Source organism: Cupressus sempervirens, chromosome 9 (genome assembly GCF_028749045.1).
Source record: "Cupressus sempervirens isolate cs-2001-9-10 chromosome 9, ASM2874904v1, whole genome shotgun sequence".
Classification (NCBI taxonomy): Eukaryota; Viridiplantae; Streptophyta; class Pinopsida; order Cupressales; family Cupressaceae; genus Cupressus; species Cupressus sempervirens.
The window spans coordinates 370,093,371-370,165,459 of NC_143126.1; the positions used below are offsets into that span (position 1 = coordinate 370,093,371).

At 33.9% G+C, this 72,089-nt stretch overlaps 1 protein-coding gene across 1 annotated transcript; it reads right to left on the reverse strand.

The window, feature by feature from the left end:
• Positions 1-16,685: 16,685 nt before the first annotated feature.
• LOC149538832 (uncharacterized) lies at positions 16,686-54,011 on the reverse strand. The gene is made up of 15 exons (XM_089800152.1): positions 53,596-54,011; positions 35,971-36,054; positions 35,701-35,772; positions 35,458-35,529; positions 35,048-35,344; positions 28,622-28,732; positions 28,349-28,465; positions 27,926-28,057; positions 27,760-27,828; positions 27,435-27,541; positions 22,217-22,300; positions 22,023-22,119; positions 17,785-17,904; positions 17,506-17,690; positions 16,686-17,404 (listed from the first exon to the last, which is right to left on the reverse strand). The coding sequence occupies exons 1-15, from the start codon at positions 53,719-53,721 to the stop codon at positions 17,092-17,094; spliced, it is 1,986 nt and encodes a 661-aa protein (XP_089656278.1). The 5' UTR covers positions 53,722-54,011; the 3' UTR covers positions 16,686-17,091.
• Between the last annotated feature and the right edge of the window lie 18,078 nt (positions 54,012-72,089).

The window sequence follows — 72,089 nt, forward strand, 5'->3', positions numbered from 1 at the left end:
CAGTCAACACTATGACCAAGCTACTCTATATAGGCCGAGCAACGTAAAGAAATGTATATATTCAGTAGTTGTTGAGTAGTAATGAATATCAAGAAAATAAATAGTTGTTGAGTAGTAATGAATATCAAGAAAATAAATAGTTATTGAGTTATACATGAAGCAACACATGAGCCAAGTGTTATCAAAGTCGAGTAATTCAATTGAAGCTTAGTACAATATGCATGAGGGACAACATGAAGAATAAGCATGACCAAGCATTAAAAGATATATATACCAAGTAATATAGTTTTTGTATATATGTTTGGAATGGCACAAAATCTTATGTAAACGATTTTTTCAAAGCTAGAAATATTTTTTTATGATTGATGAGTTAATCAAGAAGGTAATTGTACCTATAATTATGCATTAAAAATACCTATGCAATGAGATCAACTAATCAAAAAATTGGAAGGACTAAGCGGAAAAAAGGATGACTCTAGATTGTTGCTTGACATCTAGAAACTTCTAAGATGGCTATTTGAGCATTATTTCAAGCCAAAATTCTTCTTGAGAGTTGAAGGATTGCATGTGTGTGAAGATGAAGGTGAATCAACAAGTTGTGAAGTAAGGTGATCGAGAATTGCAAAGAGCAGTTATTGTATATCAATCTCATAGAGGTGATTATAGTTTGGATAGAGGATATTTGTATCAACAATGAAGTGCAAACCAAAGGATCAAGGTATAGCTACATTCTAATAGGTGTATCAAGATAAATCTTCTAATAGTGTAGTCCTAATAGGCCTATGTAAATCTCTTAATAGAGTGCTCACTTAATTATGTAGTTCAAATCCTTCAATCAATGTAGTATTAACAGTCTTATAAGCTTCTAACAAAGAATACTCCTCACAGGGTAGATCATCAGAACTGATCAAAAATTATAGCCCTAATAGGCACATGTTATTGCTATATAGTGAAAATTTTGTGGATGCCATCACCACCGCAGATTAACCTTCACCATGGATGGATTATGTGTTACCAAATCTTATGTTATGCATTGATTATGTGACATCCCACATCGACCCAACCTAGCACTTCTAATATTTTTATGTTAGCAATACATTATTTTGATATATTTAGATTTCATGGACATTGATACTTCGATTATTTAGATTACGTGATGATTTTATGTGATGTTACTTAGGACATGACTATACATTTTTGCCTATGATCTATATGTCATGATGATATTATTTTGATACATTCACAATAGTATTTTGATTATTTACACTACAGTTTCCATATGATGTTAATTACTCATGTTCCAGCATACTTATTCATTTGGCTTACAATTCATATGCCATGATTTTTAATGAGAAGAATTGGAAACTTGTATTTACATTTGATTTTACCACATTGGCTCATAAGGATTAATGCTATAGTAGGGATAAGTAGAAATGATATTGATTTGTGAGATTGAAAGAAAAATATGTAATGTTAAGTTATGTGATTTATTTCTAGATATTGCAGATTCAAATTTACGTATTGTTATCTTATCATTGATATTAGGATTTATGGGGTTAATGTTTATACTACCATGCATGTTGATTTCATGTATGTATTTACCTCATTTTAGACTACTAATATTTTGCTTAAGTGTGCAGGTAGTGTAACAATGGACATACGGAGAACCTTTACTAGGTGATTTGTTGTAATATCCCTATTAAGCTAAGGTTTACCTTGAGGAGGGATACAACCTAATCAAAATTGTGTTTTTTAAATGTAAAAATTATGTTTGTGTGAATTGTGCAATTTGTTAAATATTAATATGAATAATCCATATGGCATGCCTAGTGTTTATAAAAGTGATGTGTTAAATGTGGTGCCAATTGAAAAATGTTTTGTTATTTGGTATAACAAGTGGTATAGTTAGGTAGGATTACCTTTGAGTGACCATGTAGGAACCCTAGGTAATATTTCTTGTTTAGACAACCAAGAAGATCTTTTCCCATCATCCATTTTTGAAGGTCAACTCTTGGTAGACTTTTGGAGGGTAAAAAGTGACTCTAGGGGGTAGTTTAGGCTAAAATTGACCTTCCCCATGGATTTACTATGGGTTAGGCAGAATTTCTAGGCCATTTGAACTTTCCAAAGACCAATAATGGCCTTTTGAAATCACCTTAGAAGAGAGTGATGACCTAGGATATAGGAAAATAAATTTTTACCCAACCAAGGGAAATATATCTCATGATGGGTGGTTGGTGGGAGTGGTTGAGGACCTTATTAGAGGGGTTTTGGAGGAAATGGTAGGTTAATGCCCACTCTCCAATTTCAGAGATCACTCATGGAATTAGAAAATCCTAAACATCTTGAAGATTTGGCTAAGCATGGGAAGAAGCTTCAAGAAGGAAGGGAAGCTCAGATAGAAAGAAAAGGAGCTAAAAAGAAACTAGCTTTGTGAAATATTGGAGATAATGTTGGGAAATCTTTCTTGTGAACCTATATTTTGTTAAATGTTGTTCAGAATGTGTTATTTTTCCTTGAGATAGTTCATAAATTCTATGTCTTGTGAAGGTGTTTGTGAGATTTTTTAGTGTACATGGTTCATTTGTGATTCTATGGAGATTTTGTGGTTTTCCTTGCTTTTATTTTTGTGTATGGGAGCTCACAAGGTGAGCCTTACCCTCGGGAGGGAAGAGAACCTTTTGGGGGGAGGGTATATGGGGAATGCATTTGGGTGGAGAGTCTCTCCTTGTGAAGGAGAGGGATGAAAATGGGTGTTATGGGCCCCATATGCCACATTTTCTTGGGGGCCACAAGGGTTTTTACTTGGGGGCCATAAGGGTTATAGATGAGAGCCTTGTAAAGGCATACAAAGGTATTATGTGTAGCCTTGTGAAGGCATGATATGTTTCCCCATCTAGTGAAGGTTATCCTAGCTCAAGGTTGTCCTTGAAAAGGCCTATGGTTGGGAGGAGATAATTTACATGGGTATATGTGTAATTTCTGACATAGGGAGGAATGAGATAACCAAGGCCTGAGGCACACCCAACTATTCCAAACTACCTGCAAGATTAAACATAGTGGAAAACAGCACAATAACAACAAAACACAGGAGATAAAGGAGAAAATGAGTTTATAGATTCATCAAATCATCAAATACATGCTCAACTATAAGGTCTTCTAGGTTATGGCCAACATTACAATTCAAATTGATCCATAATAATAATCTTCACATTTCATATTTTCCTCCTACTCTACTTTGATACCCTAAGACTCTACCCAAAATTTTAATAAATACATGCATGGTCACAAGTCGACATATTACAGATACAACAAAATAGACCCTTACATTAACTACTGAAACAAGCCACAAGTCAGCTCTTAGCATATACCTATCACAAAATTAAATGCAAAGGTTGGCTCCAACAAGAAACTGCACATAGACAACTCGACAAACAAAGGACCAAACAAAATGTTGCAACTCGACAAACTCGACAATCAAAGGAACTCAACAACACTCGGCAACTAAAGGAACTCAACAACACCCGGAAACCAAAGGAACTCAGAAACACTTAGCAACCAAAGGATAACTCGGCAACAACTAAGAAACTCGGCAATCATGCAAGATAACAATGCAACCCAAGATCCTCTTGCATCAATTTCATTGTAGGCTTCTTATGGGATTATTGAACTTGGAAGTGAATATTGTTGCAATTATTATTGTGTACATGTAGTAAAGTTCAGCCATTGTTGTTGTAATGTAAATGGGAGAGTCTCGTCCTCCCCCCTTTAGGTGTATTTTCTTGATGTTGGTTGTCAAGTGTTAAAGGAGTCTAGTTGTAGATTTATGTGCAAATAGAAAGAGAGAGAAAAAGAATGTAATAAAGTACTTGTTCCACTTTATTGAAAGTGTATAGTTGAATGTTTATCATTATGAATGGTGCTAGTTACAATGTAACAACTATTGTACTGGCTATTATAGAAATAAAAGAAAGGAATTTGAAGTTCTTTTGAAATACACTATAAAGTTAAAATAACATGTTATTGTAGCCTTGCTGGAAATTAAGTATCATTATTGTGTTGTTTAGAATGGAAGTGGTTGAGTTAAAGAAATTGGAGATCCATTTATATTGAGTGCTAAGAAATAGCTAGTAAAGAAACAAAAGATTATATTTGCAAATTATGCATACTTTTCAATGGGTCAACACAATTTGCATAGGAAAGCAATTCATTTTATTATGTTTTCTTCTTGCATTACATTACCTAGAAAAAAAATTAACTTAGCATTAGCATGAGAATATAATAAGAGTTATCTATGTTCAATTTCTTGTATTTCTATTCCTTAGATGATGTATAAAAATGAAGTCTTTCAATATTTTTCCAAGGAAAAAAATTTTGAGATTTAGCTTTCAGATTTAGGGTGTTGCATTTGGTATCAGATCCCAGGCTACAAAACTGGGCATTTAATGGGTATTAATTAGATAGTGGTGACTAAAGAAAATAAAGCATGAAAATCCATAACCTGGGTTACTTATCAATATTTATATAGACTAAACTTGTAACTTAGTCATGTAGAAATACATTCAGATTATAAAATAGAAAAAACAAGCTTACCTGCACATTTAGATAAATTTAGAAGTCATGTTGGCATCACATAGGCTTGCATATGTATATTCATTTAGTTGGAATATAGAATAAAAACTTGCAAGTTCATTGAAATCTGACATTTAATTTCCCTATTTGTGCTAAATCAAGCAAGAATCTCATTTACTCCATTCACCCGAATAACTCTATTGTATATTATAATATAGATGTTATTATGTACACAATGATAAACATAAAATACATAGTATCATATATAAAATAATAAGATTCCCCTTTTAAAATTCATGATATATTGGAACTTGTATAAAATGTTGTATACACTACCACAAAATTTACCCATGTAATGCTTTCAATGTTTTTGAACCCCAAAGGGGCAAACATGTCTTACTGGGATGAGCAGATGTGTGGTAGGTGGATAAGATTGAAAATCCCTCCCTTCCTTAGGAAGCGAAACCTTCTAAGTAACAAAAGTAGGCAAGAATGTGTTTGGAAGGCCCCTAAGAAGGGATGGTATAAAATTATTTTTGATGGAGCCTCTAGGGGAAATCCTAGGAAGGCTAGTATAGGTTGCAGTATTCATAATGATGAAGGAATATAGATTTCAAGTATAGCCAAAGCTATAGGGATGGCTACCAACAATTGGGCAAAAAAATTGCTATAATAGAAGGTCTGGAGCTATGTGCAATATTGGGTCATGAGAAACTAGAAATAGAAGGTGATTCATCCATAATTATTAATGCCCTTAGGAAAGGATCCCTTACTAATTGGAGATTAGATGCCTAGCAATCTAAATCCCTGGAGCTTTATAAATATTTTGACAAACTTTTAATCAATCATATATATCGTGAAGGGAACAAAAGGGCAGATGAGTTAGCTAATTAAGGTATCAATCTTTCGATTAGTTAACATCGATAATCTTTATATGATTAGTGAAGATAGAACATCATTAAAAGGACAAATATGTTGAAGTGCATTAAATTAATGCGAGAGAGATCTTGAAGGAAGATTATTTTGGTATGATGATTTTGTCCTACTTCCTAGGAGGGAAGGATGGCATCCCTTTCAAATATATATTTTCCTTTTCTAGACTATAATTTCTTAATGTGTATAATGATTACTAGGATCATAAATTTATGAGCTTTGATAATACTTATACTTTACATGATTTCTCCTTTGGTGTGTTAATTATGAATTTATCATCACCTGTGCCAACTTTGAGGAGGTAATTATTCTTGTGCCAAGTGGCCTAGCTATTATTTTGAAGGTAATCTCATTAACAGAGCATAGGTAAAAATGAATATGGATATCATTATGCATTGGAAGGGTGTAAAGCGGAAGATGGAAGTGATGAAGTTTGTCACCAAGGAACGACTAAGAGACATTTTATGCTTTCCTCATTCTCTAGTATTGGATGCATTTATGAAATTATTATGTGAGAATTACCTGGAGAATATGGATAGAACAATGGTAGATTCATGTTTTGCTTTGATGTTCCTTATTAGATAGTGTTGTGGTTAATTTTTTAGTAGACAATTGGTTATTTTTTCAATTGGAGATCAAGAGATGGGTGTTGGTTTTTAGGAAAATGGATCATTGGGAGAGTTGTATTAATTGAGATCTCATAGAAGTCCTTATAAGTACTCACTTTTTAATAGTGTGGTCTAGGTTTAGAATTCTAGGCAAAGAGTGGATTACAAACAAGAACTAATATTAGGTTGGCATTGATATCTTGTCCATGTTTGTGGCTATAGCCTCTCTGATGGAGGTTGATAAAGGCAACATCAACATGTTATGCAAATGACTGTTCAAGCTAGAATTTCTTGATAATTTGGAGAAGGTGTTAGCGAATATTAGATATGATTTCTTCATATGTAGACCCTGTCATTATGATATTCCACATCATGGGGGTAGTTTGCCCCGTTATATCCCATTATCTCCTCCTTTGATATGGAACATTTTATGGAATGACACCCGATGATTCAAAGACACATCAACTTCCTCTTATTCTTTATGCAAGTCCACAACCCTCATTTTGGGGATTGGATTGATAGATATGTAACACAAGATAAAATAGGAGCATGTGAAAATGAAATAGAGGTAAGCATGGAATGCTTGGATACCTCAGTAATAGAGGACAAAGGGATCTTAAAGGAGGAAGAACCTCTTTCCTCTTTTTTTATGCCTATCAATTGACTTTTCATCTGGGGTATGTACTTTGAATTCATTTTTTAATAAACAAATGCTTCTTATGTTCATCTATATTTGTTGTACAACTTCTTTGACTAGTTATTGTTAGTTTTAAGACCTCTTGTCTCTTTTTAAGATATATGGATTAGAATAAATAACAAATCCAAGTTTATGGCTTTATTATATTATGAACTAACATATTAACAAGTAGACTAGGATTATCTCTTCATATTTATCTCTGGATTGGCAGATGGCTACTAAGAAGGTGTAAAATGGATGGACATTAGTTAAGGGAAAAAAAGTCAAATCCTCCAAACCTTCGTTTGATATGTCTTTACATTCTCAAAAGAATGGACCAAAATATAGATCTTGATGGTCCTTTTTTTTTTTCTGGTTGGTCTATAGCCCTCTTGTTGGGAACTATGGTGTGTCCATCTACTTTGTTGGATGGTGTTCCATAATTGTGTTAAGATCCTTCATTGCTATATCTTTCTTTTCTCTTTGTACAAGGTTTCAGGTCCTTTCAAAACATATTTTTACTTAATCAAAACAAATAGACTAGGAGTTGTTTGGTGATTTGGTTGTATTATTACAGGACTAAATTGGATGAGGGGTATTTGATTGGGCAACATAATGTTGGAAGAAAATTATGATTTTCATATTGTATCTCTATTATGTACTTCTTCAAATGTTAGGCAAAATTGAAGGACTTCTACCCAACTCTGTCCTTTCAGCACCTCTCGAGCTGGACTATAACTTTTTATCGTTTTAATCAATGGCTTCTATCTCTTGCTTATAAAAAAAAAGTACTAAAACCAAAATATTTGAAAAATAAATTTAATTTAATTTTTTTGGAATAAAAATTTAGTATTTATATTAAAAAATACAAGGATGGCTGGATTTATTTTAAGAATCTTTCAACTTCATCAATAGACCAAGGGTATATTGACAATAGACCAAATCTTTAAAAACTTCAACATAATGAAAATGTAAAATAAAGAAAAAAGAAAAGAAAAAAATTAACAAAAGAAAATACCAAGATTCATAATATTAGAACTACATATGAATTTTTTACAAATTCATTTACATGTAATACACTATTGCAAGCTCAATTTTATCAAAGGCAATAAAAGATATTGCCAGATACAATTACATGTGCAAATTGCCAGCTCATAATAAGCAACTTTATTTAGTTAGTTATACAAAATTAAAAGTGCCTTAAAACGACTGAAAGGGGACTCTCGTCAATATTCTCAAGAAGTACAATGGTAATTGTCAAATATAAAAAGGTATAAACAAAGTAAATGAATGCTCAAATAAAGCAACTAAAAAAGTCATAATGTACACTAGGGGAGAGGACCCAGTACCTTACCATGTTCCAATGGTTGTTATAGGAGTTGTTAACTTAATACCCACACTCGTTGATTTAATATCCAACATTTTTGACAAGATTGTAACAATAGTTGTGACTTTAAATTTGTTCTTGCTAATGAGACTACCCATTATTGAATGAAATGTGTCCCTTTTCCCAAAAAACAACCAATGGTGTGATGCCACATTAGCTGCACAAATATGGGGGTCTCTAATGCACTATGATTGGTCTCACTTTTTTTTGGGCTATTTTGGACAGCTTGGCAGAAAGCATGCTGATGTGGCATCATATTTGATGATGTGGCTTTGAAACCTTAGTTATAATCAGGGGACTTGCTAAGTAAGCTGCTATGAAAAAATGTAAGTGATTTGAAATTTCCACATAAGATTTTGAGAAGCGTGAAGTTAGGGTGTTCAACTACTAGGTCCTCTCCCCTATGGATAGCAAAGATAATGTCCATCTATGGCCCCAAAGTTAACGTCCATCTATGGCCCTCTTTCTCAGTAGTTCTCCTTCAATATACATCACTGAATAGAAAAGAAAAAAATCACACTTCTCCATAGTCTATGCAAAACAGTCCGATAAAATTAATGAAAATCTCAAAAGGCATAAGCCTAGAATTGGCTTAAAATGCAATGTCAAGCCTTACCTTATAAAGAGACAAACTAGATCCAAAGCCTCTCACCATAGCTAAATAGAAAAGATTGAATGAATTCTAAAAACCTTTATAGATTTAGTTAAAAGAAATAAGAGAATAGTAGTGGCAAAATCTTTTAATATTTTATAGATTTAGTTAAAAGAAATAACAGAATAGTAGTGGAAAAAAAATTTAATGCTTAGCAACCATTGAGCAATAGTGACTTTTCTAGATCTCATTGTATTTCTTAAAAGATCTGATTGTTTTTTATACATCCTTTTTATAAATCCCTGAATCTAACCTACTATTTGTCTAATTAAAAAATTAAAAATATCAAACACTCTTTTTTTATTGTTTCTTTTCTAATTCATTTGTTTTGTATTTTACTTTTTATATATAAATATAATCTATTTATTTTCTAATTTTGCAGCAACAAAAAATAGTACACTTTATTTTTACTTATTTGTTTGATAATTTATTTGTTTATACACTTTTTTATTTTATTTTTGCTTACACAAATAAATTTGGTAGATAAAATTTATTTGTATAGTTAAGCTAGCATAGTCACTTGAAAAGATCAAATAACAAAATAGAAGATCATAGTGGTTGTCCCGTTGGTGAAATGGTGGGGCTTCTTGCCTGTAGGGCCTACAACTAAGGTTCAAGTCCCATAGGAACATTCTCTACTGTGGATCTTAATTGAGAATGTTTTTCCATCGACCCTTGGTGAAATAGTGGGGCTTCTTGCCTATAGTGCTTACAACCAAGGGTTAATAAAATTTTGGGCTTGTCCCTTTGGTGAAATGGTGGGGCTTCTTGCCTATAGAGCCTACAACCAAGGTTCAAGTCCCCATAGGACCATTCTCTACTGTGGATCTTAATTGAGAATGTTTTTCCATCGACCCTTGGTGAAATAGTGGGGCTTCTTGCCTGTAGTGTTTACAACCAAGGGTTAATAAAATTTTAGCTTACAACCAAGGGGTAATAAAAATTTTAAGAGTTTGTGATGTCTCTCGTGACATTTCATGTCCGTGTTTTTGAAAAATCAATTCCTGCCCGTGTCACTTTGGCTCCTACATGCGATGGTGTGTGGGAGTCTTCTAGTGCGATGGCTACTCCTGCTACAGCCAAGCTCCTTGCATCCTCGGTCAGGGTTTATGGCCGCCTTCCTGTAGTGATTTTCGATGGTTCTAGTGCGACTATTGTGGGTGCCTCTCCTACCATATCTCGTGTGGCTGGTGGTCGCTCTACTATCTCCTATGCAGATGTGACGACATTTGAAGCAGGTATTGCTTCGGCTTTGAGGAAGGGGCCCCATCTGGTTGTGGCTAGTCGTGAGGTTGTGTCTATTCCTGTTAGTAAGCCACTCTTGCTTCACCTTGATTCTAACATTGAAGAAAAGATTAATACATTTGTTGATGATTTCTCTGCTACCGCTGCTATCTTTCGTTTTAGGGTTTTTGGCCCTCTCTTGCGGATCTACATGCTCGGATTTCCAATTTTAGGGAACTAATCATTTCAAATTTAGTTCAGATCTATCCTATGGCTAAGGGTTTTTTATTGTGAAATTTGCTAATGCTAAGGATAGGGATTCTATCCTATGTCGTGGTTTCTCTTGGGAGGATCGGTTCCCGCTGATGGCCAAACCTTGGCATCCGAATTTCAACCCGACTAAGGAGTCCTTTAATAAGATTCCTCTTTGGGTGCGATTGTTGAATCTTCCCCTTCATCTATGGCAGGACTCTATCTTGGAGGTTGTGGGGGAAGCCCTTGGGGATTTCTTATTGGTTGATTCGATTTCCTCCAATGTTTTTAGGACAACGTATGCCCACATCCTTGTGGAGATGGATCTCTCTAAAGGTCTCCCTGCTATGATTAAGTTGGCTTCTTCAAGTGGTTCCTAGATCCAACTTCTCGATTATGAAGATATTCCCTTCAGATGTAGGAAGTGTCATAATACTAGTCATCTTGTTGCTTGTTGCTCTTCTGATAAGGCTCGATCACAGAAATCACCTTCTTGGTGGGTGGAGGTTTCAGATGATCATTATATAGTTCATAAAGTTGTTTCGGTTGGGGATGGGCTAAATAGTTCATCGCATAATGATCTCACTTTGGATAAGGATTTTGTTGATGTCACGGATGTTGTGCATGGTAGCCCTTCTACGATTCTGTCTCAAAGTGTTGTTGATGTTTTGTCTCCTACTAACTCTATGGTTCCTGACTCTTTGCCTGCTCTAAGTCAGAATTTTGGTGTTGTCCCTTCTGCTACTGATTTTGTCCAGATCACCATTGTTGGATCTTCAGATGGGGGCTGTCTGAGGGTTAGTAGGGATTGGCAGAAAGTGGCGGGGAAGGTGGAGAATGGTTGGACTGCAATTAAAAGGAAAAAAGGAAAGTCCTCCAAGCCCTCATCAGAAAGGACCAAAATGTAAATCTTGATGGCCTTTGTGTTACTTGGGTTGTTTGCCCTCGTGTTGGGAACATTAGTGTGCCCTCGAGTTAGTAAAGTGGTTTTCCATAGTTGTTGAAGACTTCCATTGTTATTTCTTTCTTGTCCCTTTGTACAAGGTTTTGGGTCCTTTCAAAACCTATTTTATCAAAACAAAATAGAAGATCATTTAGCCTTTCAAATTGATAAAGATTCAAAATTGAGGGAACTCTTGGTATTGGCTTAAGCAATGCCTATTGTTCTAAGTGTTTGCACTACAACTATTTTAACATTAGGAAAAAAAACACAATTGTTTGTCTTATTCTTACATAAGGTGGTTACATTATGTATGCGTAAAGATTATTAACATATCAAGAACAATTGTCATCAATGAACTTCAATAATATCTACTTCACACAATGGACCAAACCAAATAAAATAAAGTACATAAATAATATACTAACTCATTTCAAAGTCGGTAAGATCCACTTCATGACAAAAGAGTCTATAAACCCTCGAGCAATAAAGTTTGTTGTTGGTTCAATGAAGAAGCTTTAAATAGTTTTCAGCACAATCCATGTGTATGTCTTTTTGTCCAATTAGAGCAATATAAGTAACACTCGATTTGAAGTTGTTTTCATGTCATTAGCTTGTTTGTCTCATAAATTAGTCTTCCCAATTTAATGGATGTTAGTATTTACTTATACTTGGGCAGTGATTATACTCAACACATCTAACTATATTTTTGTCATTCTTTGTTCTCTTAAAAAAAATTGTTATATTTTGTTTGCCTAAAATTTGAGATGTTTTTATGTTTGTGTAGCATAGGCATAGATGGTTGTTTGCAAGCAAAGGTACCATCTTATACAAGCACTTTGTGACTTTTAACTTTCCAAATATTCAACAAATTGACTCCAAATTTATTGAGGTTAAATACATTATTTCCTATAATAGGATTGTATAGCATCAACCCTTTTAACTTTCCAAATATTCAATAAATTGACTCCAAATTTATTGAGGTTAAATACATTATTTCCTATAATAGGATTGTATAGCATCAACCCTTTGTTCATGGTTTGCATATTCAATTTTTCTTCTTTTAATACACAAATTTATAACATGGTCATGTTCTTAACATTTATTTTGAAGAGCATGCAATCAAAATGGTTGTCTTCGGAAAATATTAATGGCACTTTTTTGTTTTCTACTTTGCTTGCGGGTAGGGCTTCTATTGCGCCTCCAAATTACCAAAAGGGGTGCATCTGGTAGGGTTTCAACGGTAGTAATCGCAGCCATGTGCGGAAGAATGGCGAGTGCAATAATCAGCAGCAAGCTTGGAAGAAGGTGGGTTCTCATTCAAAGACAATAGATATGGGGGATACAGGCATTAACAGTGTAGGGTTTCGTGGTGAGGGCATTGGGGTTTCCAAGCAACCGTGCATGAGGGGGGAGATTTTGGGGGATTTTATCAAACCCCAGAATGATAGATTATGGTGGATATAGCAAATGAGATAGTGGAGGAAGTGAACCACAATGTCCAAGTTTTTTCTACATTGGGATTGATTGGGCGTTTTAGGGGATTTTGGCCTAGCTTGAATGAGCTTCATTCTTAGATCTTTGAGATATGGGAGCCTATCTTGGAAGGATATGTCAAGATTTATGCATGCGCCCGACGGTTCTTCATTGTGGTATTTGAAAAGGCTGAAGACAGGACAAAGATATTATGCGATGACATTTGGAGCTGGAAGTAAAAGTTCTCGTTGATGTTGAAACCATGGCATCCTACTTTTTGTCCAGCGACTGAGACTTTTGACATGATTCCAATATGGGTGCACCTTCCAAATCTGCCTCTACATTACTATTTTGAATCTTGTCTTGAAGTTATAGATAACTCTTTGAGAAATTTCTTAACGATTGATGAGAGTTCTTCAAATCTATTGCATTATACCTATGCACCGATTTTGGTGGAAATGGATATTTCTGATGGTCTTCCCTCAAAGCTAACACTTAAAACCATAGATGGGGTTTGGGTACAACCTCTAGATTATGACGGAATTCCATTTAGATGTAGAAGGTGTTTTCAAATAGGGCATAGAGCTACCCAGTGTCTAAACAATGTTTTACCAAGGCATCCTCTTGGTGGAAAGATGTCTCACACTAGCATTATACAATAGAAAAAAATGAAAAGCTATAGAAAAATTATTCTCAAACTGTGATTGTTAAGACATCAAACCAGGATCGAAGAAATTCTTGTCAAGGGAGTATGGATGATGTTGATGGTCCAGTTGGAGGGTAGAATGCATGCAAGATTGCAGCCATGCCTGAAGGAAGAGAGAAGGAAAGTCTTGTAGGTACTCATTAGGATGCGAAGGAGAAATCAGTTGGAGGGGAGAATGTAGGCAAGTGTGCGGCTACAACCAAAGGAAGGGAGAAGAAAAGGCTTGTAGGCTCTGGAGATAATGTGAGGGAACAATCGAGTGGAAACGTGCTACATGATATGAGTGGTCTAGGGGTGGGGTGCAATTCAGAGGCTAGAAGAAATTCTTGTCAAGGGAGTATGGACGATGTTGATGGTCCAGTTGGAGGGTAGAATGCATGCAAGATTGCAGCCATGCCTGAAGGAAGAGAGAAGGAAAGTCTTGTAGGTACTCATTAGGATGCGAAGGAGAAATCAGTTGAAGGGGAGAATGTAGGCAAGTGTGCGGCTACAACCAAAGGAAGGGAGAAGAAAAGGCTTGTAGGCTCTAGAGATAATGTGAGGGAACAATCGAGTGGAAACGTGCTACATGATATGAGTGGTCTAGGGGTGTGGTGCAATTCAGAGACTACTCTAAGGGCCTGGCAAAATGAGGAAGCCAAGGTGGAAGATGTTTGGAACACCATAAAAGGTAGAAAGAGGAAGAATGTTGAAGTATCATTTGACATGACCCTTTATTTTCAAAAGAAGAGAGGAGATAAATGTTGCCTGTGATGGATTATTTGTTGGGTTTTATGTTGTTGCTAGAGATCTTTGATCTTAAGTTTTTTGGTTGTTAACCTTATTTGGAGATTTGGCTCTCCTAAATGCAACCATACTTGGTTCAGGCCAAACCCTAAACCAATTAGATTAATAAAATTTCACCTATTACCGATCAAAAAAAATGGTTGTCTTCATTTAAAATCAAGAAGCTAACTCTAGAGTCTTGCAAGATGGGTTGTTTAATGTAATGGGAATGCAAGGGAATCGCAAATTATAATGAATTGTCTAACATGTTTGCTTAAGCTTTTGAGGCTACAATATGGGTATAATTTGGAGACGAGAATGTGGCCACAACCTAAATGTCCTTGAAAGTGAACGTTGCAAAAAAAGGATTCAATTCGAGACCAATTTATTAAATTTATTTTATTAGGCCACTATAGTTGTAGGTGGTAATATATGCAAAGAAGCCATTGATAGTGATTATTTAGCCAACACCCCTACAAACACAAAATCATGATATGCCACATCTAATGTGGTTGAACAAGTAGATATCATCTACATTATATATTGATTGCTCTCATTTTATATGTAATCAAGGAGGATGCTATTTACTTGGGTATCAAAAGCCATTTTAACAAATCAATTCTTACATTATCTTATAAACCATGAAATGAAATTTGTTTTCATTGAATTTGTAATTATTCAACATATTTTGTCTATTACTTCTTGTTCCAATTTTGAAACAGTGTGTTGTTGCAGAGGTGTTGCATTCAAAACCCATCTTGGTGTTGTACCCTTCACAAGTAGTTACCGAGCATTGAGCAAAATTGAGCGAAATAACCAAAAGCTCAATAACTAAGGATTGAGATTAAATTCTCACAAAAACCAAAACCTATTGCAATGTTCTAACCTTTGGTACGATTGTATGTGGGAATTGAACTGAAATTGAAACGAACAAATTCTTAAAAAATTAACCTTTGGAATTGAAATGAGTCTCAAATTTTCATTATGGTCTCAAATGAAGATTTGTTAATTCCACATCAAGAGGACCTTTGGAACTGTTTCAAATTTCCATTTTGGTCTGAAATAAAGATTTGTTAATTCCACATCAAGAGGTGGAATTGGAATTAAATCAAATTTATAATTTTTATTTTTATTTTTCCCGTTCAACAAAGCCCAATTCTAAGTCTACTCCGTCATCTTACAAATTTAAGGTATAAGACATGCAACATTTGCTCAAGAATTAAAAATTTCTACCAATAGTATGATCAAGATTTACAAGCTCCTACCAAATAAAATGTACCTAAAAAATTAACTATGTATAAACCCACAAATTACGAAAACATTATACCTTAATACTTTGCCAACTTCCCAACTTAACTTGCTATGCTGTTCGAAATTTATCGTCTTCAAGATGACCCACTAAGAAACCATTTTAGTGGTGGTGGATCAACATTTGAGTGATGGTGGATCCTTCAATTACTTTTATGGCCCTTTTCCCTTTTCTTGCATTTTAAAAACGTTCAACAGATGAACCAGATGAACATCAATGGCAAAACTCAGAGAATTTCCATGTTTACAATTTTTTAATTATTGTTATGTCGTCCAGCTAATAGTAAAACAAATAATAACTTACTTAAATTATCTATATATATATATATATATATATAAACAATGAATATGTTTGAATTCTTAAATGCTGTTGGTTAAACGTTGCCCCCATGCATAACCGATGCAATGGTATCCTGTGGCAGGCAGGAATAATCACGAGTATAATATATTATAACTCGAAAAATAAATTAAGCTAACTGAAAAATAATTACGACTATCTACTAGAAACTTCACATCCCACTACCTCTCGCATAATTCAAAATGCTATCTGACAACTTCCTCTCACATAATACAAATGCTATCAGACAAATCAATGGCATTTGTTTGGAACTGGATATACAAACTGAGGTCTCGGAATATAACATCTCTAAAAATGTGCCCTAGAAAGGCATATTTTTTCTTGCTTCCAACTACTTATTTAACCCAAAACCATCCATGATTTGCCCTCTTGAGTGTATAAGAAGATTTTCCTTTAATGAGAGCTGCAAAACTGAGGGAAATTGCTGGAATAGAGGCTATACCACATGCACTCCTATGCGTACTGCTGCTAGGTACAAAGCAGATAGACACTAAAAAGGTGTAAGCAAATTTCAGCATGTCCTTTCAAATTGCTCCCTGATATTCTTTTAACAATTAACTCTTTAAAAATTCTGTATGATCAAAACATTTTCATAAACAAATCTACAAGAACTCCAGGTTGCCCACGATCCTCTTCCAGAAATTGAGAGAGATGTGAAAAGATTTCAATTCACCAAGCAGTTCGCAGGAAATATTAAAGATGTAGACATCAAAATATAATAAAAAAATCAAAGCAATACAAAGGTTACCATTTCACTTGCAATATCTTCTGCAGCTGCATGGGAGAAGAAATAAAAATTATCACCCACAGTTTAGGTTTACCCCACAGTTTTAAGACCAAATTATGTTCACTGAATATTATTACTATTATTCAAGAAAAAAAGAGCTCCACTGTTTCCATGCAGCTGAAATTTATAAATTAACCACCCGGTCAAAACTTGTAGCCCTTTGTTACATACACACGAAAGAATCAGAATATTCACTCACCGCAGAGCTCTGAAGGCTCCTTCAGCCTACCTTAAAATACACATTTCTCTCGGTGGACCTTGCAAGGCCCAACAACCGCTTTAATACTTCCAACCCAGGTCGATGTCAATAATGATCTTCAACAATACAATTCTATGAGATCACAGAAATATACTCAAAAAACAAGTCGGTAATTTACAGTTTACATCAGCCAAGTATAAAGCAACGAAACCAACCTATCAGTACTGCCACCCAAAGGGATCACCAGTTTAAATTGCTGTGGGATATAACCTTGCAGGCATATCTGGCCTTAGTTCTGCAGATGCCATCAAACTTGCAGGCACTCTAAATGTTGTATGTTTTGGGGTAATGGACATTTTGTTCATAGCACACTCAAATTCCTCAAAATCTTCATTGTCACTTTCACTTTCATGAAAAACTTCTCTTAGTGTATGTTTTTCTGCATCCTCTAAGTCTTCGTCCCAAGGATCAGATATCATATGATCTTCCTGATCATCCAAATCATCCTCATCATGCAGAGTTGGGACCATAGACCAGAATGTAAAATTTGGCCTCACAAACCTGAAGCATAAGAACAAAACAGATGAATAACATGAATGCATCCATGCAGGGACTCAAAATTTTGTAGGTAAAAGGCTAGATGTGCCAAAAATCTATCATACCTATCAGATTGTTTCAGCAAATAGGGATCAAATGGAAAGAACATGTCAAGTCTCTCAACTCCTCCAAATGCCTTAGATTCTTCGGTCTCCAGCATTTTGTTTGCACTCGTATACTGTGAAACATCAAAGAGATGAACTGCTTTTACCTGCCGCAGATATTCTTCCACAACCGATGGCAAACAAACCTACTATACACAAAGTACATTTTCATTGCATGAGAAAAGGTTATACTTATTCGGCACAATCACCTTTATTCACTCCGTCACCATTGCTACATACCTTCAACGGGTTTAGCTTATGTTCAAGAATTTGTTTCAGTGGCAATTCTTCTATCAACAATCTCTGTTTAGGATCATCCATGAGCAATTTCAACCGGAAACATAGTACATACATAATTGCCTGCCAAATTTTCACAAAGCTCAAATAGTGACAAGACTTTTATCAAAGCCAAAACAAAAGCAATTCATCCTCTCACGAAAAAATAAATTCATATAAAATGTTTTGAACCCATCTGATATATGTCAAACCCCTCCCTGAGTTGCAGTAAAGTAGAATATGAAGTCTGGCTTTATAAAATAACCCTCAATAGTATCTTTTTGTTGCATATAAGAAATTCCTAAGTACTCATCAACATGTGTTAGAACAGATGTACATGACTCTTAACGAATGCTAACTAACATTATTAAACATTCCTATATTCTGATTTTATTTGTTTGGAATAACTTTGGATGATGAACCCTTGTATCAGGAAGATTTCTTAATTTATGCATGCATTAATGTATGTCAACATGTAGATCTCACCAAAAGGTTCTAACCGTGGATAATATTTATAAGCAGTTATTTTCACCTATTTCTTATTCAAATGATTATCTATTGTCTTCTTAACTATATTGTGAGTTTATAATGCTTGAAGTCTTCAATTGATTCTTATGCATTCATTATTGCATGTTGAGAATATTTCCCTTTCATTAACAACGGTGATTCATTTGCCCAATGGGCACCTGGGGGCATCCAGCCTCAGGTGCATGCAAAAAATGAAATGTAATGGATTCATCACGAGGAGGGCTGGATAAAAATAAATTTTACTAGTGTCTCAATGGGCAATACAGGACCATCTGGGATTGGATGTGTTGCTCAGAATTGTTGAGGGGGTATTTTGAGTTTGGAAGTGAAACAGATCAGGGATAGGACAAATAATATAGCTGAGGCAAATGGTGCCACTAGAGGTTATTTGAATGGGACAAAGGATGGGATGTTAGATGTTTACACTTATAAGGGGACTCTTTAGTAGTAGTTAATGCAATTCATTGCAAGCTTATTCCACGCTTGGAACTTAGACAAGGCAATGAAGTGGCAGATGTACTATCGAAATGGACGCTGACATTTGATGTAGGCAAGTGGCATTGGCAAGATTTCCATAATCTCAATCTTGTATCAGACAGTGATGACATTTACCGAAACAATGATGAATAAGTGTGGCAGAGGGAATGGAATTATTAAAGTGCATTTCTCAAGATGTACAGGCACTGGATCTTGGTGTGGCATCGTTTAAAATTTTCTTTCTTGTTTAGCTCAAAATTTGCCTCTGCATGTCTTTGGTCTGGGTGTGACAGCGAAAAAGGAGACCATGTTTACCCTGCAAACGACTAAGCAGCAGCAAGCTTTTTATGGGGATATGAGGATACAGAGGTTGAAACGAATGGGTCGATGAAGTTCGCTTTTGAAGTTGTTGGGAGAGGAATTTGTCACAGAAAAGCATCGGTATCACCTTAACCTTGAGGTTATCCCTTTCATCCGTTGGCCTGGCATTCTGGATGAGTACCTCCAAAAACGACAGTTCGTGGGAGAGGATTTGAAGAGGAAGCTCAGGGATGCCTGGCTCAGGGAGGCTGTACAATTGGTGGTAGCCAGGCTAAAAAGGACTCAGGGTGGCGATCGAGCACACGTGCATCTTGCGAGTGGTGCCAGAAAGGGTGGTGTGGAATGATGGTGGGGGTAATGGAGCCCAAATTTCCAAGGTTTTGGGCCTCCATTTAAGGGATTTTTCTAAGCTTTCTATCCTATATGTTATCTCATAATAGTGCTAGAAGACTCCAAAGAAACTATAGAATCCCATTGTTACACATTACATTGGAGCCCGGTCTCCTTTGATTTTTCAACATTAAGATCACAATGCATGCTTCAGAAAATGAATCAAAATCATATGCAAAAGCTGGGTGTATTGCTACTGAAAATGGTGAATGGGATATCTCAGAGCATCCACACAAAGAGTAAATGAGCTGAAAGACAATGGACAGAAGCTGTAATGACAAAAGCCCACCAGAAGTTGTTCTGCGATTGTTGAAGGTTGACACCAAGCTACAAATGAAGTCTTGACCATTGACACAAATTGTATTGAAGTTGTCACACTTTGTTCCCTTGGAAGATTTGAAGGAATTTATTAAAGTGTCCCAATATGCCAATATGGAATAGCAGAATTGATGCCCAATGAGATCATGTGTTGTCAAAAACTTAGCAGCGATATACGCTATGGAAGGATGTCATGAAATTTACTCAGCGACCATTACACAAAGGACTTAATATTCAGAGCATATCTATTAATTCAAAGTTTTGACATTTCAGTCCAAGTGTATGTTGTTGATAATGTTACATAGCAGATAACAGGCACATCGCATGGAGTAAGCCATAATTATAGATTTCCTTAGGACTTTGTTATGGCATTGGGCATAGGGAGGAAAACTATTGTATACTATCAAATTACACACATCTGAGGTACATGAAGACAACCTTCGATCCTACACAAACACTCACGATATCCACTAGAAGCCTGGAATCAGGAGTCTGCTGAAAATGAAGTGGCATCACCACCGATAAAGATCAAGTTCGGACCTCAATTTATGTGATAATGAAATGAAGGCAAAGGTACACGATATTGTTCCAGGCATCGGAAATAGTCAGGGCAATCTTCAACGAAAATATATATACATATATAGCAGCAATAGATGCAACGCACAAAAACGCAGATATATCCACGGAGGGCACAATAACTGAGAATCAGTCAAATGCGGGAGCAATTGATTTGGAATATTTCGACGAATTATATGTATCTACCAGTGACCATGATCGTGGATTCCACGCGAGTCAGAAGCAATGCCGTGAGTTTAATCAAACATGAATATGCCGGGAGCAAATATTATTATAAATTTGAAACTATGGTGATTTAAAGTAATTCAAGTAATTCAAGGCCTTCCGTATATGTTAAGAGGGAAAAGTTGTTTGGTTTTAAAGAAATATTAGTTTTTAGAGAGATATGACTCTTCATTGTGAAAAGTCAAGATTCAATATTCAAGATTCAATATTCGGACATTCACATCCATATTCTCAAGAGAAAGTATTTTCTATTTGTTAGTGTATGGAGGGATAAGGAGCAACATTATGACTGTGTAATATAAATTCTATTATTTTATTTTTATAATAAAATAAAATGTTCTTTGTTTATTTTAATGGCATGGAGATTTAAGATTTAAACTGTAGATGAATCGTCCTTTGTAATTATTATTTGGAATTTTGTATACAATTTAAATGTCGGAAAAGTGGACATGGTCATTTGGCATTTTAAATTTGATCATCACAGATATTGTGAAATATCAAATTGTTTATGTATTTGTGTCCAATTTGTCTCCCTACCAGAGGAGTTGAAGTTCAATCTGGGCTAACTTAAGATTGCATAAATATTCGATCTGTCGCATCTTGATTATTTAGTTGTTGGCAGTATAAGTGCATAAGGACTTTATCAAGTTGTACGTGAAAATTCAATGAAGTTGACTCTATTGGCCGGATGAGCAGAGGCACTGGTCTTTCTATTATTGAAGTCAGAAAATTTATATATTCCTTCTACAAGCATCAAATCTATTATTAAAACCTTATACAATTCACTCAATTCCTATTATTAAAACCTTATACAATTCACTCAATTCACACTCAGCATCCAATTTCAGTTTCATCGAGTTCAAGGACCTTGCCAGTCGGAGAACTCCAAAATGTAATTCGCTTTAGAAAAGCTCTGAACCAAGTGATCGGGTTCGAGGAAAAGTGCAGGGGAATCGAGAAGTATTTCTGTTTGTTGGCCAGAATTGATTAAGAAGTCCTATCAAAGAAGTGGCAAGCTCTTGGATTTCCAATCTGCAGTTTTGGGAACCAACAGGGGGTAGCAGCAGAAATGGTTTTTTGTAGCGTTTTCGAAAGGTAGGGAAAGACAAAGGTGGTGCTCATTCAATTCCATTCAAATATTCTACATTGCTCATTAGGAATATCTCCTCTCTGCTGTATGATAGTGTTCAGACACATTTTTCCCATAACATTGATTTTTCCAGGTATTTAATTGCAAATTATTGTATCTATCTGCTTAGTTCATATGTCACTTTTCTACTAAATTCTTGAATTACTTATCAAAATGATTTTTTTATAATTTAGCTGGTTATCTACGGCTATGTGACAAATAATGAAAAGGAATTTACCTGGCATGCAGAATAGAAGACACCATGCAATCCAGGATTTATGCTCTTCCTCTCATTATTCTGTTGAGGTGTGTATTGCAAGCACCAATCTACTAACCTGAAACAAGTCACATAAACTCAAAGCTCCCTTGATAAGACTGCAAACACCATATAATGAAAAATTTGGTCACATCTAGGTACATGAAGCTACAAACCTCTTCAGCGAAGCAGAAATTACAAATAAAGGCAGAAATTTAGCACGAGCTAAATAGCTCGCTAGATAAGCAGCTGCAGTCATTCTGTCAAGGTGCAATCAAAACATTAGTTTAGAATAAGATTTTTCTGAAAGAGTTTATATCAATCAAAGAAGTAATCTCATCACAACCAGTTGATAATACCAACTAGAAAATTGAACAAATACTAATGCTAAAGTATATCAAAGGTATGAGAACATGATATGTTCAGTCCAAGACAGTAGCCATTCAGATAATGTCCAAGAGATGTATGGCAAAAGAACTGAAAGCTAAAAAGTCAAATAGAGTTCCCTACTACTTCACTGCCTGGCTGTTCAGAACTAGTCCAAGAGTTCCATGGTAAAATAATTGAAGACTAAAAGTTAAAATAAAATTTGCTACAAGTCCACTTCCTAATTAAAAAAATTAGCAAGAATGAGGATATGGTTCAAAATTGAAACCACTTTTAAAAAGCTCTACATCATCATACAGCTGAATAAGCAACCAAGAATGATATTCCAGTCGGGCATCTGAGGAATATGTTAAATACAAACCTAAATTACAAACCAAGTTAAAGAAACTTAAAATCAAGGCCTGTATAGAATTATGATAAAAGTTACTTCATCTTCTACAGAAGATGAAAAGATAATGTTTTTAGTGTTAAAGTTCCATTCTAGTCAAAAACAAAACATCATTTTAGAAAGGCACAAATACCTCAATAAATAAAATACAGGTAGATACAGAATAGTATGTGTAAAGATCTTGATTACGTGCATTTCATCCATTATTTAGAATTATCTGATGGTTTTTATTATGTAATCCAACCCTTTTTAGATAGTCTTGATTGCTTATGTTACATCCATTATTTAGACATCTGAGCATGTTTATCATGTAATCCAACCCATTTTAGATAGCAATTCAAATGCAAAACAACTCATATTCAAATACTTTTGTGCAGCATTTAATGAAAATGTATATCACTTGGTTGGCTACCCAGGCATGACATACTGCTTTGTGTCTCAGTTTTGTTCCTTATGCTTAGTGTCATTATTTTAGTTGTGTTTCATCTCACTAGAATTTATGAGTGAGATAAGTCCTGGGTTAAGAGATTAAGGTATCTTTCACAATGGAAAACATTTAAGTGAATATTAATACAATACAAAGATGGCCATCGTTTGTGCAATACTGTGGTTACATTCAGATTTGTCACTGCAATCCAGCTCAAGTAAACAAGTGCACCCATTTCTATGCATTATTATTTCTGTTATTAAATGTTACTAGCACTTGTTTCAAACTTTAAAGAACGCAGCAAATGAATTAAAGCTTTGACCGGCACTTGGTACCACCACAAAAATGCAAGGATGTTTCTCAAAGACTCATTCAAAGTTTGTGACAATAGAAAGCTAACAAATAGTTTTGTAAAATTAGCGATAAATATCAAGAACAATCTTATCTCTTCTTTTTTGGAAAAGGCCAGTGGGTCCAGACTTCAAAGAGAGAGAAACACCTGAGTTGAAACTATCTCTCAAATGGGAGCCATATCAGATTGCAGATGAAACCCATGAGATCCTCTTTAACTTGCAAATAGAGATAGCATAATATGTTTTTAAAAGGATGTAAAGGTGCATGTGACATCATAGATTTTCAGGATTCAGAAGAGTCAGCTAATACACAAAGAAGCCAATTGATCTGTCAAAATTGCAAATGAACTTACCTAGTTTGCCAAGGAGTCATTTCGAGTATATCAAACCAGGACAAGCTACATTGTAGCCAGTTCATGCAGTGTGTCTGTGGGGTGCATAATGAAATTTCACCTTCTGAAGTAGGCCAAACATCCAGAGACAATGAAGTTCAATAAAAACAAGATTAACAGCTTTGTTAAGCCTTTGATTTCATGTTGAATATGAGAAAAATTGTATCATACCCAACTCATCTTAGGTGTTTGTGAATATACAGAGTTGCTCCAAGCACTAGTGTCTAAGGCCTAACTACTAGAAAATGCAGTGTTTGATTCACCTATACCTCCAACTTGGAATAAGAGACTAAAAATAAGTTGTCGTAAGAAAGTTTAACAATAGAAATTCTTGAAGATGCTATCTCCAAGTCTATTAGATCAAAAGATAGCCATCGAAAGAATATGGTAGAAAACCTCTTGCTTGTCAAAAGAGCTTTACAACTATTCCAAACTATTTTTAAGGACCATGTATCTAATTCAAAATTGACTACTATGGAAAATGAACACAAACAATGGAAGTACATCCATGTACCACGATGACTAGGAATCTAGGATGGACCAAATTGTGTATTCAATTTTCCTTTGCCCATATCTAAAGGAAAGTTTTTGTCATCATTGTCACTGGTAGCAAGCTTAACATTCTAGACAAAAGAAAAGTCTGTAAGTTGGTCTTTATTTAAGCACCTAAGTGACTTTTTACATTCAAGTATGACACCAACTAAGCACTGAATTCTTAGAGGTGTTACATGATATGAGGATTGAAGCTAACTATATCCTTCGGATATATTCTTCGTCATTGATATTACAGGAGTCAATGGTGTATTAGGTGTTCCAATGCTGCAATTACCAACCTAGTTGAATATACTTGGCAAATTAACCACCAAATTGCAGATACGTGCAAGAGTCGCATGTCAATGAGGCTCATCAAGTCACACGGCAGGCAATTCGCCTGAAAACTGGCAGGCATTGAGGGGTACTTACTGAAAACTCATTCTACAACAGTTGAAAAAATAAGGCCCTGAACAGAGCACAGAATATGCCCTTCTATTGTCATTTTTCATTTACCCTATTCAATTTTTCAACATTGCGTCAAATCATATCAATGGTGGGTTAAAACTCGTGATAAATTATGAAATAGGTCACATACCACAAAAACCCCTGCAGCCTTGATGGCCATAATATGTTTGGGAACATACCAGATGCACTTGACTACACTCGTCTTAAAAGGCCGAGAATGAATATTTGTTGTGGGCTGCAGCTGATGGAAAAGCAGGCATTTTTCTCTTGATTTGGCGGGAAAACGAAAAAATGTTTTCCCAGATCTTAAGAAAATTTAAGCGTTTTTTAGTTTCTTAATTTTGTTGTGGTAAATCAATGTTGCTGAAGTTGTATTAAACAAAGGAGATGAATGTGATATCCCCGTAATAAACAAAAATAATTTAATTACAATACATATAATAATATACTTATAATAAAATATGTTAATCATAGTCCAAGGGGTTTAGCTTAGTTGGTTGAAGCAATGAGTTCTCATTGTGGAGACCCTGGTTCAAATCCCAAGAAGAGGGACATCTTTGTGGAATTCTAAGTTGCGACTCTTGGTCTTCTATTGGTTATATTTGTCTCGTTGTAAAAGGTGGATTCTAAGTTGTGACTCTTGGTCTTCCAATTGTTGTTTCTAGTGTGGTTGCCCATAAGGAGCTTGAATAAGCACAAGATTCGTAAACGATTTCAATATAAAAATATGTTAAATCAAATATAGCATCATAGAATACATTATATTATAAAAGATAAAAATGAATTAGATAATCAATAATAGAAATTAGAATGATAATCCAATATAATAATAAGTAAATAGTAAGATAATAGTATAATATAATATTATAATCCCTAATTCAATATGAAAATAACAATATAAAATAAATTAATAATATGTTATAATATTTACATAATAAAAGAATAATGAAAGGAGTATTACCTATGGTTAACCATGAGGAGGTGTGATTAAAGAAGAGATGTATCCATTTGGAGGCAATCACAATATATAATATTAAATTCAAATTCATTTCACTAGATATCATTTTTTTAAGAAATTGCATCATTCCTTACTCAAATTTATCTTATCGAACATGGATGAAGAATGGGGTCATTACAATGAAAGCTCCTTACATAGATTTACAAAGACAATGTTTCTAAAAGAAACAATCATGAACTAGTGATGGAAATAGAAACTACCTAAAATAATAAAAAATCAAAGACTAACTAAGATGACCATTAAAGAAACCTTATAATATTCTAATAATTTTTCCTCATTAAATCTTGAGTATTGAACCTCAATTATGCTTCTAGTTTGCCAAGGTAATCCTAGTTTTGAGTGATTCCACTATGATCAAAATAAACTTATAATTTATTTCTAAGCCGCAAGGTTTGGGTTCAAGTTCAAGTTCGACAGCTATGAAATTGTGATGAAGTTCAGCAAGGCCAAAAATTCAATAAAACGTTAACATTAGGTTCACCTTATATAAATTTTAAAATTTAAATAAAATTATAAGCAGAAAAACTATCAAAATAGTTTAATAGTGCAAAATAGATTCGAAATCATTTTTTTTAAAAGTCACATTTATAAATTATAAACCACAGATGTCACCATTGTAATTTAAAATGATAATAAATAAAATACACTAACCATTAATGTTTAAATAATAAATTAATATAAATATAAATTATTAAATAATAAATAAACTTTAATCTGTTTAGTATTAATAACTACATTAAAAATAAGATAATATTAAATAAATCCAAACACAAAAAACCGAAATAAAAACAAAACAAAAACCTTACAAATCAAACTAATCAATACTGCTGTGAAAAATTTATAGTGACCTTCCTCAGTTCTCGGTAAGCCGCGTCGACCAGTTCCATCAAGGGCATGCCACAAGCATATAGTTCCTGCTAAGGCACAAGCAGACAGTTCTCACAAGGGCAGGCAGAGCTCCAATGTCAGTGAAGGACAGAGAGCTCTAATGGTGGCACAAACAGAGAGACGAGCTCTAATAGTGGGCTGCGACCCTCATATTTGCAAGAACACACTAACAGGCACACATAGAGAAAATCTGCCGAACATCAGCTGATCTTTTCCTAATCTTATTATTTTTTTATATATTCACCAAATTCTGAACCTAAAAGCCAAAAATTGAGCAAACCTTGTGACTTGAATTTATGCATTCTCTCAATTCATTTTTTATGCATCATTTCATGTTATATTATAAATTGATGCATTTATTAATAAGCCATATTTAAATAGTCTTGAATCTGCATCATTTAGTATTACCAAAATCTCAAGTCTAACTCAAATTATAGAATTTAGGCTTTCCCATTTCTTGGACTATGGTCATTGGTAACATCCCACACCAATCAGCAAGCACAATTATGGGCATTCATGCAAAAAAATAACATTTGATGTACCTTGTATTTGGTGATCGAGATTTAGTGACAAAAATATCACAGAGCAAAGATGCAAAATTTGCGCCACATGTTGTTGGGGCAAGAGAGCAGAGATAAAAAATAAGGAACTGCGTAGAATTACAAGAATCAGCACAGTTAGATAATTCATAATAATAATAGTAATTGAAGCATAAATAATTTGGAAGTAAACAATTATTGTCCAAAGTTACAAACAATTATCACAGCACAAGAATGGGAATCGAACATGCAATACATTAAGCATGTACTCCAGCATACACATCACAAGGAAAAAAGTCCTCTTATTAAAAAATCATTTGTAAATTACCTGAGTAAACTTTGACTTGTGAGTATTCAAAATTGTTGATTGGAATGAATGCATCAGTGTATTGTAGACCTATGCATCAAACATAGTGGAACACACACAAAGAGTCATATAAGAAAATTATTGAAACCATGCACATCTGTTATCTGGATGCAAATAGTTATCTCACCTGCGGCAGACGACCCTCATGGGCACATACGTTTAGATGATTGAATGCCAACTCCATTAACATATCCATCTTATCTGCAACTTCATCCAAACTCTGCTTACCATCAGATGACTTTGCAAATTGAATACTTGCCTGTAACACATAACCATCATTCATGATTTACTAAAAAGTGAAAACCAATAGCAATTGTATCTTTCAAAAGCATACAGAACAATTGCACTCATGACAGCTTCACATTATACCTAAATTCAAGACAAACCAACATACCACAGGAGAACTCTGAAGAATTTAGAAAGATACCATTCAAATGACTGGATTCTCATAGAGAAGTTAACAGTGCAACCATAAAGGCAAGCAAGCACATTCCTTATTAAAAAATGTGGTAGATACAGTTGGAATGTAGATAAATAAAACAGCTTATACCTCACTACCAGGTTTTCCTGGATCTTCCTCATTTTCTTCCTCTTCTTCCATCTCCATCTCAAATACATAGATCTTGCTTGAATCTTCATGTAAGATGTGTTCCCATCTTATTTCAACCTAGAAAGCATGCATAATAAATATGGTATTAAAAAAACATTCCCCATAACAGAAAAGGGAAATGTGTTGAATTTTACGCAAAATACCATAATCAGAAGAAGAATGAAATGACCACAAACAATTAGGCATATCAATCTCAAATAAGTGGCCACTTACATCAATCTCGATAAGCCTATCCACCACTGCCATAAGTATCCTGCTACCAATGATTTCTCCAATTGCACTACTTTCCACCCTAAGCATGTTTTCCACATACAAAGCATTCCACTGTAAATACAACAAAAAAACAAGACATAAAGCCGTTTCCATTTTGAAAAAAACTGAAGATGTATATCATTTCTGGCACTTCATATGCACGGCAACATCATTTCCAAGCCAAATTGGATGGAAGAATAATATCCTGTCATTAGAGATAGCTTGACAAATTGGATGGAAGAATAATATCCATTACAACAAATATGCACAGCATAAAACATGCAACACATTACAAAACTTAATAAAACACGATGAAACAAGAGCTTAACATTTTCCAATATGTACTCGATCATAAATCATTATATTGGCCAAATGCAACACATTACAAAACTTAATAAAACACGATAAAATAAGAGCTTAACATTTTCCAATATGTACTCGATCATAAATCATTATATTGGCCAAATAACAATGAATTAAAATTTCAAATGGATTTGGCTCCAATGGCATGTCATTTATATGAAGGGGAGCAATACTCATCATCCAACCTGACGCAACTCTTTTTTCTCAAGACTGTCACAGAAAAACATTTTTCTCCTATTGTGCAATAGTAAGGACCTGTTTTCACTATCAAAGTTTTGAAAGCATGTTATTCTATTACCAGAAAAAGTTCATAAATCCCAGCACTGCATAAAGGTATCGGATGCAAAAAATGCTCTTTAGCGCTGTCCTCAATTATCCAGAGAACGGATTTCATCTTTGTGCACATGCTGCTGATACAGAGGCTAATGGAGGTTCCTTTGTTTTCTCAAAACCAATTCTTATTTCCCAATGTTACAATATTCTATTTCAAACAATTCTACAGTAAAACTATCATGTAGGTGTTATACAATTCAGATCAGCTCCAGGTTGTCAGACAGATGAAACTTAATTAAAAACTTGATATGTCAAGAATCATAAGCTGTAACTGCATAAAAGAAAACTTTTGTGATAGCCTCATTCACTCACCCTACAAAGTCGGACCGCTTTGTTGGAAACCGTATACATTGTGTAAGCTATTTTTAGTGTGTTAAGAATTGGAAGGCGGTAGACTCTCTAAAAGCTATTTAAGATGCATCCCAATGTGCAATGCATCAAGAATATCCAATAAAACATGGCCAAATTTCCAGCTAGAGACAGGACGCAAAATGACAAAAATTATTAACCAACCTAAATAGACCAACCAAAACTTTCTCTACTAAGTTAACCTAGCTTGAACTAACTACTGGCATACACCAAGCTCAACACAAAAACTAAATGCATTAACATACCTTCAACCCTACACTAAACTGAGATTAGAGAGTTAATTGCCTCTACAATTTGCTCTCTACCCACATATTCTTACACTTAGCTTTGTATGGTTTACTTACTAAAATGACATTAGACTGTCCTCTACAGTTTGTTCTCTAACTCTGAAATTCTTACACTTTGTTGTGCACCTTTGACTTACCTCTCTAACAGGGAAATATTAAAGATGTACCCAGGACAATTATATGTGTGTGGCACTGAGACACATATGCATCCATGCCAAATTGCATCTGGATGGTCACCAAAAAAGCACCATAACGGCACCTGTTTTACATGTCAACATTTTTTTATATTTTGCTCAAGGAACATGTTTGCACTGGGATAGATCTAGCATCCTTACACCTGAGATGACAAAAGACAAACAATTGAAACGCATGGCCACCTGCTCATATTAGTTTCGGAGATATTGCCTCAGTTTTTCTGAGGCAGCGATACAGTCAAAAACTAAAAATATAAGCTGTAAATAATAAATATGCACAATGCTTGTGATGCAGGCATTGAAAGCCATAGTCTGAAGACTTGGCCAACTGACACAGTTTGACATCCTCAATATCCAACCACACATACAAGATTTTTACAAAAAGAGAATATAGTAAAACTGAATCAGGTGTGACATGATATTTATTCAAAAAATTAAATTAAATTAAAATTTGACTATGAAAAGGACCATTAACTAAAATTTCAGAAAAGAAAACTGTGGAGAATCATAAAGTGAGGCCTAATACAAAAAAAAAAATTGGTATAGTCCCTTTATTCCACACCGTATCACTACAACTGAATGATTTGAATAGGATTTGGCACATTTCTGGAAAACAAATGAATATCAGAGCAAAACTATGCATCCGAAAAAATTGTTGTTTCGGAATGACTGCAGAGTGCACAAACAAGAATGATTAACTCAAAGGAGAAAAGATTCCCAGCTAACTTATTTTTGTTCCCATAAGCATTTGCCTGGTTTCTCCTAGCTCTGTACATTGTTCTTAAATCCTGACACACCCACCAGGCCACTGTTATAGCATATATAAACTTTGTAGGATTTCTTTCATAGCCATAGGACATTTTCAAATAGCTGCCCAATTCAACTTTTTTAATAGTTGCAATCTGCAACTGGTTAAAAGGCAGACTACTAGAGCTACAGGATGTCTGAGGCATAAAGATTTGAAAGTGGACCACCATTCATTGCATTCAACATCCCCAGGTTTTATCCTGGTAAAATAGGGAAGGCGTGAGCAACCACAGTGTTAATGATTCCAAAGCTCCCTAGCTATAGGACTTTTTTAAGATTTCTGTATGTCTATAAACCTTATGTACCACTACTATATTTTCAGCTCTTGGTTTGACTCCCTCATCAAAAAACACTGTTTGGGCTTTAACTAAGCATTTCTCCTCTTCAAACAGGCGGATCACCAAAAGTAATTGCACGCTCTTCATCTTCACTACTATTTTAATTTATTTTTCTTAGCTATTGGTGCTAGGACATTTTGAAATTTTTTGTGTCCATAAAAGTTATGTAACACTATCATATTTTCGGCTCTTGGTTGGACTCCCTCAAACAAAAAAATTGTTTGGACTTCAAATGTACATTTCTCCTCTTCAAATAGGCAGATCACTAAAAGTAATTGCAAGCACTTCATGTTCACTACTATTTTTTTCATTACACTGGTCTCTGACATCAAGAACATGCTATTGATTGAATACATGCCATTTGAAAAGGTATCCAACTGTCCCGAAACAAATTTAGCATGATGCATATAGAAACATGAGCTCAAAGAAATAACCGGATAAAATCATGAGTAGCAGGTTTTGTTACATTCATTTCAAGAATAGATCGATATACAATTCATGAAAATATTGTATATATGCAAATTCTTACCAACAGGAAGCAATGTGCCCTTAGAAACCTAGTGTGTCCGACAAAATATATTCAAAATTCAGTTTAGAAACATACATAAAATCAAGCAATCTTACAATTCTACAGAGGTTGTATGTTACCTTTGTTGGCAGACTAAACCTGAACAACATTTTTTCTCTATTCACACATAACTAATCACTCTATAATCATTAAAGGCTACACTACATTTCGTACCTAGATGACAATTTACCTAAGCAACTCACAATTTGTCAAATATAGTGGAATTCATGCATGAGCTGCAGAAAGCAAATAAAGACCAAACAAAAACTTTAAAATAAATACATCACAGATTATTACAGGCATGTTACCATAGCTCTCCAGAAACTGCATTAATGCAGGGGGCGTACAAGAAAATGCATTTGATTGCACAAGGATAATTAAATTGAGTGGTTCCACAGAAAAGAAATTGGGAAACCAAAAGCACCAAGTCAACAAAACAATACGTGAAGAATCTGATAGTGGCCCTACTGTACATGGCTGTACCTCTTATCTCGTGGTTGAAATGCAACATTATTGGTTGAAGATGCTAGGAGAAGCTCTGCAAAAAGCCAGCATGACATATATTAAGCAGGAATGCAAGGAGATGGCTGCAATGTAGCTAATTCTGTCGACTGCCACTCGAGATGATATTTGTGCAGGACAGAGTATAACACCAAATTTAGTCAAGCCAATGCAATTACACACAGTACGCTAGCAGAAGCATTCACTTGAGTTGGTAGCCGCACTAAAACAAGCAGATAAAAGCCACTCTGGATTCATGTACAACAATCCAAAAAAGCAATTCCAATAAGTTCCTTTAAATCCATTTCAATGGAATCGCTGTCCCCAAAAAGCTTGAATAGATGTTGAATAAAGTCTCAATACTAAATATTTGTTTCAAACTTGGTTGATCCAAAGGCAAGTACAGACATCACTTTCAAGTAGTCATCATCTTGTAAATTTTGGTCATCAATTTTAATTATCTATTTCATTTTTTGTTAATAAATAGGCAAAGTTACACATCTCTTTCAAGTAAGCTAATATCCAATATACTTTCTTCATGTCATGGCAGCTTCAAATGAGTTTAATAACAGGAAAGACCGTTAAAACTCTACAGTCCATGACTTTTTTAATAGAAAGGTTTATGGATAAACTGCATGCAACTATTTATTTCTTCAACATTTCAGATCATAAATGTGATCCATCATCAGGAAATTAAAACTCGAGAAGAGAACAAAATGATGGATTAAAAGCACACAGCTTATCCAGAAAGCTTTCTATTAAAATATGGATGATGTGTAAAAGAACCCAACAAAGTTCTATTTCTCATTAATATCTGGAAAATCTTTGCAGTACCAATTAGTATCTTGACATTAAACTCCATAAGGCTAATGACTATATAAATTTTACAAATATGAGAAAAAATATTGTATAGATCTTAAGATACAAAGATCATTATAAAACATTATCTAGAAATATCAGTACAAACAATGATTTAAGCAAAAAACTATGTCAAACCCTAAGTAAAGAAAATTTACATCTCTTGCCAGTGTGTCAGCGTAAAAAAACACCAACATTCAGTAACTGTAATTGGAAAAAATAGGAAGCATTGTCGTGACTCATCCAGATACAGTGAGCAGAGAGCTATTACAAATCTTTGCATACAACAAAACAAGAAGCATTTTTTTATCATTTAACCAAATGATCTCCCTTTGATTACTGAAGTAAATGACAGACAACTATCATAATAACAAAAAGAATATTATCAAAAAAAGAAGCAAGCAGAAAATAAAGATGAAAAGGGAAGCAAAGTTATGTGTTCTGACAAGAAAAATAAACTGAAAACCTCTAAGCACAAAACAAGTAGCATTCAGAATCTTCCACCGTGTTCAGAACCTGCTAACTATGTTATATTCCATTCCCTTAAATATAGTCTAGCAATAGTTGTGATTAAACAAACAAACAGAAGCAATTCATCATTAACGAACAGATAGCTCTAAAAAGAAGTTATTGAATAACCAGAATAATCTTCAAAACCATATCTTCTAATAGCTCCGTTACTTGTTCGCCCACTTGGACGAGCCAGTATGGGTTTGATTTGGCACAGATCCAATTCGGATTTGGTTCGGCATGAAGTGTGAAAAGGATTCATGAAACCACCTGTGGGTTTGTGTGGAATTTCAATGTATTTCCAGCTGCCACAACAAACCACATTTCATTTTGTTCACTGGCATTTCAATGTTCTCAACTGCTCCTAGATATAATGGTTACTAAAAGACCCTCTAAAGGTTCATCTCCTGCTTGTGGTAGAACACAACAGGGAGGAGCAGGGGACCAAGAGAATAAAATAGATTGGCTGGAAAAATATTGGAGATGGTCAAGATAAGGCTTGAGAGAATAGAAGGTATTGGTGAGGGTGCACTATCTTATAATATTGGAATTCATGCTGTATTTGATGGACCCATCAACAATATCTGAGCTTCTCTAGGCCCATGCAAGCGAGAAAATTAAGAGGATGAGGAAGACCGGGATTAGAAGATGAATCTTCTGAAGAAGAACCCGGATTCAATCAACTGGATGACATATTAATTTTATTACTTACTAATATCAACTTTCTAAACTCTTTTATTATTTTCTTGTGATACTATTATTTATTAGTATTAAATTAACAATTTTCATGTTTATTATTATATTAAAATATTATATATTAATCTTCTTAATCCTATATTATAAATGAACTTTATTTATTATTAAATATGTACAATTAGATATATATTAGATCTAATATTCTTGATTTCAGACGTTAAATATGTATATATTTATGAGCTTTAGAAATGTTTATATTAGCGAACCCAAAATAAACCCAACCCCCAAAAAATATTTTGACTGAACCTGAAAACCCAAACCTGAATCCAAACTGGTAACTTAGTCAGATAATAATGTAAAATTGACACCATCAATTAAATGAAATAAACCAGAGAAAAACCTTCTTTCACAAAAACCAATTAGCATTCAGAAGATACAGTCCTAATGTCAGCAATATATCACAATTATGTGGGACAGATTTCTTGTCAGTATTTATATAAGCAGTACTATAAACTATATGAATATTCCAGTGCAACAAAAATAAAGTTGATTCAGGGACTCACATCTTTGTGAATAATTCTGTGAGGCATCCTTCGAAGGATTATTGGTTGCAGTCTCAAAGCAGCAGTTGGTACAAGTTCTGCAATTTGTTGTATTGCCAAATGCACACGATCCAAAATTTCACCTTTCCTTTCAAGGTGAGCCTCTTTTTTCAAAAGTAGTTGCTCTGCGGTAAGCCCACCTAAAATCTGCCTCCTGGTTAGGGAATCCATGTGAAGTGGCAACCCACATGAAGGAGGAAGGAAATTTCGGACAAGCATATCCAAACACTTGTCCACAAACCCTCCATTAGATGTTGCCTGTATGTCATTACTAAATAGGTCAGCCTTGCCTAATACGAGTGCCTTATCTTCAAATGAGACTGTAGTAAACAAGGATTTACTTAAAACAAAACTCATAACTTGCAACATACCAAATTGATGATAAATTCCATTAACACATCTGCTACATCCACGCTGTAATTCCAAAAGCTCATACCAAGGACCTGGATACATATCCAGACATGTCAGCAGCACTATCCAATAAAATATAATATTCATTACAGCTAGATTAATCAACATATGTATGCATAATTCTTAACACCCTCTAATTAAGCATCTGGTATACCACAAAAACCTCAAATATAATACAACTACTACATGACGATCAGACTTACACAACTAAGAAGAGTACCGTGGTGACGCTCATTAATAGACGAAACTGCCTGCGAGAGGGCTTTTAATGTCATCTGCCAACCCAAACAGTGAAATCACATTAGTGACGCTACAAAGTCATTTACTAGACTAAGTTATACACTCATATGTTACTTCTGATAAACTAACAAACCTAGCAAGAAGTTGAAACTAGCGACAACATCAGCACACAACTGTCAAGAAGAACAAAGCAGTTTTAAAATAAACCCCATTATGCAAGGAAAACATCATACCACCAAATTTGCCTCTTGATCAGGATCTCCAGCATCAATATTACTAAGCTCTTGTATGAGATGTTCATAACTTGTGGCATCCCCCTACAATTATAGAAATCTACATTAGAAAAAAAAAACATAAAATGAAAATATAAGACTTATTCAAATTTTCTGTTGTCAATTTCACAGAAGTTTAACGCACTCAGCTGTCAATTTTAAAAGTTTCTACTTGTGCATAAAATGAAAATATAAGCCTTATTCAAATTTTCTGTTGTCAATTTCACAGAAGTTTAACGCACTCAGCTGTCAATTTTAAAAGTTTCTACTTATGCTTTTCTTAGTAGATCTGCTTATACTTTTTCCTAGAATTAACCAACCATACCTTATAAGCAATTTGACACATTGTTTTCCGGCAGTAGTTAGCACAGACAATCAAAAAACAGCATTAAAAATGTAAGGCAGATTATCAAATTATTAACTTCAATTTTTAACTAAATGGAAATAATTTCAAAACAACTAACAAGCCATCGGCATGTCTAACAACTGGCATAATGGTATTGGCAGATGCGGGAAGTTGCCTGTGACTTATACACAGTAGCATTCTATTAACACAGCTTTGACACAACTTGCTAAGTGTAGATGTTTTTTCATTAGCCAGGTTTAAAATACATAATCTGTGTCAAATAATAGTTATCTTAAATTAAATAAATATTCATTAAAATATTAGAGAACATTTAAAACTCACAAATTAATAACTAGTTACTGAATAACTGAGCAATTGGCTAAAACGGCCTCGTGTACATGGAAAAGCAGAGTGTTATGAATTATGAGTTACTAACAAACCCGGAGAATAAATTATAAGCTACGTTACCGGTACTTCCCCTTTTGCCTTCACATACGGGTACGGTACGTATCGGAATCAGATACATCTGAAATACCCTGTGGAATCGAACAGGGTTCGATTTCTACTTTTTTTGCAATGAATCCGAATGTTTTTGGATGACGTGGCGATTTGAATGTTAACGTGGCAGTTTGACTAAGATATTTAGGGTCAGCGTCTGATTTTTCTTTGTTTTTAACTCGATTTGAATGGTAACATGGCAGTTTGACCACGATATTTCAGGTCGGCGTTTGGTTTTTCTTTGTTTTTAACTCGTTTTTACCGTAGTAAAAACCCTAACGTGAATTGACAACAACCGCAGCGCAGAACGAAAAGAAACTGCAACAGACTGCAATAGGAAATCGCTGGCAGCAGCAACTGGGACGACGACGGGAGATGACCGGCAGCAGCAGCAACTGGGACGACGTAAGCTCGTGAGCAAGGGGAGTCGACTGGCGCCAAAGCTCTGCATTCAGGCTGAAGGTATGTTTATTTTAATTTTTTTTCAATTTATTTAAAGTTATAAACTTTTAAACAAAGTTTTATGTATAGTTTATTTTATATTAACATATGTATGTTTTAAACTTTTATGTTATAAACTTCTAAACAAAATCAAAATAAACATAAACATATGAAACAATAATATATTAATATTATAAACTATTAATATATTAATATATTAATATTATTAATTATATAATATAATTCAGTTAACGCACCATCTTTACCCTCTGTGGAGGCAAATAGCCAACGTGCTTCTAGCAGTGGAAGTGAAACTGGGGCTGCATGTGGTTCCACTGATCTTGATTTTCTTGATGACCCATATGATGCTGATTACTAATCAGTCTAATTGTAATATTTTGACAGTTTAACCAATGCACAATGAATTCGATACAGATATATGATATATCTATCATAACATTCAATTTTTGGCAAATTGATATGAAACTAGACTTCAAGTAAATCATTATAAATGTGCTACTGCAATATTTATGGCAGTTTTGTTTCTACTTTTCAAGCTGTAACCCTGTATACATGCACAGATATATAATATATATTTATGATTTTTATATGTTTTTAGTTTTGTAACTTTTGTTTCTACTTTTCAAGTTGTACAAATGCATATGTATATATATATTTATGATTTTTATATGTTATTTGTACAGACGTATCCAGACGTACCCAAAACCCCCTTCCCAAAAAGTTGTCGTACCCACGTATCCGTATCCGTGCCCGTGCCCGTACCCGTACCGGTAACTTAGATTATAAGTAAACAAATTTATCAATCAAATTCACTAATTGGTTATTAATACAGCCTGGAGAATAATTATAAGTAAACAAATTTATCAATCAAATTCACTAATTGGTTATTAATATAGCATATTAATACATACAAGATTTACGACTCATTTAATGCCACTTATTTGCTAATTTCCACCATTGCGGGTTTGAGTAAGAATTAAAAAGAGAAAAAGACCCTAATACAGTTTATCTACAAAGGTTTCCAAAGTAGGGTGTCAGCTAGGACCAACTAGATAAATTATAGTTCATCTGCACATTTAGACTCTTAATCATTTGAAAAAGGCAAGATAGATCAAAAGATAAAATTTTAACGTCCACGAGGCTAAAAATAGCCTATGGGACAGCAAGACAACTCAAGCAGACTTAAATAGCACTGTTCACTTCTTGTGCAGGATGATGATGAGTCCACCCAATTGCTCAATGTACTCTTCGTTGAATAGGTTATGACAAGAACTGTCACATATAGTATCCGCAAATTTATCTCTGCTACTCTTGTAAGCCTCGCATTCTAAAATAAAATGCTGTTTAATTTCCACTTTCCCAGAATTGCAAAATCTACAAATTCTCTCTTCCCAAGCCTCCTTTGGCCTCTTCCAACGCCCAATCTCACAACAAAGTTGGTGAGAGTTGATTCTCAGCTGAGCAATAAGAATTTCAGCCCTCCAAGTAATGTCGGCTCCTATGTATGCTTTTTGGAGTTGATCACAAGTGGGGTTGAACTCATTTATATAATATAGCTTCTTCCTCCCGATCTCACTTTCCCAATTTCTCTTGTAGAATTTCTCCATAACAATGACCTTTATTTCTTTATTATTTGTGGGGCACATATTGAATTGAATATTCCATTTACTCATCCATTTGATATTTTGTTGCATCCATGTCCTTTTTCGCTTACATAGTGTGTCACTAAAGACAACTTTAGGCCATCTATCCTCTTCCATTTTTTTTATTCTTTTTAAATAGCTTAGAAGGCAAACCATAGCAAGTGCCTCGATAGGAGCAGCCCCCATTTCACTTAGCATGATATCATATGGAACAGTGCTTTTGATTTTAAACTTGCTTGTGATCAATCACTTTTGGATTCCTTTGATTTGTTTCCATTGTGCTATAGTAGTGTTGCTGGCCCATAATTCACACCCGTAAAGAACAATTGGCAGCACAAGACGACCGAACAAGGCTTGAATAGTTTTCCAATCCCACAACTCAGCTTCACGGCAGCTATTTTGAAGAGCATAAAAAGCCTTCCACCCACCTAATATCCTTTTATCCCTGCAACTAGACCAGCTTAGTTTTTTGTTGAAATCGATGCCAAGGTATTTATACTCCGCAACTTCTTCAAGAACACTTCCATTATAATAAAATTCATGTTGATGTTGTTTTTTATTATTAGAGAAAATCATAACCTTAGTCTTGCTGATATTGACTTGCATCCCCACCATTCCGCAAAAGCGCTCAAGAGAAGATAGAAGATCTTGCAAACCACAGGCAGATTTGGCAATTAAAATGAGATCGTCCGAATATAGGAGCAGCTTTATAACAAGTTCACCTAGCTAAATGTCTTCCCCCTTTTGCATGTTTAACCACTCTTCCAGTTTGTCAATATATAAACCAAACGAAGTAGGAGATAAAGGTCAGCCCTATTTGACCCCAATATCGCTCCTAAAACATTCTGAAATGCCATCTGAAGTTCTGATTTTGACTTTCACCTCTTCGTACATCCTATGAACAGCAGCTCTGAGATGCATAGGAATCCCCAATTCTTCCATCTTGAACCAAAGCTTGTCTCTCGGGACGATGTCAAAAGCCTTTTTAAAGTCAACAAAGCAACAAAAAACCTCTTTCTTTTTCTCCCACTCTTTTTCAATAATGTGTCCCTATTTGACCTCGATATCGCTCCTAAAACACTCTGAAATGCCATTTGAAGTTCTGATTTTGACTTTCACCTCTTCGTACATCCTATGAACAGCAGCTCTGAGATGCATAGGATTCCCCAATTCTTCCATCCTGAACCAAAGTTTGTCTCTTGGGACGATGTCAAAAGCCTTTTTAAAGTCAACAAAGCAACAAAAAACCTCTTCCTTTTTCTCCCACTCTTTTTCAATAATGTGTCTCAAAGTAACACAGTGATCCACTATCGAGTGCTTTGGCCTAAAACCAACTTGCCTTTTAGCACGTTTATGGTTTTCTTCTGCCCATTTGTTGATCCTAGTTTCTATCATCCTGCCAAAAAGTTTAGCAAAGAGGGGATTGATCATTATTGTCCTGTAGTTGGAGGGATTGTTAACATCACCACTCTTAAAAAGTGGTATTGCAAGGCTGATTGTCCAATCTTTCGAAAACCCTTCTTGGCAGATTTTGTTGAAAATTTCAGTGATGTGCGGTGCAAGAGTTTTCATACCCCACTTCAGATATTGTGCTTGGAGTGCAACAAGGTCTTTTGCTTTACCTCCACCTAACTTCTTAATCCTTGTTTCTATCTCTTGCACAGTGAAAAGATTTGTATCATCGTTGACCAAAGGTGGCTGTCCCACTCCACCCTCTTGTTCATAAAGTTTCTTAGCATATTCAAAATATTGGGTGTTCGTAATATTATTTTCAGTTTGCTTTCTCCTTGGTTGGAGTTCTTTCCAAAAACGTTTGGGGTTATTTCTACCCAAGAAAATTAGCTCCTCTCTCCTTGTGAACATAAAATCGGTTTTTTTCTTCTTTAGGATCTGTTTGTAGGCCTTAATGTCAAGGTTAATTTTATTTGACTCCCTCAAGTTTCTCCTAGCCCTCTTGCATTCCTTATCAAACCAAGCATTCGCTAGAAAACAATTAGTTTCAGATTTTCTATTTTTTGCTCTCTTGCATTTTGAAAGAGCCTCATGAATCAAATTTGATAAATCATGACTATTAACACCATGTTTATACAAAGTGTCCCATACAAAGTTCCTCAAGAGTAGCTCTGAAAGTGTTATTGTTTTCTAAAATTTACAAAATTCTGCCCTGAGAAAGGGGGTATTGAGGGCCTTGGATTTTTGCCCCAATCCGCCTATCCTTTGCCCAATACAAATTTACGTACAGCAGTCTATGATCTGATTTGAGATCCCAAATGTGCTCTTCAATTTCAACTTCTTCAATATTTTCATACAAATTCTGTGAACAAATTACATAATCTACCACACTTGCCCTGTTGTATGTGTTGCAAGTGAAATTGCCCGACTTAGCCCATCTAGCCAAACCATTACAAATTATGAGATCAAATGTGCCACATAGAGTGATCAATTCTTCCCCAAAATGATTGCAGCCTTTAGCATCTTTGGATATTCTTTCCCATTGATGATTTCTTTCTTCTGTGAACCAAATAGGGTTATCATTTACTTTGGAGCTGAAAATACTCGCTTTTCAATTTGTTGTCCTAGCATTGAAATCTCCAACAAGAAGAACATCCCCACACTGCGAAAAAATAGCAACATCTTTCTTTAATGCAGCATAGGGGTCATTGTGATCTAAGCCACACTTTTTATAAGTTTTAGATACTTGTGGAGCAAAGTAACAGACTGCGATCCTAAGAAGAGTGTTATTTTCCACAATTTTGAGCCATATAAATTGTTTATTAGAATCAGTCTTTTCCAACTGAATGGCACGACCTTCTCTTTCTTTTACTAGAACCATTATACCTCCATGACCTTAAACATTTCTTGCTGCCTCATTCCACACTGCCATCTTCCAGTAGCCTTCAAACAATGGGGTCTTACATCCCTCATGCTCATGTGTCTCTATGAGACAAATAATGTCTTTACCTTCCGCGATATGTCCTAACCCAGGCCCACATCTCCACGGATAACCTCTGCAATTGCAACAAACTAAACTTAAAGACACCTGGGTTAAGTTTGATTGCTATTTGTTTTGATGTGAAAGACTCAAAGTTGAGTTATTATCGCTAAGCGTGATTGTTGATCTTGTTGTATCGCTGCATGCTAAAGTGTTTGTTGTCACACCTTTGTTGCCTTCTTGCTGCCCTTCATTGGAGCGGTGGCCAAAATGAGCAATAATTGCTTTTCCCTTCAATATCCAAGCTCTTTTGCCTTCATTTCTAGCTGTTATGATTTTTTCCAGTTCCATCCTTCTTTCTACTTGTTGTCTCGTGGTTAAATCCTCCTCTAAAACGAAGCGAGAACCCCTCAAGAGCTGTTTTTTGTTAAGTAGATTTTGTTCGTCTCAGGTGGTCTCAAACAAGACAAAGGAAAACAAACATGCTAGCCTCAGGTGGTTGACCCCCTACAATTGATGTGGCCAAATTGAAGAATGGTGGGGTCTAAATAGAGAGAATCTTGAAGAATGGTAGACAAAAGATTGCATGAACAGACATCTAAGGGTCTTTTTGAAGAACACAGAAGACAAGAGCATAATACTGAGGAATAAGTGACTCCTAAAAGGTACACGCATATATGTTGATGAAAACCTTATCATTTTTTAGCAAGAAGAAAGAAGAAAAGAATGGGAAAAGGTAAAGGCAGCAAGAGAGGATGGAAAGTGGACATGGTTGAAAAACGTTAAGGCCCAAATCAGTGAAAGAACAGAACATAACAAATAGGAACACGGGATCCCCCACGAATATATAGACATAATTAGTTGGAAATGTAGAGGTTACCCATGGAGAAGAGGACCTAGTTTAAGGGCCCATAGCTAGAGGTAAAGACATTATTTTGCTCATGGAAACTCATGAACACGATTGATGTAGAGTGTCAGAATCCAAAGGTTACAAAAAAAATTCAGTCTGGAACAAAAGAACTGATAGTGGCAAAGGGCACGGTGGAATCACCATATTGTTTAAAAAGGCTTGGGACAGATGCATCCATATAGATAAAAGAAGATCCACACAAACAATACATATGGCTAAAAATCACAAAGAAGCATATTGAGATAAGGGTGGGTGCTTGCTACTTTGCAACGAAGGGTTCAAAAACATACAAGAAGAAGAAACTAGATCGAGATGACCCTTACGCATCGCTGAAAAAGGATATCTCCATTTTTAACAATCTTGGAGAAGTCCTAAACATCGGAGACTTCAATGCTAGGATGGCAAATAATCAATCCCTCAATCTGAAAATAAGTGACAAGGAAGGAAGTGACCCTCTATGGTTAGAAGAGGACATGATCAGTTTTGGAAAAGAGTGTTAGGGGACAGCGAAAGCAATGTCAAACATTATGTGACAGAATTACTGAGCTTACACAGCTTATATAATATGGCTACATGCAATGGTATGAAAGGATGGCCAAACTTGGGAGGCATTACTTGCAAAACTTATAATGGGCAAAGTGTTGTTGACTATGTTATTTGCACCCAAGAACACACCAAAAGAATGGAAGAGATGGAAATAAGAGAGTGCCCTTTTGAGCTAAGATTGTATCACAATCCAATTTTTTTTAAACCGGCCTTTTCAAAGGAGCAGCAAGGAGAAGAATCACATGTTACGCAAACGAAAGGGTCCTCACATGGAAAAATTATAATGAATCAGGAAAATCAGAAAATATTCAACAATGCTCTTAAGAGGCATGATTTGCAGTTTTGAAAAGGAAGATATGCACACAGATCAGCAAAGGGTTAGCAAAGATACCTTAGTCCCTATAATTCTTAGAGCACTAGAGAAGTGTAAAAGAACAAAGCCCAAGAACGAGGCATAAAATACTTTCCCAACAAATCCATGGTCTGATGAAGAATGCAAGTTGGCTAAGAGAAAGTTGAGAAAGAGAATGAATAAAGAGAGCAAAAAAGAATACAAGGAGCTGTTAAGGGGTAAAAAAGAGGTTTATGTGAGAGGAAGAAGGTTGGAGCTGATCACCTTAGGTAAGCAAAACGCCAAGAAATTCTGGAAGGAACTGCAGCAAAAGAGAAAATAGATAGTCAACAATATCATCACAAGGACCCAGTGGCTTGAATACGCAAGGGCATTATATGAGCGGAAAAAAGACAAGCATAAACCTCCAATAATCAAGGCTACAAATGAGCTTTTTACTATGGAAGGCATCTACCAAGGGATAAAGAATTTGGTGGGGGGAGAGGCCCAAGATATTGATGGGCTACAAGCTGAACATCTAAAATGGGGCAGCGATATCTTAGTTCATCGTATTTACCACATCTTTAATGATGTCATTAAGGAGGGGTTTCCCGAAAACTGGACTACTAGCATAAAAGCGATGACATAAATAATCCTTCTAACTATCGAACTATTATGAATAACCCCCCTCTTGGGCAAGCTCTTTGGTAGCATGGTAGAACACAAGATCAGCAAGTGGGTTGAATATGAAGGTAAAAGAGCTAAGGGGCAGGCAAGTTTCAGACCAAAACACTCCACTGTTGGTCACAAGGTAACGCTAAAATCTTGGTTGAAAAAGTTTGGAACACACGGGGCAAAGAGGCCTTCTGCTGCATTGTCGACTTTAAAAAGGCATTTGACACGGTGCCACGGAACAAGCTCTGGCTTAGGATGTGTTGGTTCCCAAAACCTCAAATTGGAATCATACAAGTCTTGCCAACTCGATGCTGGGATATCAAACCAGTTATGGCCAACTTGACAAGACCGATCAATTCGATACAAGTCTTTTGCACTTTTGGCTCTACAAGGCCAAGGTAGGTACACCTGATCCTAATTAAATCACTTAAGTCCAAGATACTTATAGCAAATTGGTTAGAATGTGAATGCAATGAAAGTTTCCCAAATGGCAAGGATTACAAAAAACTTCAAACTTGCAAACTAAGAACTAAGAGCACAAGTAAATGATTATATACAAGTGAATGTTTTGAATAAAGAATAATTATTATGGATTTTTGCAACAAATGAATATATTAATTCTTCAAAGGAAAAGTATAAAATAATTGCCAACATATGGATTATGAATCTTGAATAACATAAAAACCAATGCCAAAATGTAAAGGGCAAAGAGTCAATATTATAAGTTATTACGTACAACTTTATAAAGTTCTATGCACCTTAAACATAAACAATTTACTAATCACGACACGATGGATCAAATATATAGACGCAATATTAAAATACTCTAGAATGCACTTTAACTCCTATGGTTAGGAGACAAACCAAACAGATACGGAAACGGTTAAATATTTCACAAATTTGCAATAATCGAACTTTAAATGTTATTATTGACCCTATCCACTTATCATCACATAAATCATTTATAGAATTTTAAAATAATTATAAAGGACACAACTTAATAATATTTCCACTATAGAAGTTAAAATAAATAATTATGCTTATTAATTATGTCGGAAATAAAATTGCAATAAAGACACTCCTTACGGATGATCCATCCACTACAAATTTATCCCAAAATCGCATAAAAATGTATCCAGTAATCCAAATCCACGAGCTTTGTTGAATCATTCAATCTTTGCCAATAAAATAACATATTATATCAAATGTGCATATACAACTTGAGCATGTGAAAATTTTAGGAAATTGTATATGAAAATTTTGTCCCTGTATCTAAATTAGATCCTTTTAGATTTTAGAAGGGTGAGATTTTAGAAGGGTGTCAGTTGCTTTTCCAAGCACCACACCTTTTCATTGACTTCAGGGAAAGAAACTTGAGGCGACGTACTGTAAGGGAGTATTTTGTGAAATGGAAGAGCCTGCTAGCAAAGGATGCGACATGGGAGAATGAGGAGATTTTGCAGCATTCGGACTTGAAGTTGCTTGAGGACAAAAATTTCAGAGAGGGCGAACTGTAATGTCCCAATCTTTTTAGCATCTCAGTAGAGTTCTTAGCCTTTACATTCTCCGAAGGCTAAGTGAAGAAATAAGGAGAAATTGATTAAAATAGTTTCTTATGAAGTCATTAAAAAAATTAAAATATTTAATTAATTTAATTTTCTAAAAGCACAATTAATTATTGTATTGCAAGGGAGAAGCTTCTAGAGAGTGCATTTTCTAGAAATACAATTAATTATTGTATTGGAAAGGGGGAAGCTTCTAGAGAATGCAATTAAATAATATTTTATTTCCTTCTACAAGGGTGAAGGAAAAGAATAAATAAAGGGGAGAATTTCATTGTTAATGATCCAATTATTGTGAATTGAATTTGAAATTTTGATGTAAACTTGGGAGAAGAAACTAAGGTTTCTGATTTCAGTCAGCCATTGGAGAACGTCAACTCTTCAATGTTGCAACCATTTGAAATGGTGAAATATCCACTGAATTTGGTATTCAGGAGAGCTTCAATTCAGGAGTTCTATTTGTGCTTAAATTGGAGAATACATTTATTGTTGGCTGCTACAGTACGCAAGAACGATTCCGAGCTACAGTACTTATGCTTGATTCGTCTCCATCCTTGGGCATCACTATTATCAGGTTCCTCTTGCAACTATTAGTAGTTAGCATTGTAATTTTTAAGCATATGATTTTGCTATGATAATTCAGAATCAGATTTTGGCATTATTGTAGTCATTATTGTAAGCCCATTTGTCTTCGCAAACTCATAGCAACATTGTACATGAGAATGAATTCAATAAAGGAGATACATGTTGCATACCACTTGTTTGATGAAATGTCCATCTAATAGCATATATAAGCAGCATAATAGTTGTATGTCAATTGTTTGTCAAAATGTCAGTTGGTTGTAGGTATGCATTCCATATCTAGTTTCCATGTATATGCATTGAAAATATCAAAAAAACTACACTTGCATATTAGTTCATTGTAAGAGGCATTGTAATATCATTTGCGAACATTCTAAATTTCTTAGCATTGAAAGGCAGCAATACAAATGTTTGACAATATTCTTGAGCTAAGATCAGTCAGTTTGGGCAAGGGATACTACAAAATTCAAACAAAAAAAGAAAGGCATTGAACAAAATATCCAAGAAAAGAGTTTGGTCAAAAATACAATGCTTCAAATGTGACAAATTTGGTCATACTCGTAACATTTGTCCAAAACAGAAGAAAATTCAAGCAGCACTAGCAAAAGTCAAAGATGAAAAGGATCAAAATTTTGCACTCTATTTAGCACTCTCAAGTGACCTAAACTCCAACAAAAGTACATGGATAATAGACAGTGGGGCATCTCATCATATCACATGTTTTAGAGTCAAATTCAAAAGCTTTGAAGTATACTCCTCTAAAGAAGTGACTATTGGGGATAATTCTACACATCTAGTAAAAGGTATTTGATCGTGTTCAATCCAACTAAAATCGGGTATCACTCTTCAAATAAAGAATGTTTTGTTTGTACCTGGTATGAAAAGAAATTTGGTCCCCAGCTTTGGCCTTGCCGACCAAGGATATCAAATCACATTCCAAGAGGATCAAGTACTATCCTGGCCAAAGAACTCCAACATTAAGAATGTTATATCCATCGGATTTAGAGATGGAAGTTTGTACAAACTTTGTAATTATCAAAATCTAGCCCTAAATCATGAAATCTCAAATTCTAATTAAATATGGCATAGAAGACTTGGTCGCCTTCATTTTCGTGCCTTATCATCCATAGAAAGAATAGTAATTGGGATACCTAGTTTAAAACCTGATCATTCTGGCATTTGCAAAGGATGTGCCTTAGGTAAAAACACAAAAAGGTCCTTTCCTAAAAGTGAACACAAATCCAAATTTGTTCTAGAACTCATTCATACTGACTTATGTGGTCCAATGTACTACCTTCCCTAAGCAAATATCTATACTATGTAATTTTTATATATGACTTTTCTAGGAAAACTTGGATTTACTACCTTAAACTTAAAGAATCAACCAAAATGTTATCCAAATTCAAAGAATTTAAAGCACTAGTTGAAAACCAAACTTGAAAGATAATCAAAATCCTAAGATCAGACAATGGGGGTGAATACATTTCAAAAAAATTTAAAGATTTTTGCATCTCTGTTTGGATTAAGAGGGAGTTTTTTGTACCATATAATACTCAACAGAATGGAGTCACAGAAAGAAAAAACAAATCTATTATTGAATCTGCCAAAGCTATGTTGCATGATCAAAACCTTCACACCTCTTTCTCGGCTAAAGCTTCTAACACTGCAGTTTACATCCAAAATAGATGTCCTCTTTCAATATTGGAAAATACAACTCCTAAAGAAGCATTTACTAGCAACAAACCAAACTTAAGTCATCTAAGAATATTTGGGTACCTTGTACATATCATATCCCTAAAGAAAAGAGAACTAAACTAGAACCATCAAGAAAGAAGGGCATATTTATCGAATACATTGAATCATCAAAAGGTTACAGGATTTACGTCCCTGGACAAAGAACTATTGAAATCAGTAAAGATGTAAAATTTGAAGACATTGCTTTTAACCTCTCCAAGAACATTGATGAATCATACTCAAAACCAACCACTAAAGTAGATGAGAATCCTCCAGTAGAAAATGAGAGGGAGATTGTTACTGGAAGTCTTGCACCTCCATGTCCTAATACAGGAAATACTAAAAACCCTAACAATAAAAAGAGAACACTTTGGGCAAGAAAAATGATAGAAGAAAAGTAGATAGAACCTGATGAAGTAGTCAAAGAAAACAAGAGAACAAGGAACCATTCATACTATGTAGCACAAATTTTTTAACTCGTCAAAATAGAACCTACAAATGTCGAAGAAGCATTATCATGTCAACCTTGGAAAGATGCAATGATTGAAAAATATCAATCCATACTAAAAAATGATGTGTGGGATGTTTTACCCAAACCCAAAGATAAATTCAGTTGTCTCTTCTAAATGGCTATTCGAAATCAAGCATGCACCAGATGGTAGAATTGAAAAATACAAAGCCAAATTTGTAGCTCACGGATTCTCACAAAAAGAAGAAATAGATTATAAATAAACTTTTGCTCCAATCATCCGTTACACTTCTATCAGAACCATCATAGCCATTGCAGCATCCAAAGGGTGGAAGATACATCAAATGGATGTTAAAACTAAATTCCTAAACAGTGTAATTGAAGTAGTATACATCGAACAACCTAAAGGATTAATCACTAATGACAAAAATTCTTATGTAAACTAAAGAAAGCACTATATGGTCTTATACAAGCCCCCAAGGCATGGTACAAAAGGATACACAACTACCTTTCAAAATTAGGATATTCCAAAAATGAAGTTGATCCTAATATATGTTTCAAAATAATTGATGGTGATATGATTATTCTTGTTACTATATATTGATGATTTACTAATGACAAGTGAAGATCATCTTATAACAAAATGCAAACAGGATCTGGCAACATAATTCAACATGAAAGATCTAAGAATTCTTCATTACTTTCTAGGCTTAAAAGTATGGCAAAAGAAGAACTATATCTTTCAAAATCAAGGAAAATATATTGTTGACATCCTGACTAAGTTTGGGATGATGGACTACAAACCCTTAACTACTCCTATGGAAGTAAATCTACTCAAACTAAAGAATGATGAATTTGAATTTGATCCTTTTGATCCTACTTACTACAAGCAAATTATCAAATTACCGATGTACCTAGTAAATACTCGTCTTGACATCTATTATGCAACTAATGCCTTAAGTCAATTCATATGTGAGCCGAAGAAGATCCATCTCATGGCAGTCAAGCACATTTAACGATACTTACGTGGTACATTAGGTATGAGTCTCAAATATGATCAAGTTGAAATTAATCTTCATAGATATTTAGATTCTGATTGGGCAAGCAGCTCTACTAATCTTAGGAGTACTACAAGATGTTTCAATCTCGGTTCAGCAATGATCTCTTGGTTTAACGGAAAATGATCACCAGTCGCCTTAAACTCCACTATAGCAGAATAAATAACCTCTTCCATGGGAGCCAGAGAAGCAATATGGTTAAGAAAATTGCTAGTTAGATTGTTCGGAAAACCCTTGAAGCCTACAGTCATCCACTGTGATAATCAAAGCTGCATCAAACTATCAGTGAATCCAATTTTTCACAATCGATCTAAGCATATTGAAATACCTTATCATTATATTAGAGATGTGGTAGATCAAGATGTTCTCAAGCTAGAGTACATAAGTAAAAAATGAACAAACAGCTGATGTACTTACTAAACCTCTTTTCAAGCCCAAATTGGAATATTTCAGAGGTAAATTTGGTATTATTAAATTATGATTGTACACTGAAATCAGGTTTCAGTTTTCCTTGCAAATATTTATGTATATTCATTATTGATTAAAATGCTAATATCTTATAGTTGCATTTGATATGTAATGAAAGGTGGCAATCTTTCATTGACATATATAAACAGAAGGTAACCATTGCAAGGTGACAATCTTACAAGTGGTAGACATGTTATCATGACAAGATTATGTTGTTGTTGTTGTTCTGAGTAACTAGAAGTCTTGAAAAAACGAACGTATTATGGTCAAACTTCATTAAGTTGTTGTCCCATAGAGTCGGAGATCATAATACTTGTCATGATAGAGTTCAAGCATTGTGATTTTTGTTCTCTGATAGATTACATTAAGTTGTAGTCTCGGATTGCCGGAAATCAGATAACCTATTCTCCTGATAGGTATCAATGATGCTGATACCAGTGCATGTATCAAGAGAATATGAGAAACCTTGGTATCTCACTTCTCCCTCGCTAAGGGTGAATGTTAAAGTGTATCTTCAGTAGAAGTGAAGTACACATTATGTTAAGTATTTGAATTTATGATTTTCTCATATATATATATGTATATGTATATATGTGTGTGTGTGTGTGTGTGTGTGTGTGTGTGTGTATATACACACACATAATCAGTTTTATTATGTAATTCTGAAATTTTTCTTCTTATAATCAATAATATCTGTCTCAGAAGTTTATTCATATATATATATAATGATTCCTTAATGTATCAAATTCCTCACGTATCGGGCTTGAAATATAATGCAACCGACAGCATATTAAGATGTGCTTAGGTTCATGTCCCTACGGAGATAGAACTCCCTTTGCATATATATAGTCAAGAGTGCTGGCTGAGACAGATACCAATCACATCGGCAGTACTCTGTTCTCCAGCAGCAATCTGACTTATATTTGAAGTATTTTTGAAGTTATATTTTTCTGAGTACATTTTGCTAATAGTAAATAATATACAATTTAAATATATAAATATATTCAGTCTGATTAATCAGAACTGAATTATATATCAGATCTGAATTACTGATAATAAGTATTCATTTCCAATCTCTATCAGTGATCAATACACATTCACAGATATTAAGCTCAAACGGGGATGCCCTCTGTCCCAACCTTGTTTGGGTTGTATATTAACAAATTAGAAGAATGTCTAGACAAGAACATTGGCAATGGGGTTCAGCTGGCTATATACATGATTAAGTTGCATCTTTAAGCAGATGACCTCATATTGATTGCTAACACTATGGATGGTTTAAGAGAGCACTTGAAGGCACTTGAGACCTTCTGTGAAGTAGTTGAGATGCAAGTGAACACTACCAAAACCAAGGCGATGATTTTCTCTTTGAAAATAAATAAGAGGCGACAAAACACTTTTCTTTTCAATGGCAGCTCATTAGAGTTGGTGGACGAGTACAAGTACCTTGGGGTTGATTTCAACAACAACCTTAGCTAGGAAACCTGCAGAGCAAAAAGAATTCAAGGAGGATGGAAAGCGCTATAATCCTTATAGACTAGATGCAGGGATGTGGGATTATGGGATTGGAAAACCAAAAAGTGCTTTTAGGCTTCTTAGTTACACTAGTGGTCCTCTATATATGTGGGATTTGGGGCAGCAGCATGTCGGATGAGAAATGGAAAGTAGAATGAATCCAAAAGCATTTATCATCGGCTGTCTCAAAATTAAAACCACAGTCCCCTATGACATCCTATTGGCAGAAACAGGCATCTTCCCATTAGAGGCATCAGCAATGATTCGGTTAATATGCTATTTACAGAAAGCTCAAAGTATGGAAAGTTACCATTGGCCTAAGCTGATCATGGAAGAGAGGTTGGATAGAAGAAAGAACACATGGATGAAACAAAATGTTAAATGGATGGAAAAACAGAATATCCATACACATGAATGTCCCAACAAAAATGCTGAGATAAAGAAATTCGTGAAAGAAAAATTCTGGAGTTGCATATGGTCAAAACAAAATGGACACAAAAAGGACTACTATAATAAAGAATTTAACACAACGGGAGCCTAAAAAGAAAAAGCATACATAGGAGCAAATATCAAATGGAGAGCTAAGCTGCTCATAGCGCAACTTAGGATGGGCTCACATCATTTGAGATGCGAAACAGGCAGATGAACAATACCCAAGGAAAAATGGAAGAAAAATATGTTTGTTTTGTAACACGGGAATAGTGGAGACCAAGTGCTACTTTCTCATGGAGTGCCCCACATACAGTGACATCCGCTCCAGCTATCGGGATATTCTACAAAATGACAATTTAGATACTCTTTTTGAGGAAGAGCAGCTGGACAGGACAGCTAATTTAGTAGTCAATATTCACTGTCGAAGGACAGACTTAAAGAAGCAACTCCAAAAGGCCTAGTGTTTAATTTAGGGTGCTTGTCTATTGTCTTGTGGGTTCCATAGGCTGCTTTGGCCTGACGATCATTATTAAAATCTTTCATTCATTCATGCGCTGGAAACCTTTATTAATTATAAAAATCAATAGCATAATTTATACATCATCTGCAGTCTCCGTTACTTTGGAAAGGCGGTAAACCAAGACATAAGAAGTTGAAAATATCGGATTAAGGTGGTTCACCCTGTACAACTGATGTGGTCAAATTGAACGGCAATGTGGCCTTTCCAGATAATCCCGACCCTGCCAGACTGGAACTCCTGATTTGAGAATTTTAAAGCACGCATTTCGCTGTCCATATCTTCCACCTCGCATACGAAGGAATCAACCCAAAAAAAAAAAAAACTCACACGTGTGATAGGTTTAAAAGATTTTTTCTCTGTTTGTGCATCAAAAGTTATGCAGGGGAATAAAGATGATAAGTTATCACAACACTTTGTGAGAAGGCTATGACTAGAACACTACCTTCGAAGAAAACCATTCCGTCTCCCTTTCCTTTAAAATCCATCTCATTGTCAAAAAAAAATAATGGGAAAAACAAGTCTGCTACCTAATTATTGTATCTCCGAGGTGTAATTTTATTCACAAACTCCATGCCGACGCCTTATCAAGCGGCAAACACAATTGTTAAGAATAAAGAGATGAACAGTAGGGATGTCTTACGTAACCTTCTTTACTTCCCATTTGCCGTAAATTTGAGGATTCTCATTTCGTGGGAGAACAATTATGATACTTCGTGATTTATTGTACAAATTACAAAACAACCACAAACTTAACCTGGAGAAGTCCACATTCACAAACAATGCACAGTTTGATAAAGCTAAGTAACAAGTTTTAAAGATCCATCGTCATGAAAACTGTACTCGTGTCTGCTTCACAATTTTCCTTTGTTTCAACACAAAAAATGTAGAATCACATTTATATACCTGTAGGACAGATGTGAGGGCCTGTCGAATCCACAGCCTGGCGACGGAAAGCAACTCTTTATTTAGCGCAGAACCCATCTTTTCCGTAAGGTTATCGGCTCCTGAGACTTGAACCTCCATGCCCATGAAAGAATAAGCTCGGGCACAAATAATTATAGAGATTCTATTGTTACAGAGCAGCCCTTTAGTGGCTGACTTGCTTCAAATTGGAGTCAAAATTTTGTTAATTATGGTCGGATCTTCCGAAAAAAAATCAGGTAGATTAGAGATCCCACTGTTATTGAATTGAGCAAAGATTTGATTTGTTCGCGTTTTCCCTGACGAAAATTGGTGAAAATTTTGTCGGTCGAAGGATGCCGGCGACGCTCGATAAAATATTGTCGTCAGGGTTCGATCGCTGCGCATACACACTCAACAAGAGAAAATATTTTGATTATTGAGATTTCTTATAGTAAAACCCTAGGGTTTCTGCAGCTTCGTCACTTACATCCAAGACTTAGCACGCTAACACGTGGCGAATACGAGAAAAAGGACACGTGGGTCTAAAGTTAATGAAACCACCTTTCCTTTCCTTTCCTTTTGTATTTTCTTATAAAATAATAATTTAAGTAGTTGTAGTAAAGGAGGTAATGGTTCTCGATAATAAAATTATTTTTTTTAAATATAATTTTCTATGAACAAATTAGATTAGATTATGAACATTTTTTAAATAACATAATATTTGCTAAAAAAAATTTAAAAGATTTTAAAACATTATTTATTTAAAATCAATTTATCAAATATGAAAAAAATATTATTTTGAGAAATAAAAAAAATAATATTAAAAAATAACATCTTTAACAAATATTCTATGGACTAAATAGATTATAAAAACTAAGAAATAAAATTTAAAGAAAAATTAAATTAGTATAAAAAATAATTTAAAAATTAAAACCTAAATCAATTTTAAAAATCAAAAGTTAAATAAATAGATAGAGATTGCAACATGATCTAATGTGGAGATCACAAGTAATTTTTTTTTAAATAAATATGAACAAAAATAATAGTTAAAAGTAAAGATTTAAAATATAATCTTATATGAATAAATTAGATTATTAATAATTTTCAATTTAAATATCATAATATTTGCAAAAATCTTTTAAATAGATTAATAAATGTTATTTATTTAAATTTAATTTATCAAATATGAAAAAAAAAAAAAAAAAAAATCTACCAAAAAATCTATTATGAAAAATAAATAAGGGAAATATAAAAAGATAATATGAAAAAATTAGCAATGTCTCTAACAAATATTCTATTAACTAAATAAATTATAGACACAAAAAATAATATTTAAAAGAAAAAATAAATTTAAAACTAAAATATAAATCAATTTTAAAAATCAAAAGTTAAATAAATAAAGATCACAACATTAGTTAATGTAGAGATCACAATTAATTATTTTTGAAATAAATAGAAAAAGAAAAACAATAGTTAAAAGTGGAGATAATAACTAATAAATATTAAAACAAGAGTTAAAAGTTGAGTGAGATAAAAACTTATCACTAAAAATAATTAACATGAAGGATTTTCAATTTTTCGATCAAACTAACAACTTTTCCATCCAACTAACAACATTTCTGGTCAATTGACAACTTTTTCATCAAATATTTAATTTTTGGGAACAAAGTTCCCACAAATAACCTATTGGTTAAACTAGTAGTTGCATGCTTTTGTGCTTGCAACAATAAATCGATAGGTGTTCGATAATAAAATTATTATTTTTAATATAATCTTATGCGAACAAATTAGATAATTAATAATTTTTAATTTAAATAACATAATATTTACTAAAATCTTTTAAATAGATTAATAAATATTATTTATTTAAATTCAATTTATCAAATATGAAAAGAAAAAAATCATTTTAAAAAATTTCATCAAAAAAGCGTCTCTAACAAATATTATATTGATTAAATAAATTATAAAAACTAAAATATAATATTTAAAGAAAAAACTAAACTAATATTAAAATTAAATTAAATTAAAAACTAAAACATAAATCAATTTTACAAATCAAAAGTTAAATAAATAGATATCACAACATGAGCTAATTGAGCTAATGTGGAGATCACAAGTAATTAATTTTTAAATAAATAGAAAAAGGAAAATAATACTTAAAAGTGAAGATTTAAAATATAATAACAAATTATGTTATTAATAATTTTCAATTTAAATAACATAATATTTAGTAAAATCTTTTAAATAGATTAATAAATATTAATTATTTAAATTCAATTTATCAAATATGAAAAAATTAATCATTTAAAAAAAATCTCATAAGAAAATCTATTATGAAAAATTAATAAGAGAAATACAAAAAAAAAAAATTTAAAAAATCAACGTTTATAACAAATATATATTCTATTTACTAAATAAGTTATAGAAACTAAAAAACAGTATTTAAAGAAAAACTAAACTAATATAAAAATATAAAAATATAAAAATAAAATAAATAATTTTAAATTTTAAATTTCAATCAATTTTAAAAATCAAAAGTTAAATAAAGATCACAACATGAGGTAATGTAGAGATCATAAGTAATTATTTTTTAAATAAAAGAAAAAGAAAAAACATAGTTAAAAGTGGAGATAACAATTAATAAATATCAAAATAAGAGTTAAAAGTGGAGTTGGATAAAAATAACCAAAATGACAACTTTTCCATCAAAAAATTAATTTCCAACAAATAGTGTATTAGCTAAAATATAAAACATAAGCATAATTTTTCAATTAATTTAAAACAAAGTTAAATTTAAAAATATAATTTGTTTTAAAATTTAAAAATGATGAGGTCTATTAGATTTCCACAATCCATAATAATGTTTTTTGATTTATGGGTTTGATTGTGTCTAGTTTTTTTACATCAACGTTTCAGATCATACTATAGCAGACAGCAAATCTAGCAATCTTTAAAAGAGAGGGGGGAGGGGATATGGGAGGAGAGAGAAGGTACACCAAAAAGTTAACAAGACCCACCCTAAACATAAATGACAAAAAATATATAAATCATGGAGGGGGATACCTTAGAATAAATGGAGAAAAGTCAAACAAATAACTTTAAAAATTAACAAGCCTGTATAAATATACAAAGATCTATGTATAAGATAGAATTGAAAAAAAAATGCTAGCAAGTAGTAGAAGTAAATCTAACAATGAAGCTATGATATTCAATATATATGCAATTGTATTTGAAATGTAAACAAGTATATTGATATGAAAGCTTGAACATAACATTAGAAAATGTAAATCAAAATCTCTGTGATTGTATGCTTGGAATCCACCTTGAGAGAAGAATGAAAAAATCTTGAAGATGAATCAAAGGATCTTGCAGGAAGATCACACCACCATGATGGTTAGATCTAGAGTTTTGAATGATGTATCTTGAATGCTTGAACTAAATCCCTTCAAAGGCTTGAATCCTTGATCTTCGATGGAAAACTTTAATACTTGAATTGTTGAATACAAATGCTTACTTGAAAATAGATCATCCGATATAATATCTTATCTCCTTCTAGTTTCATGTTAGAGAAAATGAGAGAAGAAAGCTTCCTTATATAGAGATCTGAGGCACAAACTTCTAGAGAGGCTGACATTGGAGAATTAAATCCCAATTAACCTTAACCCCTAGAAATGGACCTAGATTAAATGCAATTTAAGAGTTTACCATTCTGAAACCTGAAACAGTCGACTCGGAAGCGGGAAAATGACACTTTTCGAAGCTTGATATTCCAAAACCTCCAGAACTTGAAATTTTGACATGGGGTCAAGGATGAGGTCAACCCTACCCTAGGTCAAGATCGAGGTCATCCTTGACTTAGGTGAGGGTCAAGGTCGACCTTGACCCTTCAGGTTGTCCTTGACCCAGAAAGTCAAAGTCCTCAATTTCACAAAGAAAGTTGTTAGAAAGAGGCTAAAAATAGAGAGAGAGAGAGAGAGAGAGAGAGAGAGAGAGAGAGCGAGAGAGAGAGAGAGAGAGAGAGAGAGAGAGAGAAGCAGAACAAGGGGAAAACGACAAAATCCATGCAAAAACCTATTCAAGGCACTTGACATGACTCCATACCACTTACTCAAAGGGCTAAACACTCTAAACATGGAAGTGCTTCCATATTAAGATGTTACATTAAGCCCCTGCTTTAGCAAGAGTATGGACTCAATGCAAACTCTTCATAAAGGAGAAGAAAGAAGAGATCCAAGTGGATTCACAACAAGATAAAATAACACTTAGTTGAGGACACAAGCCCCATAGGCTAAGGATTCTAACTCAACATATACGCATAAGGGTGCAAAAACAAAAATAAAACCAAAACAATCACAAAAGAAGGGTTAGTACAAACCCAAATCAACTAGCACAAGAAACCTTGCTAAGAAATATTTCTCATACTAATATCATATTTGGAAAACTATCATAAAAACATAAATGATTACATAAGAAAGATAAGAGCAACACTATAAATAACATAGCTTCATGATCTAGTCCTATTAGCATGAAAGCAAAAAGAAAGAAAGAAAAGAGAAAGTAATTACCTTGCCCAGTAATATGCCCACCTTACCATGAATCACCAAGAGAGAGGGAGAGCCAAACATGTGGCCAAACCTGATAGTTCACCCATAAAATGTGCTTGCAATTGTAATGTGTCTTTTGACGACTTCTGGAATACTCATAGATCCACCTTCTTGTATCACACTGAATATGAAATGTGTATCTCCTTAGGATTTAGCAACTTATGTGCATTACCTTCAAAAGGTTTAGCATATTGAAAATGTGTGTCTCTTCAGGATTTAGCAACTTATGTGTTTTACCTTCAAAGGATTTAGCATATTAAAAATTTGAAAAATGTGTGTCTCTTTAGGATTTAGCAACTTATGTGTGTTACCTTTCGAAGATTTTGCATATTGAAAATTGAAAAATGTGTGTCTCTTCAGGATTTAGCAACTTAGGTGTGTTACCTTCTAAGGATTTAGCATAATAAAAAACTATAATACAAGGGAGACCCTATATGTGACACCTCCTTATCGTGGTTATTTGCTAGACAAGATAAGGAAGAGGAAGAGGATACCTACTTCACAACATAAGGAGATATCCTATTAACAACAATTTACACTATATTCTGAACAAAAGGTATTGACTCCTACATCCAAGAGCATAGATAATTGTGAAAAGGATATGTCACTAGTGGAAAAAGAATTCTCAAAAAAAGAGATCTTATCAACAAGACCCCCACCGTAGAGGAGTGATTTTTAGATAAAAAGTCATCCTTCAAAGATAAACCAAGTGGGAACAAAGATTCAATCATCAATCCCCCTATAAAGAAGAGTTGGAATGAGGAAAACAACTCTAACACCAAAGAAAGGGTAAGAGTTTATAAAGAACATAATTTGCAACATAGAGAAGAGGTGATGAGCTAGGAAAACAACCTCTCATATAAAAAGGTTATATATAGTCAAAACATCTGTCAATATGATGAAATAACATTGCATTATAAATAAGTACCACTAAACTAAGGAAAATAGTTCCCTGGACAAAGAGAAAGAAGAAAGAACCTTGCCCCCCAGAGAAGAAGACAAGGGATAACTTTGCAAAAAAAATGTCTTAGAAAAGATATCTTGAACATAATACAAAATCATAGAAAAATACAAAGAAAGAACACCAATTAAGCCCAATGAAAGGCCTAATGGATCCTCAAAGACTAGATGGAATTACACCTCTTGCCCCCTAGTCCAGAGACAAGAGGAGAAGAAATCTACATTATATCAGAATGAGGGGAATCCCCTATATCAAAATTATGAAGTAATTGTAAAATAGCATGAGAGTGAGATATAATTCCTAAAGCAACTTGTTCGAGAACATATAATTTGAAATGTCTACAATCAACAAGTGTATATTGTGATAATTAAAAGGACATTTGTACTAGGATAAAGCATCTTTCAGTATAGGTTTAAAGATTTATTTTTTGGGATTCATTAATTTAACATACACCTTTTTATCCAACTCTTGACAAATACAAGGGTTATCCAAGATAGGTGTAGGAAGAAGACTATGAAGAGGAGGACGATGATTAACATAACCTACTCTAACTTGAGATTGTGAACAACCAACACCATGCAGATCCAGTTTAGGGGGTATATGAACTAGATACTTGATAACATGCTCATTAACTCCAAGCCCTAAACCTCTATAACCTTGTTCAGTTATCATATTATATCCTGTAGTATAATATCATGCAAAGCTTCTACAGAGGTGATTGTTTATCATGTTCATGAGTAATGGTTTTATAAGGTAGAATAATAGGTTTTGAAGAAATTTCTTTACCCTTTCCTTAATATCATCATGAATCAGAGGAGAAGGTAAATCAAAGAAGTCTTGTTGTCATGCCCAAACTATGAGGGCAAAAACACACAAATTTTTTTTTTTGAGATAAATTAATAATTATTATAATGCTCGCGTTTCATAAGCTTGCGATCACAATTTAAGTATAAGTTCTCTACGTTACGTTATAAGTTCAAAATCCTGAAAAGGAATAATATAAAAGATTTGCTAAACATTTTAAATTTGTACTAATTACTAACTGAAAATTAAGGAAAGACATATAAACTTATTTACTCATCCAAACTCTTAACTATAATAAAAGCTTAACTTAAACACACTTAATCAAACAAATAAACACTAACTAAATCTAACTTTACTTACCAACTAAATACATTCAAAATTTTAAAAAACAAATCTAAATTAACGATTACATCCATAATATCTAAAATTGAATAAATTGAAATCAAACTAACTTTCATTATTTAAACTTTACTAACCTAAATTAAATCTACTAATTGCATTAACTAAATCCAATTTAATCTAAATTTAATTATATAACAACTAACTAAATTTAACTAATCGTTAAATTAAAATTTTCTAAAATAATAAAACAACTAAATTAATTAAAAACTAAACTAATATATATATATATATATATATATATATATATATATATATATACAATTTACAAACTTTAAACAATACAACTATCTTAACATAATGAATAACTATCTAATCTTACTATCAATAAATGACTAACTTAAAACTTTAGTAAACTAAATTAACTCCACATAAACTAACACAAATCTAACTTAATTAAATTTAACACTAACATACATATTACTAACAAAAAAACTAAACCTAAAATATCCTACACTAACCTAGGACTATCCTACTCTCAAACCACTCATGTCACCACCTACACTCTACCCTACACTCCACTCTACACTCACCCAAAGGAGGGCTTGGGCGAATCCCCATGCAATCCTACGCAACTCGAGGGTCTGCAACACGCAGCCCCAAGAAGACCTGGCCCAAGTATGTGGGACAGCAAGTCAAGCAAATCATGAACTCCCTTGCAAGGTGATTGGTGGAGGAGTTAAGTTAAAAAGGTAAATATTAATACAAACTTTCACTCATCCAAAGGCAACATCCAACCAAAAAGCTCTTGGCAGGTGACATCATGACACTTGATTGATTTCAAAAAAAAAAACTTTTTTTAAAAACGCAACCCATGGCTGAGGTGAGTGCCTTGTTGAGAAGGAGATGGGATGGGACATGGGGGCAGGGTGACGTCACCCCACCCCATGATCAAACTGACCAAGGCAACACAAACTTTTTTTAAAACCTTATTAAATATTCATTCCAAATCTAACGTCCCCCAAGGTGATAGAAAATGCATTGAAGACATAAAGTTTTATGGTTGATGATAGACAACAACATGTATTAAATTATTTTTAATTCTCAAAAGTAATTGACTTATATTCTTTTTATATGAATTAATATTAGATTTTAATTGTAAGACAAAGGAATTTTACAGAGAATATTCTCTGTGGCAAAAGAGGGAATTAAATTTTTCTCCATGTATTTTCCAGAGAGGTTTTTCACTCCTGGAGATGAAATTTTTTTTTTTTGAAGCCCATTTTAGACTAAGTGATGGCATATTACTTTTGCTATATTTATATTATCTTAAGAGTACATTCTTCCCTAAGGATTACATGGATCCTAACAAACATACTAACAAGGATGAAAACAAGGTTTATAATTTCTCCTTCTCTCCAATAATCTAAGTTTTATCAATCGTACTATATTCAAGGTGTGTGTTCATGCTTTAAAAATTCAAGGAGATACATAATCTCTTAGTCAAATTGATTTGTTCATAAGAAAATTTAACAAAGAAGAGATAATTTGAGTTCTCAGAGTAGGAATCCTAATTCATCCAATACTTATACATCAACTTGAAAGTTTCATCATATCAAATTACTTTTCATTAACAAATTAAAAACCTGAAATATCACAATTCAAGACATTATCTATGATTCTATTTTCTCACCTATATATACAAATTTATTTATTTATTTTTGAAATCACATGAGGACAATGCAAGGAGATTCCCATAATCTTTTCCTTTATCTATTATTCATCCTATTTTGATATGCATTCATCTAATTGAAGATTTCCCGATTAAATCTCATGATAAACAAACATACTCAATCTCCATTTTTATTGCAACCCTGATTCAAAGGCTCAGCCGAGAAAGAATCAGGAAGAAAACCTAGCTTCGTTGCCATTACAACAAATTTTGAAATACACTTTACGTATGATTCCAATCCAAAATTACAACAATTTAATTGAATTTTCTTCATGACCCTCATCAAGGGATTCATACAATTTCTGCATCATATTTCTAGAACCATGGAGGGAACAAAATCTGATCAGGTGACCAAAAGCATGACCAAGAACAATTCCAAACATGCATATTCATACAAGGTTTTCACAATATGATTCACAATGAATCAACACTAGGGAAAGGTGGATTCTTCCAACCAGGAGAAGTCAACCACAACACCAAATAGATGCCCAATCGGGGCTATATACCAAGAACTTCCGTTCTTCCATTTCAACATACCATAATCATACAAGGTTTGTGCTAACAAGTAGGGGCCCATAACACCCTACCCTTTCTCCCTTTTCTCATCTTGAGAAGAGACTCTACACTGGTTGGAGTCCGACTTAACAGACCTTTCCCAAAATTGGTCACTTCTGCCCTCTCCAAGGGTGAGTAATACCAAAACACCCATGGAAGAAAAATCCCAAAATTGCAAACATAAACATGAAAGGAAATCATCCAAAAAAAATAGCATGGTTTTCAAAGCTTCCCAACATACCCACAAACATACAAACATTGAAACAACAACAAGGTAGCATAAGCATGAAACAAACATGAAAACTGAATAAGGGAGATGAGAATTTCCTACCTTCACAAAGAGGTAATGGCAATGAACAAGTTTGAGTAGAGTTTCCACTTCCTTCCTTCAATCTTCAATACTCCTCTCTAAATGTAGAGATTGGGTAACCCCCTCCACAAGTCTAAGAAGGGCCTCTAAATAAGCCTCAATCTCAACCACCAAAAGGAGCAATAACTACTTCCACCCACTAGCAATTCTAGAAACTCCTAACTCAACCCACACTATGGTTAAACACTAAGTGGAGGTGAGGTGAGGTAACTCAAGATAACCATGGTCAATTTTCGCACAAAGGCAAAAAGAGACTTTTTGAGTGACCTCAAAAGTCAATAAAAGGGGCTTAGGGGTTGGAAAAGACCCCTAACCCATACCCATACCCTTTGGGTATAATAATATCATGTTTTAAGCCTTAGGAAAGAGGTTTAGAGCCAAACAAAATCTAAGAATAAAATAGGACCATCTAACTACTCTAACATTGCAGATTAAACACTAATTCGGATTAAGGGATGACTAACCTCGATTAAGAACCCAATTAGCAAACTGACACTAACTTATACCAACTTGGGTCTAAAGGTTACACAACTAACCCTAAATAGCATGTTGAAGAACATAACCAATTTACGAGTGTCAAGCGACACTAAAAGAACATAATTATGAACATTAACATTCACTGAACATAGAAGATACATACATATATCTCACAGTACAATACGTGAATTACGAACAACAAGGTTTTCAAAATTAGCACATAGAGATCACTTCTGTTCCTCCGTCGGTTTCCTCAACTAAAATATCTGCACACTCATTGCACACATCAGTAGTCCCGAAAATCACATGTACATATATACGTATCAGAAATTCACGTAAATTGAAACATACATCAATCAGGGTTTCTTTCATCCTACTTAATTCTTAACCATTAAAAAAAAATCTCTTAAATCAAAGTATCAATTGTACATTTACCAATTTCATCAACATATATATAAATAAAACATTAAATGACAAACATCAATATATCTGAAAGTAACATCACATAACATGAAATAATATAATATGTTTGAAGTATCAGATAATGTCTCAACATCTCGAGTCGTGAGTATCAAAATGATAGAGTAACAACTAAGGCTACGAAGGGTCGGGGCGAGGCCTCACACTTGCACATCTACATCCTGAACTATAGCTTGAATTCCATCATAAGTATGGGAAGAACAAGGATTAGTAGATGGAGAATTAGGCATCATATTAGGATTAGGATTAGGGAGATTAGGAGATGGTGTATCATCTACCAAATCCTTCACATAATCCAAAAGAATAACAACTCTGCCACATGAATCTTTAATGGAAGTTTTGAATGTAAGAAGAGTAGTATCAGTCAAATTCACAAAAGCATAAGTGAGAACAAGACGAAGAAGCATGAACATAATGAAGAGGATGATGCTCTCATAAACATCATAGCTATGGTAAAGAGATGCTAAAAGAAGAGTAATAAAGAACATAACCACACACCACAACATCTTACTAATCTTAATGGTAAATGAAATGCAAGAAATGTTTTTGTATGTTTATTGAATACATAGATTTATTTGTATTTTTTAATTTAAAATGAAAGAACATAAAAGCAAAAGATCTAACACCAGAAAGAAAGAGTTGTCTATCTTGGGTTCACCAAAATGAATAGTGAAGGTGAACACACAAGATAATATAAAGGGAAATCTAACACCACAAAACACAATACGACATCCAACTCCACAAAAAGAAAAGAGAGTAAGCATGCTGAGCTCACCAAAATGAATAGTGAAGGTGAACACACAAGATAATATAAAGGGAAATCTAACACCACAAAACACAATACGGCATCCAACTCCACAAAAAGAAAAGAGAGTAAGCATGCTGAGCTCACCAAAATGAATAGAAAGAAAAATGGTTTGTGATTATGGATGTGATGAATAAGATGGAATATAATGTGAGAGGGAATATAGGACCTATCCTTAACTCAATTTCCCAAAAAGAATGATCCAATTTGATTAACCACAAGAAAGTGATCAGTGCACAAATGAATCAAACAATGGAGAAATACTAACCTCAAAATAGGAAAAATTTGGAAATTACTGATTTCTGATGTCTGTGCATAGTTTCAGGAAATTCTGCAACCTACTCTGGACTAGAAATGCCGAAACAAAGAAAACCCAAAAAAAATTGTCCTTCTAAGGGTAGATCAACCTTAACCTAGATAGCAGGGCACAATCTTACCCCAAAAAGTCGACCTTGACTTGCACTACTCCGAAAAAAATTATGTTTACGGATCTCGAAAGTTTAGTGAAAAGGGTATCCAAATTTGAACTCCAATTCGTTGTCCTGTAACTATACCTATAAGAAAAATGGTTTATTTTTTGGATGAGGGGTTTGCCTTGGTCAAACCCAAGTTTGGAATCAACCTTAATAATGGAATTGAAATAAAAAAATGCTAGCAAGTAGTAGAAGTAAATCTAACAATGAAGATATGATATTCAATAGATATGCAATTGTATTTGAAATGTAAACAAGTATGTTGATATGAAAGATTGAACATAACATTAGCAAATGTAAATCAAAACCTCCATGATTGTATGCTTATAATCCATCTTGAGAGAAGAGTGAATAGATCTTGAAGATAAATCAAAGGATCTCGAAGGAAGATCACACCACCATGATGGTTAGATCTAGGGTTTTGAATGATGAATCTTGAATGCTTGAATGAAATCCCTTCAAAGGCTTAAATTCTTGAATCCTTGATCTTCAATGGAAAACTTGAATACTTGAATGGTCGAATGTGGATGCTCACTTGAAAATGGATTATATAGAGATCTAGGGCACAAACTTCTAGAGAGGCTGACATTGGAGAATTAAATCGCAATTAACCTTAACCCCTAGAAATAGACCTAGATTAAATGAAATTTAAGAGTTTACCATTCTGAAACCCGAAACAACCGACCCAAAAGTGGGAAAATGAAACTTTCCAAAGCCTGATATCCCAAAAACTTTGGAACTTGAAATCTGGACCTGGGGTTAGGGACGAGGTTGACCCTACCCTAGGTTAGTGTCGAGGTTGACCTTGACCCTTTAGGTCATCCTTGACCTAGAAAGTCAAAGTCCTCAATTTCATAAAGAAAGTTGTCAAAAAGAGGCTGTAAATAGAGAGAGAGAAGTAGAATAGGGGGAAAACAACTAGATCCATGCAAAAACATATTCAAGGCACTTGACATGAACCCAGACCACTTACTTGGAGGGATAAATGCTCTTAACATGGACGTGCTTCCATTTTAAGATGATACAAATAGTAACTCACTCCAACAAAATGTCTCAAAAAATTTTGAGTCTTCTTTTGGGATGGTATAAAATTTTAGAAACACTTGGACTCTTGCATGTTACTTTCTTTTTCATCATTTTATTTCTTTGTGAGAAAGGTAGATATGTGTAAGACCTTGTTGATTCAATTAGTGTTACCATTTATAGTTGTTTGAGGCTTTCAATGTAGGATTGGTTATAGTTTGATTGTATCTCATTGTCAACATTTATTTTCTTTAGGTGGTGGAGAACCTTTTTACCTACATTCAATGATATAAATTTTCTATTTCATATCACAAGTGGTAGTTTCTAAAGCATATGACAAGTTTCAAGTTGTGCTCCTATATCTCTCTCTACAATAATCTCTGACATGAACTTTTTGAATGCTTCGAGGGATGGGTGTTGTAAATTTTCATGTGACCAAATCCTTGCCAACATACTAACACAAGTCTTTGATTTTTGTTCTTCCTTTGATGTGTACTTGGCAATGTATTTGAGAACAATATGACATGAGATTACATGTTTGCAATCTATGTTAACTCTCCATATTTATAGCATCTCATGGTTGTAGATGTTTAACCTATCATCATTTCTTGATGGATCATACGATTTTTGGTCAGATTCATCACATGTTAATTTGGATTCCATTTTTTTTTCCCATGGAGATTTATATCTACATTCTAGTTGGTTTCATTTTTTACAGAGGTAAGTTTGTTCTATGCATTTTGTGTGTCTTTAGATACAGTTGACCAACTCCTCATAATCATTAATGGGGTCTTTGGAGAATATATCCGTTGTGTCGAAAAAGCATGGGTCATATGTAGGAGATCTATGTATCATGTTCTCTCTTTGATATTTTTGAGTGAGGGTTCCAAGAAATAACATACTTGTCCAGTAATCCTTCGCTTTGATAACTTTGGCTATATTTATTGAATCGAGTGCATCCATATAAGGTGCATTAGGTATCCATATGAATCTGTGTATATGCGAAGAACCTCGATGGTTCCATTCATAGTGGTACCAATAATTTGTTGATTGTAAGTGTTTTTTAATTACCTCTTCATGTAATATTGTAAATAGATGATGTGGGTAGAGAGCTATGGTATGTGGGTTTTTAATCATGTTATCTATGCACTACTTGTTATTAAGCATTATAAGTGTATTTAAAAAAAAAAAAAACCTATGTAGGTATGACCATTTTGTCTCTGATGCACTTAAAGTGAAGAACAATGTTGGGAAACCAATTTGGCTGATCATAGTTTTCAAATCAGAGCGACACTTATTCCAATATGATCTTATTTCTCATAACATACTACCAAAGTGCATTAGTTCCTCTTTTAATCGAGTGTATAGTAATGTTTTCAAGTGCTCTGAAAGGTCTTCAATAGTTGTTGGTATATTATCATCTAACTTTGTTTTGACGAACATTGCTACGAGAGCTTGGCTATAGTGGCGCATCATAAGATTGAGAATGGATGTTGGCTAAATCTATTATCATGGAAGCACATAAGGTGCAATGCATATTCATGAAATTTTGCTTCCTTAGGTATAGCTTATAGGGGTAGTCCCTTTCCACCTGGAAAGAGTGTGGGAAATTCCATGTCAAATAGGCCCTGAGCAGTGTATTCATTAATGGGGTGGAACAAATTTTGGCTAGTCAATAACAAGGTCATCCTCATTTTCAATTTTTAAAGATTATAATATGTAGTTTAAGTCATTTATTTTGTAGCCTTTCCATAAATGATGTTGAGTTCTTTTTTTCAATATCCTCTTTATCTCATGTATTACCAAAAATATATTTTGTTGTCATAGTTTCCTCAATCTTAGTTTCGACTGTATGAAGCATTTATGAAATGTTTGTATTAGAGTTTGGAAACATTAATAGAGGTTGAACATCGAGTTCAACATCCTTATAGTAGGGATAATTTCTTATTTTGTATGATAGTATATTTTCTACACGACTTCTACAAACATAGAAATTATAATGTTTCCCATTTGTATCAATCCTTCAAACTATTACTACATCAAGATCTTCTACTCTTCGTGGAAGAAATTTTCCTATTATCCTTCTATCTTGGGGGAAATTGATTTTTTGACCACTATATTTGTACTATCTTTTGTAAACATGAGTAAGTTCCAATAGCAGATTGACATGTGCAATGAGCATCTCTTCTACTTATGTGAGGTTTTGTAACACAAATGGTTGTTTACATGGGTTCATAATGTTAGCTATTGAGAATTGATGTATTCCTTTCTCAGAAATGAATCTTCTACAAGTAGTAGCATTATTTGATGAACAAACATGCATATCAGGGTACCATTCATCACATATGTTACAATTTTCTAACGTTGATAGTGCATTAATTCTTTTTCTAATTTTTTTGTTGTGTTTAAATATAGTTGTTGGATGTATTATTTGTCATGTTTTGAATTGTGTTCTCATTTTTAGTTGTGTGTGTTCATGCACATTTTTTATATTTTTTGGTGTTTGAGCATGGATAGGTATTTCAGGCTTGAATGTTTCTTTTGACCATTGTATTCATTATACAACACGTCTGCACTTATTTCCTATTTATGTCGAGCATAATAAATTTGACTTCTCTTTTGAGATTGTTCTTGTAATTCATGTACTTCATAAGGTTGTATCTCAACATGTTTTGCATCCATGTTCATCATCTATAAAAGAAGGAAAGGATATTTATGAACTATTATTTTCTCTCTCTCTCTCTCTCTCTCTCTCTCTCTCTCTCTCTCTCTCTCTCTCTCTCTCTCTCTCTCTCTCTCTCTCTCTCTCTCTCTCTCAAATAATTCTATATGCTTCAAAATAGTATTTATAATATTCATTTAAGATTTTTAAAAATGGTATGAACTTTAAACATACTATATTGTATTCAAAGAAACTTTTGTACATTGATGGATTGCTTATAATATTAATCACAATTTTTTGCATAGTACACATACATTGTAAATGGACATTTGATGGCTGGAATAGTAATTTTTATTATTCATATTTTTAAAAAAAGACTAAAATCTTGTAAAATCCTATTCCATACATTGATAGATTAGAGAAAAGTTCATTCACAATTTACTGCATAATACATAGAAATCCCAAATTGACATTTCATATTTGAAATCGTATAGAGCATCAATCACATTGCAATAATAATCTAAATAGTATTATTTAAAAAAGTAATTGTCAAGTTTTGAAGGGACCTTAGAACCCTATAGAAGAGAAAATCATTGTTTCATATGACATGACCCAAAGTACAAGTAATGTTCTAACCAAAATCACTATAAAGATAGTTGAATGCATTGAGATATTAAGTATTAGAAACTTTGTGCAGAGTATGAATCTCATTTAGGAGATAGTTGCTTTCATCCACTAAATTAACTATATTAACTTCAGTGATTATTGATTTTAGTCACATTGAATTATTTGTATGCTTCATTTTTGCTTGATATTGTGAAGATGAATTGGTTATGTTGTGCTTTTCGAATAACCTCTTCAAAACTTTCCTCTACTTCTTCATTGTATTGCAACATTTATAGTTTTTTTTGTAGATATGCCCATCATCTTGGTTGCAACTTCTTCCAAAGCAGTTGCTCATATGGTACCTATGTGATCTCATAGTTTTTCTTGAAGAACATATATATAGTTACACTCTTTGAAGCTTGTTGTACACTTAGAAAAATTCCTGTCGTTATTTTCAGTATGTGTAGCTCTTTTCTTGCATTATTTTCCTTGTGATTGATTGGGGCAAATTGGGTAACAAAATGAATCTGACTCAATGCATATTATCATTTCTATTGTTGGAAATATGGTTAGATAGATGAGGAAGTGTTGTCATTTATGGAAACATACATGTTTTGGTTTTTTATTATGAAATCAATGTTAGAAAATTGTCTAAGTATTGGATAGTTTGCAACAACACAAAGAGAGATTCAATACGTACGGATGACAGAGTTCAAGTTAGCTTATGCGTAGTTAAGGACTAATAGATGACAGTGTTATGACGATGTATGTCAGTGCACAGATCTATATAGACAATACAATAATAGTTACAAAGGAATTACTAGTACAGGTAATTAACATAACAAAACATAGCATGATAATAAAATTGATTGTACGACTTAACGAATTATTTTGGTAGCGAAATAATTACTTAGCCATGATGGGCCAACATTCTAGATGTTAACCTTGAGCCATTTTAATAATTAGCTAAGCGTGTGGAAGGTTTAAGGCTAACTAATCAAGAGTTTTGATAGTTTGTAAGGTTTAAGTAAAGATCATATCTTGCGGAGCTAATAAGAAGATAATATGTGATGCAAGCTATTGTGAAGGAAGTTTATATGTTATGCAAGCCTCGTATGATGTGAGATCTAATGTATGATTAGAGGATTCACAAAGTGTTGTAGTGAGAAAGTATTGTATGTATATCTACACTTATGAAGAAACTTATTTGTATATTGCATTTTAGGGTAGTGGGCTCTTCTTGCATACATTGTAATTGCTCTACCAACTCCTAACAAGGTTGAGGCTTTTAACTGGGCCTAGTCCTCTAACAAGGACTCAAAAAACTATATGTATTTGATAGACTCCTAACAGGGTCAATATCCTTAATAGGATTCTTTTGTTTAGTAGATTATCTTGTGGGTATCACCCTTACTGGGGTTTTCCCTTGGCTAGGGTTTCCCTAGTTAACAAAAAATGGTGTTACGAGTTCTACATGTGTATGGTTTCATTTATTGTTCAACATTGTTACTTTAATTTCTTATGCAAGTTGTAAAGTAATTAACAATATCCAATTGTGGCAAAATTTTGTAGATTAGTAACTCACCCCCCTCTCAGTATTATCCATTTCTAACATCTCTAACCTTGCACTAAATGACATTTAGAGTGTTTGAACAATCCTATTCAATAGTAGTGAAGAATTTATGTGTTAATAGTCGAGGGACATATATAAGTTGTGTTGTTGTCATGAGCATATTAGTGTGATTCTCTAAAATCAAGATTGCAATTGTCTTGCCTCTAGTACATTAAGATTAATGAACAATTAAGTAGTCACCAATGTACTTATTACCTTGCCATTATATTATGTTACATGGCCATTTTTATTGCAAGAACAGTTGGCTTTTTTTGACAACACATTTCCTAAAGCTCTAATCCTTATTTGTTAGCTTCTTGTCCCCAAAGAGTCACATTAATAATGATAGATGACATATCTATCAATTTGATGCTCCTCCTAAGAACCTCAATGCTGTCTCATCCTCTTCTTGTTGATTCAAGATCAATGCATATGACAATTCCAACAATGTCAACTAAAGAATTATTATCCTTATTGACAATCTCATTGATGGGTATGAAGAAAAATTCATGTTTTCGAATTGAGATATCTTCATCACAAAGAAATACTTTTGAATTATCTATTAATGTGATCTCTATTTGACTATTCAACTTGTTGTAAAACTTGTTTACAAATTGAATGGTTCCATAAGACACTGTATATACAATACCCACTTTAACATATTCAAAATGTGAAGTTGCACATTCATTGAAGCAACATGCTCTTCCGTATGCTCAATGTAAATGATATCAAAGCTGAAAACTTTCCCTTTGCCTTTGTTTGTATTAAACTAGTGGATTTGTTTCTTCACTGTAACACGACCTTGTTGGAAATGTAATATAGATTGGGTGACTGAGAGGTGAGGGGTGAATCAGGAACCAATAAAGCTTTAAACTTAATTCACCAATTAAACTATCACCACATACCCTGATCTAGTTGCATGCATGAAAGAATGAAAGCAATATAACATTCATAACACTTTAACACAATATATGGTAACCCATAAACCTTC

Excerpts from the sequence above, each read along its gene's own strand:
- LOC149538832 (XM_089800152.1), bottom strand. The coding sequence starts at position 53,721 with ATGGGCATGGAGGTTCAAGTCTCAGGAGCCGATAACCTTACGGAAAAG. Across the intron at positions 36,055-53,595 it reads CCCTCACATCTGTCCTACAG|GGGGATGCCACAAGTTATGA; the intron begins GTATATAAATGT and ends CTATAATTGTAG. Across the intron at positions 28,733-35,047 it reads ACAGAATTATTCACAAAGAT|TGGAATGCTTTGTATGTGGA; the intron begins GTGAGTCCCTGA and ends TTGTATTTACAG.